We start from the raw sequence: 60,948 nt of genomic DNA, 5'->3' as shown, positions 1-60,948 counted from the left end.
GATTCAAATATGACATGACTAATGCATGACACAAAAGATTCTCGTCCCCACCTCTTACACAAGGCTAATGCATGCAAGAAATGAAGCACTAATTCTGCACAAGATTCAAATAAGTATATGTGTTAAATGAATTAAAATAAAAATAAAAACATCTAAATAAAAAATAAAAGTATATGATAAATCGGTGCATGCAATGGTTTAACATAATTTAGCATGACAAGAATGCATGCCTCTATAGCAATCTAGTCCCCCCACCACAGACATGACAAGACAAGACACTGCAGGGAATCTCGTCCCCACCACAGACATGACGGGACAAGACAATGCAGGGAATCTCGTCCCCACCACAGACATGACGGGACAAGACACTGCAGGGAATCTCGTCCCCACCACAGACTTGACGGGACAAGACACTGAAGGGAATCTCGTCCCCACCACAGACATGACGGGACAAGACACTGCAAGGAATCTCGTCCCCACCACAGACTTGACGGGACAAGACACTGCAGGGAATCTCGTAATAACCTATGCATTTTGGCTATAAATATGTTCCCAAACTTGTTCATTTTCTTCATCACCTCTTATACTTTCAACAGAGTAACTTATCATCAGTGCAACTTTGTGTTTCATCATCAACAAACATGTCTCTCCTAACTATGGGTCAAGAGCATCGAGGCACCATTGCAAACATTGCCACTTATGTAAGTTTGAGTAAACACTTAATTTTTTTTTACTTAAATTTACTAATTTCAAATACTTATGGGTAATGTTTTTTTTATAGGATGTCACGAGATTTAGGACCCGTGCTGGTAAGATGAATGCTCCTGACCCTTTGATTGTGGACTACGTTAAACGTGCGGGATTTGGTGAGGTAATGAACTTAACACATACCTCAGTTGATATGAAGTTTATATTAGCATTGTGTGAGCGTTGGAGGCCTGAGACTCATACTTTTCACCTTCCAATGGGTGAATGTACCGTCACTCTAGAGGACGTGTACATGTTGTTGGGTCTCAAAACAAATGGAAAGGCAGTGTATGGAAATGTCCAACAACCAAACGCCCTATGCGTCGAATTGTTGGGTGTGGATTTAATAGAGGGTGAGGGGCAACAAAGGGGTAGGGGCCAAGGTATAAAGCTTGCTGGCCTTCAGCAAGCTTATGCTGGGCTTCAATTGGATCAGTTTTCTGACGAAGAAACTATACTGCAGAAAACTAGGATGTAATAAGGATTGCGAAAAGTTTTGCAAGGCTCAACTCCTTCTGTTTTTACACAAAGACAACTGAACGACCCAAATTAGTGAAGTAGAGAAGTTATGAGATCAACAAATAGATTTCCCCTTTGGAATACACGCAAGCTCGAGTGCACTATAAGATGTGTCATGCCTTAACTTGTCGCGTCAATCCACGTATCAGAAGTAAGCAATGAAACATTTAAATGATAAAAATGCATTGAACGCACTTGTTCCCCACTATTTTTTCAACTGACTCCAAGTGTTCCGCTTCCAATTCAAATTGGACGATATACTTGGAGGCCGACCGAAATTACTAAAGGCTTCCCCGAATCTCTTAGTTCCCGGTAAAGCCTTGGGGCAACTGTTTAAGACCAGCCAAAGGCCTAGATAGCTAAGGGTCAATTCATCTCAGTTCACTCCACTTCACCTAAGGTAAAAAGTCAGTTCACACTAAAAGCAAGGTACATTTTCTGATCTCCACTTTTAATTACCATCTTCTTGAATCTTGAACTGACTTGGGCATTGGAGTGTTAACCATGCAGGTCCACTTCGCGTCTTTGTAACAGAGATCAACATCACTGATTCAAGATTCTTCGCTCACCAACTACATCTAATTCTAGTTCCTGGACGCAACACCTATAAACCCTTATATATTCTTTACAAAATTGTTCAATTCTTGATAACATGTGCGGGAAAATATGACCACACCACCATCGATTGTGCTATAGCATCAAACTCATCAAAACGCTTGAGTATCCTATGACGAAGGGGCATCATTACTAACAATCCTAGAGCCATGTGTCGCGACTAACTAGTAAGGCATTGTGAGTTACAAGAAAGACATTTAATGTGTATGTTTCTAATATGCCATTGGCCTCATAACTATCTCGTCCCTTCAACCAAGGGCCAAACTAAGAACCCGCACGACCCTCTCTAAGCAAATTTCTTCACATGCTAAAACTCATTTATTCTATTCATTTTTTTACTTACACTATTTCTTAATCATTGACTGATCTAAGTGTTAAACTTGCAAAAACTTATTGAACCACACATGTGTTCTATTTCAATATATTATCACCTATTTTTTGATTGGGAACAATATTAAACAATGCGGTGCATAAATAAAAATACGTGTAATTAAATAAGTAATGAAAATATAAAAATCGTTAAGAGTTTCACATCGGACAATATATAACCTGAACATATCCTTATAAGTGGGGCAATCCTCACCCTACAAACTGATTTTATAGAGATGAATTAGGCCCAATCACATTTTTTTAATATATATAGTAATAGAGTCTGGTTATAATAAACATTAAAATACCAGGAATAAACGTTTTTCAGAATTGACAGTTAATTTAAGTAGTTTAGTCTTGAACAATAATAGTAGAAACTAATTAATCATACACAAGGTTAAGGTTGACTAGTTTGCATGAAAGCCAAGTGTAGAACAAGGAAAGGATTGCGCATGCTCATCTCATCTCCATCACTTCCACTTAGTGATGTAACTCTTCTTTATCAATAGTTCAATTTTATATTTTATGTCTTGTTTGTTAGCTAAAGATTCATTCAGATAAGCTTAAACCTCTCTCTGGCGTAATCAATAACAAACTGAAAAGAAACATATAAATGGAATGGGTGGGGTTGGCAGTGTACACTTCGAACCACTCAAACCATTCAATTAATATTAAAAAAATCAAACAAAATAATAATGAAAAAATTGGCTTTGTCCACTATGGTTGAAATTAGACACCACATAGATAGTGTTTTTGTTGGAGAAGAACCTAGGTCGTGTATTGATTTTCCACTTGTGGGTTTAGTTTATCTAACACACACCACTTTGCAGCTCAAAAGCAACCACGAGTATAATCAAATCATCATGTAAAATAATTATTTATTCTGCTTAATTAAACTGATAGATACATGTGTGTAACTTTTTTATATATAAGAAGAGATATTCTTCCTCTAAAAGTAAGTTTAAATGACTTATTTCAAATTTTAACTCATTATCTTCATTAAACTAACGGTTTTAATTAATCATTTAATTTAATTATTTTTAAAAGAATTTTTATATAAAAAATCAATTAAAATCGTTAGATTAATGAAAATCAATGATTAAGATCTGAAGTAAGTCTTTTAAATTTACTTTTCGAGTAAGAATATCCCTTTTATATATATATATATATATATATATATATATATATATATATATATATATATATATATATATATATATATAGGGTTATATTGACTCCAAGAGTAAGTGTTCAACACTTACTCCAAATCATAACCATTGATTATCATTAATCCAACGGTTTTAATTAAAGTTTTATATAAAAAAATATTTCCAAAAATAATTAGATTAAATGATCAATTAAAACCGTTAGATTCATGAAAATCAATGGTTATGATTTGGAGTAAGTGTTGAACACTTACTCTTGGAGTCAATATAACCCTCATCTCTCTCTCTCTCTCTCTCTCTCTCTCTCTCTCTCTCTCTCTCTCTCTCTCTCTCTCTCTCTCTCTCTCTCTCTCTCTCTCTCTCTCTCTCTCTCTCTCTCTCTCTCTCTCTCTCTCTCTCTCTCTCTATATATATATATATATATATATATATATATATATATATATATATATATATATATATATATATATATATGAGGAGGGTTATATTTACTCCAGGAGTAAGTTATTATAACTTACTCTAAATCTAAATCATTGATTCTTTTCAATCTAGTGGTTAAAAATAATAAGTAATTAAATGTGGAGAGAGAAAACTATTACTTATTATTTTTAACCATTAGATTGAGAAGAATCAATGGTCTAGATATGAAGTAAGTTATAATAACTTACTCCTGGAGTAAATATAACCCTCCTCTATATATATATATATATATATATATATATATATATATATATATATATATATATATATATATATAACCATTTTTATCATGATGGTGAGGCAAAGGAATTTTGAGTACTGATTTTATTAATAGATTAAAAACTAATGACAATGATGCTTTCAAGCAATTGATACGAGAATTTATAGATTTTTTTTTAAACTCCAGGTTTTCTAAACAATTTAATCAAATTAAAGATTTACACAACAATAATGTTATTGGAAATTTTTGATCAATTTGAAGGAGTTTGAAATGATACTAGGTTGACTATTACTAGACTTATCAACCCATGTGATTGAAGCACATATCATTCTAAGTAAAAATATTGAAAACATCATTTACATATTCCATAGCCACTCCAAGAACGTAGACAGTGGAGCGTGGAGGAGTCTACCTCAAACTTGGCCAGTCCTAGGGGCAAGGACATGAACCTTACTTAGGGGTGGTAAACAGGCATGCCCGTTCTGTTTAGACTCGTCCTGCAAAAGCTCGCAAAAAAAGGCGGACATACTTGAGGGTGCAGGCCTAAAACTTTGGTCCATCCCGCACTTAAAGTGAGGGCAAGGCGAGGCAGGGCAGACCCACGAGAACTACTTTTTAGGCCTAAAAATACAAAAATTCATGTAAATGCATATGCCAGCAAAAGCCCGTGAAAATGGGGTAGGGGCATGGCGGAAATATTAGAGGACATGAGCCTAAACTCTTGCCTTGCCCTGCACTAAAGTGCAGGCAAAATGGGCATGCCCAACGGGCCAAACCCATTTTACCATCTCTCTTTACCTTTGGTCGGAGACGGTTCCTATTGACGTGGACAGTGCATAATAACTCTTCTTAGTCATGGCTAATAATAATGAAACTCTGATTTACACTACAGAGTTCAAAGAAAAGTAAAATCAAAGAAAAGCAAAGCCATAATGGTTTTCACACCCAAAGCAGACAACATCTTGCAACTGCCACGACACAATCTCGCAGCCCACTAGTAAACACTGGCAACGCATCAGAGGCAAACAAAATCTAAATTGCCTACGAGGTAAACAAACCTCATTTTGTAGGAATGACAAATAAGCCTTGATGATGCAGTAACTTGTAACCAACCAGAACTTTAACACAACAATAAAATGGAGCCAAACACTAGTTTTGGACACAAAGTCAAATAAAACCAAGAGTCATTGAGGTAAAAATATGTTATATAAGTATTGTCATTACATCCAAGGCACTAGGAGGTTCGGATGAACAACAATATTAAAAGCCTCTCTAAGCCGCTTATTCTCTGCTTCAAGGGAGGAATATCGATCAATGATCCAGGCATCCAAGATTGAAAGAGAATTGTGGATCTTTGCCTCCTCTTATAAAGCTTGGCATTATCTTGCAAACCGAGCAACTTCTTTTAGACGATAACGCATTTGCACTCCATTTCTTCATACTTACCCTTCCTAGTGCCCCTATCATTGGAAGGGTTTCTAGCAACCAAGACATCCATTTTCCAGCATTAGCCAGAGTTAACAGGGAGGATTCCTGATACATATTGTAGGTGATCTCAAAGAAAAACTCCATTTGTTCTGCCTCTATTGATACAACATAACAACCTCCTTAGGAATGTGAGCAACATAAGAAGGAAGAATGGCAAGCATCTGCAGGAAGGGAGTCACCGATCCTGAAGAAGCACCCCTAGTCAAATTGGTCCATTTGGGAGAGCCTTCATCTTGAGGGAAGTGTTGGTCTTCATCACGAATCCTCTTGATGGGAAAAGGAAACTATGATGTTTTCTCCATAAATAGAGTGGTTACAACATTAGTAAGATGATCCACTCCAAGGGAAACAACAACTGTCTCTACAGTTAGGATGAGAGCAACGATCATAGGAGGGGGCATCATTGTCTGGCCAATAGGGCAAGTCTTGATACCTCAAGCATTGGCGCGGTCGTAAATCATCTTCAATTTATTCATGTTATCTGCAATATGCAATCACACATGTAATTTAAAAATGACTATGAGACTTTATCCTCGCCAAAGATATATCTTCTCTTTATGCGACAAATAGTGCTCACGACCACATGAGTATCAATTTGCTTCTTCTTCAGCTCAGAAGAAGCCACTTCACTGGGGTCGAGCCCTTCTTCATAGCCAACGCCTTAGAACCAGGAACATAGGTCGTTATTCGGCGCTACTTGTTCGGGGAAAGAAGACCTAACCTGGTGGGGGCAAAAATTAACATCGTGATGTAAACGAAGCCAAGACTTCAGGAATATGCTTTTAGAGAAAGAAGGAGATTCAACCAAGGAGTAGTAAAAGGCGATATTAGCATCCGAAGTAAGAGGCTTCACCAATAAGAAGCACCTTAGAAAATTGTTCTAGTCGCGAGTGAAAGGGTGGAACCAAGGATCATCCGGGTAGAAGAAAATAAGCCCTTGGTCACGGTGATCGTTGTGAGAGGTGCACATCATATATAACAAGTTGAAAAAGAGCCCGAGAGAAAGAATGAAAGACTTATTCTCGAAACAATGCTGGAACACCTTCATGTGATCTCAACCTTCCAAATGAAGCTGGGAAGGGGGAACCTTCAAATGCTTCAGGAAAACTACCTCAAAATCATAAAAAGACAGTCACAGTCTTATCATAGTGAATATACATTCATAAAGTATGACCTATTAGTCTTCAAAAGAGTTGTACATTCTTTTCTCCATACCTACAAGAAAAACTGACCAATCTAGAGGGTCGCCGATTGTGATATCAACAGAAGTTATAATTGTTTCCATATTCATAATCGATGGGGTACCCAACACTTCTGCAGCCATCCAACCATACTTGACCGCATCGGCCAACTACATCAACATCGTGCCTTTCCGGGAAGATTCATCTACTTTAAAATGCTCGTCAGGTTTAATCCAAGAAACTTCATCTGGCCTACCCCGCCACTTCGAGTGGACCATAATCCAGCGTCACTAGGTTCATGATTATTGGTTCTCTGGAAAACCTGAACGAAATTGTCAGTGTGTTTTCTCCTCGACTTAGCAGCTTGTATTTTTGCATCAGTTAAAATGGGAGGAGGCTTAGGGACCTCAGTGTGATCCTCCTCTCCACTTTCATATAAAAGAGCTTCAAAAGAGTTAAATGAAGAAGCTCGCTCATCAAGGGAGTTCCCAGACACCTTTTTCGAATAATAATCATCAGTTAGGAATATAACTTTGCGGTTTAGATCACGAGAATGAGGTGGTAAATAAGAATTAAAGGATACCCCCGTCTCCAGATCATGAAGAACATTGCTCTCAAAATCACTCACTAGGTCAACAATACTATCACTCATTTTGGCTAGGAATTGAAAATACTGAAGGTAAAAACTTGAGTTGAGAAAAATGTCGGGTTATATGGGATTGATGGACCGAAGTAAATGAAGAAAGGCAGAGACTTTGATCAAGAAGCTGCACTCGCCAATGAACGCTTTTAGGAAGGAAGACAAAAAGACGTCTAATGATAAGAGCGACTATGAGTGAACTTGAAAGCCAAGAATTAGGAAAATTTCCCCATTGCTCAACTTCTCCTATTTATAGGCAAAAATGATCAAACGATACATATCAACAATGAAAGGGAGCTACAAAATCAACAGATGGATTTTCTCTTGAAAATGTAAATAAAATCGAGAGCACTATAAGCAGCGCCATACCTTAGCTAGTCACGTCAATCCATGCGTCAGAAGGAAGAAGTGAAATGTTTCAATGATGGAAATGCATTCAATACGTTTGTTCTCCACTACTTTTCAACTAACTGCAAACATTTCAGTTCTAGTTCAAATCGAATGACATCTATGAAGGCTGACCACGACCGGTAAAGGCTTCCCTGGTTTCCTTAGTGCTCGACAAAGCCTTGAAGGCAACTATTTTCTGCCTACCAAAGGCCCAAATTGCTGAGGCCCGTTTGGACTCAAATCCACTCCACATGATCCATGGTATAAAAGTCAAATCACACGAAATGCAAGATACACTTTTTGATCTCTAATTTTCACTACACCTCTCTTGAATCTTGAACAGACTTGTGCGTTAGAATGCTAACCTTGCAGACCCACCATACGTCACCGCATTGGAAGTCAACGCCACATGTTCGATAATCCTCATCAAACAATTACATCTGATTCTTATTTTAAAACGAAATATATATATTATATAATATTATATTTTATTAAATATTTATCAAATTATCTAAAATAAAGAATACTTTTTTTCGTTTTTATGTGGATTCGGAGATTTTTAACTTGTTCATGTAATATTTAACAAATCAAACATAATAATAATAATAATAATAATAATAATAATAATAATAATAATAATAATAATAATAATAATAATAATAATGAAAAAATATGGTTGAAAATTGAAATTAGCCACCACATAGATAGTGTTTTTGTTGGAGAAGAACATAGGTGTATCAATCTTCCACTCGTGGGTTTAGTTTATCTAACACATTACTACTTGGCAGCTCAAAAGCAACCACGAGTATCATAAAATCATCATGAAATTAAGATAATTAATTATTCAACATGATTAAGCTGATACTACATATGTGTGTAACTATTTTTTTTAATATAAAATTAACTTTAATGTGTTGCCCAGTAGCCAGTATTTAAATTTTGAGGCCATGCTTTTCTAACCCATCAATGCTCTATTTATATCAATGATGATAAAATATAAAACACGTCTCTGTCAGATAATAAATTTTTATGTCTTTATATTAAGTGAAATTTTCATAAGAAAGAGTGTGAATATTCTGAGATATTAGGATAATGAAAGACAGTGACTTCTCACAATGTTGATAAACAACAGAAATTAATTAATAGGAAAATATTTATTCGATATTATCAATATTTTTATGGGACGCTTCTGCTAAATGCCACCTGGATACTCCGGCTCCGGCTTTACGATAAACCGGCCATATTAGAATAATCTTTTTTTAAAGTGCTTTCAGCCTGGAAAAATACTTACATGAACACAATCATAACACATGTATTTACACACAACCAATCACGTTTTTTTTATTAATTAAAAATTAAAAATAAAATTGTCTCTCTCCTCTTTTATCTCAACCACCCCATGATGCCAATTAAAAACGAAATTAAAATTAAAAAAAATTTATATTCTCTCTCTTTTCATTGGTTGTGCCTAAAAATAAGGATTTAGGTTCGTATCCATGCAAGTATTTTTCTTCAGCGTGAGGTGCAATTAAATTGTTGAGAAAAAGGGTGATGCACTGACAGTGTAAAATATTTTTACACTGTCAATCAATCACCACCCATGTATCCAATTAAACCATTTTTTTATTTAAAAAAAAACTTAATGATATGGTACATTTAAGATTTTCTATTGGATGACAGTGTAAAATTATTTTACACTGTCAGTGCACTACCTTTTAACTCTAAATTGTTCATTGATTTTAAGATAATATAAAATTAAACGATAATATAAAATTAATTTACACTAATCGGATGCATTATTTTTAGTCTCTTTTAATTAATATTTATAATCGTACTAGATTTTGATTTTTTGTCTCAATTTTTTTTTTCATTAAATTTTATAAACCAAAATTATTTTTCTGCATTCTCAAACAATCAAAATAAGAAAATACAAATAAATTATTTGTTATAAAATAAAAAAAAGTTACTTTTTTCACACTAATATTATCAAAATTTTGAAACCTTTTCTTCTGATCTCAACCAATTCTTTTGCCGGTAGAGTGGAGCTTGTGAAATCGGTTATTCAGAGTATGTTAATTCATAGTATGACTATTTATGCGTGGCCTATATCGCTTCTTAGAGACATTGAGCGGGCGATAAAACGTTTTATATGGAGTGGAGATTCTTCTAAAAGTAAAGTCATTACAGTTTCTTGGATGAAAATGTGCATTCCTTTAGCCGAAGGCGGTCTAGGTCTCAGATCTCTTGTCAAACTTAATGAAGCTTATAACCTGAAGCTTGCGTGGGACTGTCTTAATTCGGTGGATTCTTGGGCTGTTTTGTTATGACAACGAATTTTTAGAAACGGTAAATTCATCAACCATCACATTTTTTCATCTATATGGTCTAGTATCAAAACAGAGTTGAGCACTGCTTTGGAGAATTCGGTTTGGTGTTTGGGTAATGGTAAATCTATAAGCCTTTGGTTTGATAGTTGGTGTGGGGATCCTTTGCATCTTGAGGTGCCTGACATGATTTCTTTGGTGGACCATAAAGTGAGTAACATTATTGCGAACGGTAATTGGGATTTTTCTCTTTCTTCTTCTCCCATCCCTTTACCGCTTCAGCCGCGGATTCAAAATTTTCATATTCCCCATGATCTTAGAGAGGATTCAAGGGTTTGGCTGCATTCTTCAAATGGCGAGCTAACTCCAAAAATGTGTTACGATTTCAAGAGACCTAGAGGCATTCTTTTAGATTGGTGGCGTTGGATTTGGTCCAAATCAATTCCTCCTTCAAAATCGTGTATGGTTTGGAAATTGTTGCACAATAAGATAGCCACAGACGATCAATGGAAACGAAGAGGTTTTGCTTTCCCGTCTAGGTGTGATCTTTGTAAAGAAGAAGAAGAAACTTCTCACCACTTGTTTTTTCTCTGCAAGTTTGCTTCTCAGATTTGGGCTTGGGTCGGTTTGATGCTCCGGCTTAATGATTCGATCCATAGTTGGGAAGATGTGAAAAAGATCTTCAACAAGAAGGCAGCAGGTCAGTGTAGAGCATTACATGGTGCTGTTATTATTTTTGTTTTTAATATCATTTGGCAGGCTCGAAACAAGGTACGATTCCAAAACATTAGCACTAGTGTTTCTTATTACATCTCCTGTATTTTGGATGCGGTCTCCATAGCTGGAAATAGCACGGCCGGATCTCACTTGAATATGCAGGATTTCATAATTCTAAAGAGTTTCCGTGTAATCATCCGGCCTCCCCGAGCTCCGCGAATTGTTAAGGTTATTTGGGAACCCCCTCCTAGGAGTTGGGTTAAAATCAATTGTGATGGGGCTTCTGTTGCTCTTTCGGGAAACTCTGCTTGTGGTGGGATTGTGCGTAATAGTGAGGGTGGGTTTCTTGGTGCGTTTGCCATTCGGTTAGGTATTTCTTCTTCGCTCATTGCCAAACTTTCCGGTGCGATGTTTGCAATAGAGTTCGCCCATGAGAATAACTGGAAATATCTTTGGTTGGAAACAGATTCAATGGCGGTTGTCAAGGCCTTCAAGTCTCCGTTTTTGGTTCCTTGGCGTATTAGGAACCGTTGGTTAAACTGTATAAATATAGTTTTTAACTGGAATTTTATAGTCTCTCATATATATAGAGAAGGCAACAGCTGTGCTGATGCTTTTGCTAACTTAGGTCTTAGTTTAATTGATCCTACTTATTATTCTTCTATTCCTGAGAATATTCGTGAAGATTTTGTAAAGAATCGGCTCGGTTTGCCATTCTTTAGGTTCGTCTCTTATTGATAGGGTTTCGGTTTATGTCCCCCCTATCGCTTTTGTATCAATCTTCGTTATTTTAATATAGCTTCATTTAAAAAAAAAGTGAAGCTATGTCATCCTCCATATTTGGAGATCTAACCCTATTTAATTTGATTTCATAGGATATAGATGCATCATGTACCCATGTAACACGTCATTAACAAGTGATTGGTACTGAGCTGGGGTCAGTTTTTCAACGGTCTTCCTTCTTAAGACTATGTATAATAGAGGTATTGAAAAAATTATTCAATAGCTAAATAATTGTAATGGAGTCTTGAATGAAGCGTTGAAAATGATGTGGATTAATTTGTGTCGAAAATATTCAACATGTTAAATGAGGAGGAATTTGAGGCCACTATAATACTTTGCAAAATTTTATTGGTTGTTCTAATTGTTTAGATTTTTATCCCACTTTAACTATTTGAAATTAATTATTTTATTTTAAGTCAATTTTTTATTTATTTTTATTTTCATCAAAATTTATTATTTTTTTCCTCTATAAATAGAGACTTGGTTTATTAGATTTGGACACGGAAAAAAATTGAGATTTTTCTCTCTAATTTTTCTATTTAGCCTCAAGTAAAATCTTGTTTGTAGCACTAACAATCTTTTTAGTAAAATAGATCCCAATAATAACCTTTTAACACACAAAATTCTACTAAAATATAAAATTAGGAAAAATAAATTCAAATAAGTTATTAAATTAAAAAAAATTATTTAACTCTTAATTATTTTAATTTAATTTCAATTGATAATTGTTATTAATATATAATCACAAAAACGAAAATATAAAAGAAAATATGAATATGAAATAAAAGTGGTGGGATATGGTGTTGAATTTTATTAAACAAAAATTATTGTAGTGAGTAAAAGTTGAATGAGTGTTGAATTATTAAGTGGAAAAGAGAGAAGATAATATTGAGTGTAAAAAATGAAAAATTAAGATGTTGAATCCATAAATCATTGTACGGAGAGCAACCTACGTATAGTCATACACATCACTTTTATCAGTCAATTTACCTTAAAAAAATATGAATTGCAATTTCAAAATTTTCAATTATATAAAACCAGTCTAAAAACAATTTATAATAATGTAGTAGATGGCAGGTATATGCCCTAGATAAGGACAAAATTCACTTGATAAATTAATTAACACGAGTCTTTGAGGTTAGACATAGGGCTGAGAATATGACGAATTAACATAGGTGTACAGCCTATTTTATCTAAGGTTAGCCAATTTTTTAAAATAAGAAAATCTAAATTTTTTTATAGTCTATTTAATTAAAAAAATTGAGTCAACAACCATAAAAATATATTTTAAATTTATCTAACTAACCTATTTAAATAAATATAAATAACTTTATTATTATTACATTACTAGCGAATACCATTTTTGGGTTAAAAAAGTGCTAATAAATCTTTAGAGTGTGTTTGGTTTGGAGGAGAAGTTTTGAAGAGAGAAATAGATAAGAGAGAGTGTAAGAAGAGAGAAAAATGTGAGAAATAGAGTAGATTTGATAGATTGTTTGTTATAAGAGAAATATAAGAGAAATAGAAGAGAGAAGTATAATTATTTTTGAAAGTACATAAATACCCTTATATTTAAAAAATAATTTTTTTAATTATTTAAAATACATTTTCTAACAACTCTTTTAAATATGTAGTGATTATTTTCTAACAAAGTAAATTTAAATATTTTATTTTTAATTAAATTAAAAATCAATAATTATTTTTTTAAAATTAAATTTTTTGGTTAGTTATAGAGTAAATCATATATATATATATATATATATATATATATATATATATATATATATATATATATATATATATTAAATCATTAATTTACTCTCGTCAAATTTGTTTTATAAATTAGTTTAATTTATAATTTAATTTTTATTATTGATTATCTATATGCGTTCAAAAGAATAAGTATTTTTTTTGGGTTACACAATAATAAGTATTACTACTATTTATATTATGCAATAAATTGAAAGTAAGCACCTGCATATGGACACCAATCAGTTTAAAGGGTATATGTGGAAAAATAAATGAATAAATTGCTACAGTTTTATTTCTTCGCATGTGAACGCAAAAAGTAAAAAGTGTATGGCCCCACCATTATTTATCTCTCGCCCCTATTTCTTTGATAAACCAAACAGAAGAAATAGTCTATTTCTCACCTTCCTCTCTCCTTTGCATTTCTCTCGTCGCTAATTCATTCAAAACAAACACACTGTTAACGACTAATTAAATGACTCTATTTGTGACCGTTTTAAGTTTTTAGAGCTAGTAAAATAAATTAAAAAAATCTATGACATTTCGATTAAATGTACACGCTATCACGGAGGCATATCATTATTTTTGATAAAAAATATAATAATAATTATATATATTCTTCACTTACAAATAAAATATCAGTTAAATTACATTATTTATAAATTTGCACTATTTGTTTTTTTATAGAAATATATATTTTATTTTTTTAAATAATAAACATGTGAAATGTTTGCTAAAAATAAAATATAATAGGGAAAGAATAATTTATCAAATAAAATTAGAAAATAGAGAAACAAACAAAAAATTAATAGTGATCGAAATTGAGATTAATTACGTGGTCAAAAAATTACAGTTGTTAATTCGGTGGCTAATTTTATTTTGTGACCGATTTAGCGACTTTTAAAATTTTACCGAATTCCAGTGACTAATTCGGTAGTTAGAGTGACCAAATTTTTTTGACCACTAAAAACGAGTTTTTTTAGTAGTGTTACTATATTATATTTTTAATTTTGAATTAAAATATCAAAATAAAGGTTAGTTATTTTGAAAAAGTTATGAAAATAAGTTGAAAAATTCATATGAACAATGTATAAGTTAGTTTCATAAGCTCTCTCAAGTAAATAATATCACAAAAATTATATTATTAGATAAATTCGAATAAGTCAATATAAACAAATATTTAGTCCCGTTTATCTTTTAATTTGTTAGTCTATTTAAACAATTGTAGTTTACTTACCTTTTTACAAATGTTTATGGAATAGGTTTTTAAGTAAGCTAATATGTCAATCAGACTTTCGAAAAAACAATTAAACCTTTAATAGGATACCCACTTTTTAATTTAACATCTATTCGATAAATTAAGTATGCTCTTTTTAATTTAACATACAAAACATTTCAAATTAAATTAAATGGAAAATAACTTAAAAATCTACCCTTTTTTGTGTTACTTGAATTAAAAAAAAGAAAAGGTCAAATCCACATGTTCCGGTTATTCACACCTTTGTTTTGTTTACGCAAAACAATTTTATTGTTTTAATTTAATGGCCTCTAATTCAAACACCCTCACCACTTTTTGTTTCTTCTTAATTTAAACATAATTTTTGATATTTTTAACCTTCTCAATTCTCTTTATCCAATTTTTATCTTTCAATATAATCTTTTCTTTTCACTTTGCTTCTTTCTTCATATAATAAATCCCATCTTTCAAAAGCCACAATTTCACTCTTCCACAAAATTTCTTTTAACAAGGTACGTTTTCGAAACATGAACATTCTTTTCTTTGTTTGTTGTGCATTCACTCTTCCTTTTTCTTTTTTGGTTGCTTGTTTCAATATTGAATTGTATTTTCACAAGTTATTGAATTTTTTATTGCTTCTTCTAATATCGAAAAGAGGTGTGTAACATAAATCATTGTGTCATGTGCAATAGTTGCTTTTCTTCTCCTTTTGGAATGTCAAAAGAACATGATTTTTTTTTTTAAAGTATTGAGAAAAGATTATCAATTGATCACAATCATCTGAGGTGTTTGGTCTTATGGTTAGAACACTTAGAATTGATTATGAACGTATAAAATTAATTTTGATATGTTTAGTGCTCTCAAAGAAAATTAATTCAGTTTTTCAAAATTGACTAAACTTGAAGTTAGAATCGGTAGTAACTTTTGCATATAAACATAATTTTAAAATTTAATTTATCGTTCAACCTTTTTTTTAAAGAATTTTTCCAAACACAAAGAATTTTACCTGCAACTCACATTTAGTCAAAATTAATTTTACAGAATCAATTCACGTAAATTAATTTCTTTTTTACACTAGAATCAAACACACGCTTAATTATTATCGGAAATACACTTATAAAAATTACGTGTGATTTTTCATCTAAAAAAATAGATTTTTTAAACATATTTTTAATAGTACATTTTTGACATTTATAAGGAATTCAGAATTTATCAATAAGGAATATTGTTATTATCAAAACATATTTTTTTTCCCTTTTTATGCTTATTGGGCCTGCTCCTCTATCAAAAACAAATATCCCAAGTTATTGTTATTCATACTCCCACATCTCTACTTACACCCCCACATTCTTTTCTAATTTTCTTTTCCCACACCATACCTCATATGTCCATTTTTTATTTTCATATATATCTATATCTCATTCATCACATTATTTTTTTCTTATATGCAGGCCCTTTTCAATAAATAAACTATAGCAACAAAAAAAACATCATACATGGCAACAAAACCAAAAGATACTAATAGTCTTATGAAGAATAAGGACAAGAAACCCTTATCTTCCAATACTCCTCCAAACTCAACCACAAAAAGAACCTCAAGACCATCATCATCAAGCTCTATAGAGAGTTCCACCTCACAAAACTCATCAGAAAAACAAATCCCAAACTATCTCAAACCAACACTTAGCTCACAACCAAGATCACAATCCTTTAGACTAAGAAATGATAATGTTCCAAACAAACCTAGTTTAAATAGAAGAAGATCTTTTGATAGACCACCTTCACTTTCAAAGGTACCAAAACAAGTTCAACATTCTCCTTCAAGACTACAACATAAACCTCTTGTTAGAAGCATCATCCCTTCTTATAAACCACTTTCAGAAAGAGTCTCATCAAAGACTCCAAAACAAGATACTATCAAGAAGAGTGATTCAAAGAATGTTGCCACAAAGAGTAGTACTAAAGAAGAAACAAAAGAAAAAAAGAATGTTGTTGGAAATGAACCAAAACCGAAGCCGGAATCGGAACCGGAACCGGAAGTTAAAGAGGCAATATCAAATGAAGAGAATATTGGAGAAGTAGAAAAAGTTGAGAGTGTTCAAGAACATGACGAGGTTGAAAATCTTGTACCTGATGTTAATGAATCTCAGGTACAAGATAGTATACCTGAGATTAATGAGTCTCAGGTACATGATATTGCACCTGGGATTAATCCGTCTCAGGTACAAGATATTGTAGATATTCATTCTGATAATGAGAATCAAGGGCATGATCAAAACACTCTACAACTTGAATCTGATTCTGAGAAAGTGAAAGAGGTGATTCCTACGGCGGTGTCGGAAGAAGAAGTAAAAGAAGATCAAACCAAAGATGAAGTTGAAGAGAATGAGAGTGCAAATACAAACCAAGATGAATGCAACATTAACAAGAGTGATGAGCAAGAAACAAACCATTCACCAAAAGAAGAAGTTGTTGATGAGGTTAAAGAAAAAGAACAAGAAGATATAAAAAATGAGGAAGAGTTAGAGAAAGAAGAAGAGTCAAGTGAAGTAATGGAAGTAAAAGAGAAAAATGAGGAAGAGTTGGAGAAGGAAGAAGAATCAAGTGAAGTAGTAATGGAAGTAAAAGAGAAAAATGATGATGAAAAAGTGGAGAATGAGGTTGAAGAAGTTACCAAAGTGGATTCACCAAAGGAAAAGGAAGAAGAAAGTAGTGTGGTGCAAGGGAAGAAAGTGCCTGCTCAAGTTTCCAATGATGTGATTGAAGAAACAGCAAGCAAGTTATTAGAAGAGAGAAGGAATAAGGTGAGAGCATTGGCTGGTGCATTTCAAACTGTCATTGATCATCAAACCACCAAATGAAAGGAGAGTTTTTCATTTGGTTTCATGTGAGAAAGTGAGAACATAAATATTTGTGTAATTAATACCTTTGTGATTAACTTAACATCTAATTCTTAGTAAAATACATGTATCTTAAGCTTTTGTAATTATATATGTACAATAATATTTTCATTTGTTATTATTATGTTATTGGATTGTATACATGTTTTACTTGTTTGTTTAAAAAGGATAAGAAATAGTGTTAGTTATTAGGGCTAGTTTTGATGCTTCATCATAATTAGGAGTCATATTTTTCATTTGTTTTTAGTGTTTGTTTTATGAAATTTGTTGCATGAAAATAAAGAAAGATACTCAAGAAATTTTTGCACCAAGCTTACTCAAGGACAAGAAATGAGCTTGTCTTTGTAGGATTGAACCAAGCTCAATTATGATGGAGTGTTTAAAATAAAGTTTCTAATTTCAAATGATCTCATTTATATTAGATCAATTTTTTAAATGTGTTTTTAATTCGAGTCAAATTACGTGTAATTTTATTTTAAGTTCATAATTAATTCAAACTACACCACAATTTCTTATGTACGACCTAATTGCAGAGCTTGATGGATTATGGATTAATAATAATTCAGGATTTTATCGAGACAATAATGTTTTTGTAAGTATTTTACACTATTATACACATCAATTGAGAGGTTAAAATTTGTATGCCAAGAAGTGAGGTCGTCCTCAAATTGATAGGTGGCTCTCCTTTAAAGCAATATGTTAGATATGTGTGGTTCCTCCTATGTATGGATGTTTGTTTTTTTAATGTGAGTTACAATACCCTTTAATAACATCAAGGTAGAGGTTCTCAGATACCTAAAGATTCTAAATACAAGAAGAGCTCATCTTTTTTTAACACATTCTTTCATTTATTCCATTTAATAATTTCAAGGATAAGTTCTTTTTTGTTGTTCCCCTCAACTATATCGCACACGAGACATTATAAAAGATCCATGAAAGAGCGCTTTTAGAGGACACAACTTGGAGAGGCACAGAGGTAGCTTAAAGGCTAATGTCTCTGATGATTCGGTCAAGACACCATTGAGCATCGAGGAGAATAAAGAATGCTCTACTGAGCGTGGGTGTTCTTATAATAGGCTACATTGTGAGGACAAGTTCCCCAAATGGTGGTTGCAGAGCCATTTTCTCATCTTTTTGGAACATACATCTACAAGGAAGCCGACCACTCTGTTAAGGAACTAAGGTTGGAGAAAAGACTAGTTAAGTTTGTACACGACTTTGAGTGTGACGTGAAAGTTGATCTTAAGGGTGGTTCCCCACTCAAAAAGAAACTTTGATACATAGAAGTTAGTTTAATGCTTAAATTGAGTGATAAAAAGGAGAGGAAAGAGATATTTGATGATGAGCGATTCACATTTCCATTTTATTATTTTCATGTAAACTTGTTGCCATTTTTGTAACTTGATGTGTTTTATTTATTTGCAAACGATGTGAGCACATTGCTGAGGATGATGATGAGGAGAAATTGAGGGAAAACACCTCTTTATTGACAATTTTTCAAGTGTCATCTTCATAGATTGCTGGTCCTAAATGGAACATTTAGTATCATTCAAACTTACACTACATTTTGAATTTTGGCATAATTTTGATACATGATTTAATTTGGGTGAAAAGTCAGGTATGTAAAGAACATTTATAATAAAGAAATTGGGAGAAAACTTGCCATTCCAATGTGTTCGGTTAAGGAAAATTGTTAATTTGACAACTTAACATTTACAGGATTGATTTCCTTATAAGAATGGAACCGAGATATTAAGGAGTGTAACACCCCTTTTTATACCCCAAAATATTTAACATATAATCAGAGAATAGCATGCATATAATTCAAAAGGGCGTCACATCGATGTCTTAAAAAATTAAATAAATAAAAGCCTTTAAAAAAAACTGACAGCATTTATCTATACAACACAATACACCTGGTCATTTTAATAACACTTAATATAAAATCACAATTTAACCTGGATATGCATTTACAGCGGAAATATGATACTCATGTGATTCATAATGATTCATGTCCCATACCATGATCATACATCGACTAATGGTCTCAATTCAACATAAGATAAACTCAGAATGTTTGGCTTATAAGCCTCTCAAAACGACAAGCAACCAACAAAAGTTCACAAGTCATAGCATAATACATGAGCAAATATAACATGAGTTCAATACTCCTAATCTACCCAGTGTTTCATGACCAGAGCATCGACTCACTACCTAGTCTCCAATAACCAAGGAAGGACCTCCGACTAGGTCACACGCGGCTACTAAACTCCAGGACCTGCATGTCGCCAAACGAGGGCAACATTAAAACAGAAGGGTGAGAATACGAACCATTATGAAGAAAGTATAACGGAATACAATGGTTAAATCAACACTTCAAGTAATTAATCACACTATGTATAACCATGTAGATAATAGTAATCAACCCATATTTCACATGTTATCAAGTATACAACAAACTTAAAGAGTATAATTTTTCAATTCTACTATTATATTCTCAATTTACATACACAACCATAATTATCACATATTCACACATTTAATCAAATACGTATTCAAACCTCACTCGTTTCAATTATCAAACTCATACACATATCACCACTACATCAACTTCACATATTCAATTATCGCATAATTTTAATGTGACTCAATGCAAGATATGTGACGCTATGCATGTGGTACCGAATTGTGAACCCAAAGTTTCACCGCCTCCCGATTCAATATCTAGAATCTAGGTCACGCTTCCGATCCGGACAAGACCAAAGCCCACCAAAATGTAAACATATAGTTTACCGCTTCCGATTCACTCTAGAATCTAAGCCTCGCTTTTGCTTCAAAGCAAACCACCTTTGTTTCAAGGCATGCCATGACATGAATGTATGTACAATGTTAACAAACATATGCAATTAAGATTATCTCATCAATCTTAACTTATCGCATACCCATAATAGTTCAACTCTATGAATTATATATCAATTGTACACAACATTCACAACACATTGATATCAATCCACATAATAGAAACAATATTCAATTATGATTCACCAAAATACAATTAACACTGGCAAACCATACTATCTCATGTTAATTCATATCGTAACAAAATATAAGAATACACTTCTAAACCAAGTATCAATTCATTAGTATTTGGTCAAAATACAATTACGGTCAACTTTCTAAAATACCGTAAGTTACCAACAACCGAATAATCAATTTCAATACTTATTATAATCCAATCAATTATACTTATTGAAATTAATTCAACTATTAAGTAAATCAACTAATTAATAATTACACTACATTAGTTCCAAGTTTCTAATTCATTTTCTATTCCAAAAACTAATATTTAATATAAAAGATATTTAAATCCTAACTATTTCGGACGGTTCGTAAATATCACATTTTTAACAAAAATAACATCACCATGTTAATCTACTAATTAAACTTAGCTACCACGTAAATTTTCATTAAATTCCGGACAACTAATTATACCGCTTAATTCGGCTATTTCGATCAAACGGGACTGTTTTGCATTTCATTTTGTTTTATAACAGCCCTTGTTTCATAATCTCACTATCCTACTGTTCCTATTATTTTCCTCTCATAATTATTTTCATTTTCATTAGTATCCATTATATATTAAAAACTTGAAATTAGATTCTTACTTAAAACATAAGTTCATAACAGGAACATGATTTACTAATAGTTATATTTACATTGGTTTAAAAAGAAAAGTAAGATACATATGGATAATGAAAATGACGTACAGTGCATAAGAATGAGAAGTAGTATCCTTATGAACCATATTGTTATTCTATTAAAATATAGAAATGAGAAGCATTATACACACCAAATTATAACCAAATTATATATAAACATATATTATACTGTATAATTCACAACTCACAACGAAGCCATATATATATTTAGCAGTATGAATATCAATGTATATATCATAAACCAAAATGACGCTACTGTATAATGATTATATCTAACAGACATTAAGAATTCAATCAACAATCTAAATACCATTAATCATCACATAGAAAAATTATCACCAAAATCAAACAATTACAAAATCATGGAAATTTAGGGGTTTCCCCCTAAACATGTCAAAATCTAGAAATTGAAGAACAAAATCTCTAAATTAGGTTAATCTACCCATTGACCCAATCATACTAACCCATAATAATAAGGATTCTCCCCCTTACCTCTTTAATGTGCTTCAAACCCTAGCTTTTGCCCCTTGTTGTTCTTCCCTTTTTCTTCTTCTCTTAGTCTCCTTTCTCCTCTTCTTTTGCAAATGAAAATTATGATACCTCTACTCTTCCATCCCTTACTATATTATTCATATTGGGCTTACCCAAATAATTCCACTTCCTAACTAATTAGGCCCAATCATAAAATAGAGTAGTCAAATAAATAATTATGCTCTAACAAATACTATTATTACCCTTAATATTATTTTCCGATTAATCCAATTTAATCCGACTTTGTCTCAAATAAGAAATCCAATAATAATATTAATTCTAATATTATTCCTCTACATATTCCACTTTATTAATTCTTCGATTAACCGAATAAATTCCAACTTCACTTAATAATCTGAACACGTTTCTCAATAACACCGACGATCCAATTAATTATCAAACTTCGTCCAAATTAAGTAAATAAATCCTTATTTAATTTAATTAGTCAAATAATAAAATTCGGGCTGTTACAAGGAGCATATATGATCTCTAGCTCTTGAATCTATGATCCAAGAGTCCAAAGTACATCATTTGTAGACAAAAGAATGAGAATTCCCTTTGTAATTCATACGTGGAGGACTTATGATTTAAGAATATCCAACATGGTTTGAAACTGCATGTGTTGAAGTTTGACTACGAGATGAATTCTGAGGAAGATTCACTATCTTCTCAAATTGATCTCGAGTAATTACAAAAGAACCACTCTTGACATTTGACTGTTAAAAATATGCATTATCCTCCTCCTCCTCCTCCTCATTATCATCATCGTTGTCGTCATCATCATTAGGGGTGTTCGCGGTGCGGTTTGGGCGGTTTTGACGAAAAAAATCATCCAAACCGCAAGAGAAAAAATCGTGCGGTTTGGTTTGGTTCGGTTTGCTTTTTAAAAAAATCTGAACCAAACCAAACCAAACTAATGCGGTTTGGTTTGGTTCGGTTGGTTCGGTTTTTTACAAATATTTTAATGAGCCATACATACATATATAGATGACAACATAATTTTGTATTTAGACATTCATACACTATCAAATAACAACAAAACTCGTCATATCTTGACAACAATTTTCCATTTAATATGTAATAATTAAATTAGACAAAAGTGAAATATTAAACATAAAATAATAGCATAAAACAATATAAAAATTAGTATAATGAAAAAAATATAAGAGACTAGAAATTAGTGAAGGTGAAAAAGGAAAAAAGTGTTGAGAGATTAGAGAAGAAGATGTGCGATAAAAACGAAATTGGAATATGAGATATTTACATAAAAATGAGAAGGTGAAAAAGAAAGAATATAAGAGAGGAGAGATCATAGAAGAAGAAGGAAGATGTATGTGGCAAAGAAGGTGCGCTAATGTTATTAGATATTTGAGATGATCGGGATTGAAATTATATGTGTAAGGATGAGAAAATTGTTGGTAATCATAAGGTTAAGGTATAATAGGTTTAAGTTTGGGTTGGATGTGAGTTAAGTAAAATTTAGATTGTAACATAATGCGGTTTGATTCGGTTTACAAAATACAAACCGCAAACCGAACCAAACCGTGCGGTTTTGTTAAAAGATGACCCAAACTAATCCGAACCAAATGCGGTTTTTTGCGGTTTCGGTTTGGTTTGATTTGGTTTGCGGTTTTCTATTGGGTTGGTTTGGTTTTGAACACCCCTAATCATCATCATCATCATCATCATCTGTGACAACATTTTGGTCATTGAACCTTTACAAAAATGAGATAGGGGGAGACTATGTTTTATATAGTAGACCCTAATTGTATGGTCAATCGTACCATAATGAGTGAAAATCTTGAAATTTGGGGTGTTATGCTGAAAATTGGATTTGCTTGACTTAGAATTGAATTTCTTGAATCCCATGACATTGATCAAGGCTTGTAAATAATCACGAAAACAAAATTTCCTTGTCTTTCATATTGAAGAACCATTGAAAAAAACCTTGTTCATAGTTAGCAATGGATCCATTGGCAGAATTTGTGACTTAACACAACAAAATTTTCATTCAAACTAGTAAGAAATCTGTTAGGATACAATAAATTGTGATTTTTCCTTGCTTGTCTCATAGCTTCACATGAACATTGAATTCGGCAAGTACAATTAGAGATTGACATGTAAATCTCCAATTCATCCTGAAAAAACTTTCAAAGTAGAGTAGAATTCAGTGACAGTCTTAGAATCTTGTTTAAGAATGTAAGTTTCTTGTTGTAACTTTGAAACACAAATAAGATACCATGAAAAAATATTTCTTTTAAATCATTTCAAACATCAATTGTATTTTCCATGAACACAGTAGACTCTGCAATTGATTTAGAAACATAATTGATTAGCCACAAATGAATTAGCATGTTGCATTTGCTCCAAGCACAAATTGACAGATCAAAAGAATCACCTAGAACTGATATAGATCCAACTACGAATTCAAGCTTCATTTTGCCACCAAGAGCAATTCATATTGAATATGCCCATGAATAATTTGTAGCCTTCAAAAATCAATGTAACTTTGACGGATGAATGTCCATCTCTTGGACGAACATAGCAAGGACCGCTTTAATCCAATGTGGATCGATAAGAGCTACAAGAGGAGGCATTAGTGAAGATAAATCAGAGAAGAATCGGAGAAAAAGATGAAAAAAATGCATGTAGGTCGGACATGCTTATAATACCATGTTAGAACATTGAATTCATCATGGAAGAAAGATCACAAATAAAAAAGAGAGAAGTCAAATTGAAGCTATCAATTGTATTATTGAGCTTGAACCAAAAGTGGGACATACATCAATCATATAAAACTCTGTCAACAAACTGTAACAAACCAAATAAACTATAACTAACTAGTTTTCTAAATAGTAACTTTCTAACTACTTTTTAAAAACCAGTTACAATAAATAAAAAGTTAACTATAAACTGAAAATGACCTTGAACACATTGTCACTTTAGTACTTTCTGTTTTATTCTTTCAACAATTACTTTACATATAGATATAATTTCTTATAAACCAACCTCAATAACTTGAAACAAAACCCAACACACTAATTTGGACACATTACATTATACATAGAAAACTCAGAAAATAATAACTACTGAATCAATCTGAAGCAAAAATTCTTCTCTCCAAACTTAGCTGACGTCGAAATTTAGCAATAAAAATCTCAGCCCTTATATCAATATCATCTTCCAAATCATAATTATTTTCCACTATGTCATCTCTATCTACTTCATCATCATCATCAAACGTGCACAATTTTTGTTTTACAGTTTTGGACACATTAGAATTCATTTGCCAACAATGCAGCAGATAATACAGTTTCTTCATGGCCCTATGTAATTGTCGAAATAGCGGTGAAAGTTTCTTCTTATGCATTTGTAAACTGTAGTCGAACCAAATCATATATCAAATGATTATGGAAATTTGGTGGGGAAGTTTATATAGAAAAAAACGAAGAAGCTTCTAACAGAAGCTATATGTATAGGAACTTTACTGAGAATTGTGTTGGAAGAAATCTTAATGCCGAAATAATTGAAACAAGGAGGAAGTTTTTTTCATGTTACTTGCGGGGTGGCCCACTGGTGGGTTCGAAGAAATGCAGAAGTTTTGTTCATGAAATTGAAGGAAACGTCCAAAGCTAAAATGGAAGTATGTTGGATTCATTCTTAGAAGGTGTTGATTTATCATACTAAATTATTATTCTATCATGTCTCAAAACTAATTTATTTCTTTAACTAAGATTGAATTTTCAATTTTCAGTTTGTATCACCACTATCATTTCATTTTGCTTTTTCTTTCAACTAATCATTACCGCTAATTAACCTATTTCACTTTCAAAAATAATGCAAATTATTAATTTGTTCATAACTTTTAGATCTTGCATTTTGGTCATTCTATTTTGATTTTGATGATTTTAGTTTTGTCTCTTCATTTTAAAAATTAATATTTTGTTCACTCAACTTTACTTCTTTTAAAAATTTATTGGTTTTCGACGTGAAGTTTCTCTAATATATGGCACTGCCACCGTTAGGCATGATAACAAAACCCGTACCTGCAGATATCTATCCGAACTCGCCTCAAAGTTGACGGGGAAAATTCGCTTTGGTTGAGTTTGAGTTTTTTCTGATTACAAAATATGGCGACGGATCGGGTAAACGGGAAACTAGCACCCACCTTGAACCTACTTCTACTATTTATTTCATTATATATACTATTATTATTTATTTTTTATAATTTAAAATATTAAGTATGTGGTCAATGTTTTGATATTTTAATTTGTATTATGATTTAAAATATTTTAAATGTATGTATGGAATTTTTTGAAATTGTTTTCTTTTATTATTTATAATGTAATTTAATTTTGAGAAAAATAAGTATTTTTATTAAAAAAATTAATTTCATCAAATGGATGGTGACGGGGGAAGATATCTGAACCCAACTCGAATTTGTTTGGGTCAGATTTGGGTTTTAATTCTTCATCCCCGTTTGAATTTGAGGCGGGGAATAGATTCGGAGGACGCCGCCCGTTGTCATCCCTAGCCACTGTAGCGCAATGTAATATTTTGATATTTGTTTAATAATATTACAAATAATTATATTTAAAAAAATAGATTTAATTTTTTATATTTTCTAAATAATTTTTTTCTAGAATAAATAAATAATTAATGATCTTAATTAAGTTTTCTTAGAATTTAATTAGTTAAAATTTTATATCAAGGTTATTGGGCCTCAAAGCCCATTTATCATCTCAATCCACTTAAGCAAATCTTATTGTTTGTTTGTCTTTCTTAACTTAGAAAGAAAAATATGTGGGACTTGGTTATCTAAGGTTACCAATCAATTGTTGCTTTGCTACAGATTTTGAAAGATGCTCGCAGTAATGGCCAGGGGGAAAGAGAGGCTGAGAAGAAAATGCTTATTATCCACTTCCTTGATTGTACATAGAACATTGTTCATTATTGTTGAAACACTCTTTAACAAAAAATTTCTGCCCATCATAAAAAATTGGATACAATTTCTACCCATCACCAAAAATTGGATAGTGTACATTCCACCAATCACATTACATCATTTAGTTTTATCTTATTTAATTAATTATTAAATAGTATACTTTTTATTTTTAAAATATTTTACATTAAATATAATTTTATTCAATTTTTTAAATTGAGTAGATAAGAATTCACTTCATGAGAAATAGAGAAACCTTAGCAACAATTATAATTTATAAACAATCTAATATTTCATAAGTTAAAGAGAATCAACATTCAGAATAAGCTTAATAAAATGAAGTGCTCAATCCTTATTATCTATCCTGAGAATGTATATTTTTACCAACTTCTTAAGGTAGAACCACATAGTTGTCAACTATGAAGCACATTAATTGATCCTAAAACAGCCACAACATAGACAAATTTATTTTCAAAGATTTAATTAATTAATTTCCAAAGAAACACTAAATTAAATTAAAATTAATAATTTATTCTGTAAAAAATTATTAAAACATAAATTATCCTAGTCATCATTAAAATTGAATTTTAAAATGGGGACTAAAAATTAAAAAAATTATCAAAATAAAGAAATCAAAAATGCATTTAAGCCTAATTTTTAATATGTGGTAGTTTAGCTTTGATTTAACTTCTTTAGCTTTGTCTACATGGCATGTTTCATTGGTGTATTTAAACACCTTCGTGTAACAGATTTTCATAACTTAGTTTTTCATCATTGAGAGTTTGTTATGTTTTCTCTCTTCTCTCTCTTCTTTCATCTTCATCTTCAACCTTGTGCTCCAACATTTAGTATTTAGAACTCTGGTTCGATACACATGGAAACACGAGTGTATGTGAGACGTGTGTGATTGATTTCGTTTCTTTAATTTGCGTTGAATTCATGATCGGAATCGTAACAGAATTGCATTTCATGATTTTGTGGGATCGGGAACCACGAGTGTTTTGTGAGATCTGAGTTAGTCTCAGTGCACATGTTTGATGAAAACAATTGGAATCGGTGGATTATTTAGATGCGTGTATTTGGTGCTCAAGACGTTCTTGATCTCGACACCGACGGTTACGTTCCGGTTGTAGCGGATGCAACGGAAGCGCAAAGAAAAACACAAAGAGAACTGATGAAGAAAGATCAAAAGGCGTTGTTCTACATCCATCAGTGTGTGGATGCGAGTGTGTTTGAGAAAATTGTTGATTCAACCACAGAGAAGGCTGCATGGGACATATTGGCACGGTGTTATGGCAGCGACACATCGCTGAAGAAGGTGAAGTTTCAGTCTCTATGTAAGCAGTATGAGAATCTCAACATGAAGAATAATGAGAAGGTACCTGTTTACATCTCTAGAGTGATTTTGATCACAAATAAGATGAAGGCTTGTAGAGAAAGGCTCTCTGAACACGTAATCATAGAAAATATATTGAGATCTCTTACTCCTCAATTTGGTTTTATTTTTGTAGAAATTAAACATTCTAAAAACCTCAAAACCATGAGAATTGAAGAGTTGCAGCGAAGTATAGAGCCATAAGAGTTGCGCCTAATTGAGAGGATCTCTGAAAGAGAGGAAGAGTAGGCTTTGAAGGCATCTTTTAGTTAGAAGAATTAGAAGAAATCTTTGTTAGAAGCCAAGAAGAGACATTGTGGTGGTTATCATAAGTTAAAAGCTTTCAACTCTGATGAGAAGAAACATCATAAGGGAAATGATAAGCTTGATAAGAGAAAGGTCAAGTGTTACAATTGTAATAGGTTTGGTCACTTTGCTAAGGACTATTGGTCAAACAAGGAAAGGAAATCAGAAGAAGCAAACATAGTCAAGAGAAATGCTGATGATGAACCTATGCTATTGATGGATTTTGAATCTGATGGTGGATATTGGGTAGGCTTGTGGTATATGGATACTGGATTCTTAAATCCCTTAAGTGAAAATAAGCAATGGTTGATTGATTTTAACTCTAGAAAGAGGAAAAAGATCATATGTCCTTATGATAAGTACCTTAACGTTGAAGGTATGCGAAATGTCAAAGTCAAGGTGAAGAATGGTAAAATTGTTATAATCAAGGATGTTTAGTATGTTCCTAGCATGAAGAGCAATCTGATAAGTGTAGATCATCTTATTCGGAAAGGTTTCTCAGTTACCATGAAAAAAACTCTTGAATTTGTATGATTCTGATCAGAAGTTAATTATGCAATCAAAGCGGGGAAGCAACAGAACATTCAAGATGAATATGGAGACAGTTGAAACTAAATGCTTTAGTTTTGATGGTGCTTAAGGTGATAGTGAGTTGCGGTATAAGAGATTGGGGGCATCTGGACTTTAGAAGTTTAGGACATATGAGTTCTAAAAAGATGATACATGGCATTCCTAAGATTATGAAGCCATAGAAGTCATGTGAGATATGCATGAAAGGAAGCAACCCATATTACCATTTACACCAGAAGTGGCCCCAAGAGAAAAACATGCTTTGGGAGTAGTGCATTTTGATGTGTGTGGACTATTTGATGTACCTTCACTTGGAGGAAACAAGTACTTTGTGTCATTTGTGGATGAGTTCACAAGAATGACATAGGTAACACTCATTAAGTTTAAGCACGAGGTGTTTGTTGAGTTTCAGAAGTTCAAAGTGAAGGTTGAAAAACGGAGTGGTCAAAAGTTGAAAGTTCTCAAAACTGATAATGGAGGTAAGTACAACTTTACAGATTTCAAGAGGTCATGTGAGGAGAATGGAATTGAGAATTAGGTATCATCTTTATACACAAATCATCACAATTGTCTTGTAGGAAGAAGAAATAGAACTTTGCTTTGTATGACAAGTAGCATGCTGACAAAGAAGAAGCTCCTGTGAAGTCAAGCTTCTCTATGATGAATATATTTTGATGAAGGCAAATCCTTGTGTATCAAAGAAGGCAAATATTAATCTCAAGAGAAAGCATCATGTTGAAGACTTTAGAATAAAATGAATTTTATTTCAAGAAGGTATAATAGAAATACTTACCTTCACCATTGTTTTAGATGCTTAATGATTGAATCTCTCAATACATAAACTCATTCACTTTCATGGCATAAACACTTAGGCATTTTTTAGTTTCATCTAATGCAACTCGATTTTCACTTTGTAGAAATCGATTTGCACCAGCTCCATGCCTAAATTTACTTTCGAAAATTTCATGTTTTATGCTATGCAAATAGATTGTTGCCTGAAGCTTTTCAAAGATTTGTAATGTTGCCTTGTGCAAATAGATTTGCACATAACAAAAATCGGTTTGCACCTAAACGAAATTCAAAAACCAGTAGCATTTTAGACACCTTTTCATTTCTCTCTTCGTGAAACCTTTTCATTATATCTTGGAATTTGTTCATGATATTTTTTTAGAACTTTACCATGTTTCGTAAATGTGTCATACTCATATAAAAACCAATTTCTTTTATATTACTATTCACCTCTTCCAATTAAACTCTTAGATTATCGAAATTCACATTTCAAATCTTCAACCTTTATTCAAGAAATTTTCTTCATACTTTCATATCATCAAAACCAGAAAATTCTTGAGCAATATAATACTTTAGTGTTTATGAATTATTTTTATTAGAAGGGAAGATCAATTACATTGATATATCACTCAAAGTGATAATTTTACTACAATCTTTATGTTCTCAAAATATTTCCAGATTTGTTGTGTATAACTTGATGTCCAGGATTGTTGGAAGCAGGATAGTTGATTTAGAGAGGATATGCTTGTACAAAGTTCAAAACAGATAGTGAAATCTCTTAATGCGTAAGGGGACTGGAGTACTCTCGAATTGTAAGGGGAACCATGATACATCCTTGTTGTTAGTTCCATGGGTTTTGTATTGGCATAATTTTGCTAAAACATGGTTCGTAACTGATGTTGCACGGGATGGTGTATGTTATACGGTGAACTGACTTTTTATCGATCAAAATGTCGCGGTTAAGCATGAGTCGCCACCGACTTTTATTTTATCCAAACAAATTCAGAAAGGCAAAAAGAAACAGAAAAAAAACCTTTTTAAAGAAATCTAAGTTCGGGGGGTAATTTATGCAAAGGGAAGGTGTAAGGCACCCTTTGCATCCATGGTTTTCCATGGGCTCTTAATTGCTTTGCTTGCTCGTTTGTTTTTTTAAAAAAGGTAGATGAAAGAAAAAAGTGGACTTTAGCTCGTAAATGAGCGTAGCCAGTTTTCGAAGAATTGTGAGAAAGAATATTAAAGATGAGCATTGCAAGGAAATTAGGGGCAATTACCTTAAACTCAGCTGATAGGTCTCTTTTTAGCCTTTCAGAATGAAAGAGTCTATCCTTGCCATAAGAGGGCAGGAAGCCTTTCGTTTGGAGGTTGAAGGGTCGTCGAAGCATCCTTTGCCATGAGACTGTCCCATGCCATAGAAGGGCAGGTAGTCTAAGGCAAGAATCAGAATAAGCCATTTTCGTTAGGCAACCAGAAGATACCTCAGCCTTTTTCCGTAGGCAACTTCCGAGGGTCGAGGTCATTTGTGTATCGAAGGCAGCATCATTTAGGGTCGTGACCTTTTTATCGAGGCAACATGGCTGAGGTATCCTCGTATTCGAGGGACTTGGCTTATTCTGCAAAAAAACACAAGGCAACAGGCAACAAGGCAACAGGCAACAAGGCAACAGAGAGGTTACCCAAAAGCGTGCGTGTGTGCACCAATCACGTGATTATATTCAATTATATTATCTTGTAAAATAGCGATTCTAAATTCAATTCATGGTTGCCACTCCCTATTTTACTAACCACGCAGATAATATAAGGCAAGAAACAATAATATGGGGGAGGGAAATTGTAACCAGCGGATCCCTTAATAGGGTTTGACACAAGTAATAATTAAACAGAAAAATAAAAGGTTAGGGTTTAGGGTTACCAATGACGTAGCTTTGGCATTTGACAAACCCTGAAAAGGTGGGAAAAATGGCAAACAAAAGAGGATGAGTGCATTATCAGGTTCGGAGGCAAACTTTATTAACTCTAAAAACAAAAGAATAAAAAAAAATTAAAAGTAAATGAATAAAGAGTACTTAGCTTGGCATTTGCCCTGACAGGGTTGGTGGGCAAAGGTTTGCCTGAAGCATTGACTCTGACCATCTGAGAATTGACGGAAGAAATAACAAGGCGTGAGAGTACAAACAATTCTTTGATATTTAAAAATAAACCCTAATTTTGAAATAGGGAAGATGAACAAAAGAATAAAAGGAAAAGATGATTTTGCATTAAATATATAAATAAATAAGTAACGAGAATTGAATCGGGACTTAGCTTCGTAATGGGTGTGGCGCGTTATCGGGAGAAACCCTGTTGGTAACCCTGAAAAGGCAAGGCGCAAAAGAAAGAATATATCTTCAGTGTATTATCAATCCTGGTTAAGATTCAAATGGAATATAATGGTAAATCGATTTAATTAATTATTGGTCTTGCGACCTAATTAATTAAATCGAGGCAAAAGACTAACTTGAGTAAAAAATAATTTTTTGGAATTTTTGGAATTTAAAATAAAATAATTATGATTTTTTAATGATTTAAAGATAAATTAAATGAATATATAAATAATTACATTTATAAATAAATAAATAAGTATGTAAAATAAATATTTATCATATATAAAAAAGTTCTTAAAACAAATAAATAATTTACTATTATTAATAAGGGAAAAAAAAGATATTGAAATTAATATATATAAGTATAAATAAAAATCAAAACTAGGTTATGTAATTAAAAATAAAAAAAATTACAAAATACTTAACTTTTGATTCAGTGTGGCGCTCGCCTGTGGAGCATGATGGACTCGCAGATTAACGCACGTTGGATCTGGAATTAAGGAGATCGTAGGGCCAGGAACGAGAGAGAACATGATAGCGCGTGCATCGTAATGCACAGGATCCAGCTGTTCCACTTAAAAGAACGCGCGCGTGTCCCATTTGAATGGGCCAATCACACGACGACACGAGGTCGTCTTCAACCTTGGATTTTCAGCAACGCACTTTTTACAGCGCTTATTGGCATTGGGGTTGTAAAAAACTCCATCTTCCATACCTGCGAAATAGCGAATACATGCAAACGGATACAGAAATTTGGCGCGATGCCACTAATCAATCCGTCTCGTTCATACGAATGCGTGGGTACCTGCTTTGTGGCCTAAAAGTTCCTCAAACGAAAACCCCCAAATTCAAGGTAAGAACCCTAATCATGGCATAACTCTTAAAACACCACCAGAATCAAATTAATTGCACAGAAAGATCACAAACATGATAGGAAAAACAAATATGCAATCGAAATCGATTTATAATGCATGATGAATCGTAATTGAAGCAGAGAAAAAAAAAGGCAAACCGAGGCCTATTTGACTGTGTAACTGGCCGTTTCTGGACTTGATTATGATCGAGCAATACTCAGTGATGATCCAGGAGTGAATTAGCACCTTCAAAATTCCTTGAATTCCCTTCAATCGCCAAGAACAGATTTGAGTTTTTCTTCAATTTTGCACTCGGATTTGGAGCTTTTGGAGGCCGAAAATCTCCCCCTTGTGCTCTGATTCTACTATGTATATATAGGAGAATAGAATAGGTTAACTTTTGTGAGAAGAATCTTATTGAATCAATCTTTGGAGATTTGATTTGGAGCTTGAATGGAATATTTCCAATTATGGCAAAATTCAATTTTTTCCACACACTCAGCCTATGTACGAATTTGGAATGAATTTTGGGATATTTGTGTGATTGATGATGATTGTAAAATAAACACAAATCATATCTTTTATCTTTTATACTTTTATATAATTAATTCATGATTTAAATGGTTAAAATCATAAAATAATTAATAAAAAATAATATAAAATATAAGGATATGATTTTTGGAACGTGCATGGGCTTGTAATGAAGATTGGGTGAAGAAATCATAGGCCCATTTGGAAATGTTTGGAAATTTGAACCTTTTCTTTTCACATTTTTTCCTCAAAAATAGTCCAACTTTGACAAGGTGTATCTCTCTCAATTTTTGGGGTATGGGGGTGTTCTAGTACTTTTTAGAAACCTCAGAGAGTCCTCTAACCAGTGTCTTTGGTTTCATATGAAAATCCTTTTCCATTCTCATTTTATGTCCTTTTGAAAAAAAGTGTCTCTTTGTTGACTTTTGAAAAGGACCTATAATGTATGAAGCCATATCTCTTAAACCATTGACCTATGAGCTTTGATTCTTGGACCATTGGATAGAGGAATGAATTCCCTTTTAAAATGAGCTTTAGTGGGAATTTTCTGATGAAGTATGAATATTTGGTGAATTTTCAAAGTTTGATTGACTTTTTCAGCTCATGCCCAAAATAGTAACTTTTGACTTTTGACTCTTCTGATGTTTCCTTGCATCATTATGATCAACCCTTGATCAAATAATGATTTTAGGGTTATGGGGATGTTGCTGACCTTATGGAACCACTTTGAGCCCTTGATTCAGTGATCTTTCTTTGAATGAACCAAACCCTAATTCAGAGCCTTTGTATAGGAGAGTGTGTTTTGGAGCTTTATGTCTTGATTTTGAGATTGCATATGAGAAATGGTATGGGCAAATTTTGGGGTATGACAGTGTAACATCTTGTTCAGCTGTTATAACAGATTCCTCTGTTATGTGTTTTGACAGATGTTCTCTCAAATGATGTGATATTCTACACCAGAACATCCTAACAGTTCAGGCTGATTTTAAACCTTGACAGATTTGATTGAACAATATGAGATTTGAAAAAGAATCTTTAAGATTTCTTTTAGAACACTAAGATTTGATTTGATTTGATTTGTTCCTCATTTGTAAAAAGATCTTGCAACTGTTTTCAAAAAAGAGAAGATTAGATTCAAATTGAAGTCCAAGCCTATTCAGCAAGTATCTATAAAAGGGAACTTGGGCAACCTAGTTTGACAAACTTTCTTGTAAAGAAAACTGTGGGTGCAATAAGGGTTGTTGTTTTAGAAGTCTCTCAAGCTCTTCGTCTTTTCTATTCTTGTGTGTCACACATGAATCTTCTGATACATTAAGGTTGACGTGTGTTCTCACTCTTGAAGCTTTTAAGCAAGAGAGTTAGGTGTTGCTCTTAATCAAATATTTTAAGTAATATTAAGTTTTGTTATTATTTAAGGTTCTTAACTAAGTTTTTTTTATTGAAAAGTGTAATCTTTATACTTGGGTTCCCTTGGTCACAGGGTGTGTGACTGTTTTACCACTGCGGTGATTGGAAGTGGGATGGGGATTTCTCAGGTCCAAATGTCGACTTCTAGGCAGAAGTATCGCTGGGTAGTGATTAGGCGATAAGTTGTAATCTAGGGTGTTTAGCTTTGAACTAATATGGTTGATAATGGACTTCCTTCCTGGCTTGGTAGCCCTCAGATTATGTGTTGTTTGCACTAAATTGGGTTAACAATTAACGGTGTTATTTATCATTCTGTCATTTACTTTAAGTTTTGATAAGTGTGTTGTAAGTCAGTAGATGTTATAACATCTGTCTTGACATTGTGTGTTATTAGGACATCTGTCTCGACATCTGTTGTATCTTCTAGAATTTCACTTGTGTTCTTTTTTTTCCTGCACTTTATTGCTTTCATAAACAACTTCAAACCAGAAAAATGTAGTATCATACGACTTAAATAAAAACTTGACCATAGCTCATATTTTACCCTCTCTTAGGTGCATTTAGAACTTCAATTGGCATCAGAGCATGTTATAGGTAACTTGTTCTTGAAGATCCAGAATGGATTTCGCAAATGCAAATCCAATTTTCAAAGATGGTGGTAGTAATAACAAGCCTCTGTTGTATTATGGTGAATATTTCAATTTTTGGAAAATACGCATGAAGGTGCATCTATAATCTCAAGGAAAATAAGTTTGGAAAATATTTGTAGAAGGTCTTTTTGTTCCTACAAGTGTTGTTAATGGTGTTTGCACTCCAAAGTTTGAAGGTTCATGGGATGAAGATGATGAGAAAAAAGTCCTTTGTGACAAGAAAGAAATAAATCTTCTTCAAGGTGCTCTCAGCATGGATGAATTCTTTTCATATTTCATAATGCCCAATGACAAGGGAAATATGGGATACGTTGGTAGAAAATCATGAAGGAACTTCTGAAGTTAAAAGATCTAGATTGAACACATTGAGTCAAGAATACGAGTTATTCAGAATGCAAACTGAAGAATCAATTTTTGACTTATAGAAAAGATTTGTGCATTTGACAAATCATTTATGTTGTGAAAAACGATACCAATAACAAAGTATAATAGGGAATTATAGGGGAGAAGAAGAACACAATAATTGGTTATAACCGTTATTCTTTTACTTTCTCTTAAAACAAGATTACAAGTTTACAAGAATAACAAATAACCTCTCTCACCCTAAATTAGGATTTGCAGCTTGGCAATGATGAGAGACTAGTATGCTATTTATAATAAAACCTAACATACTAACTAATGGGCTTTTTCCACAAGGCCCATTACACAAGTCAACTTAATAAACAAGCTAACTTAACAAATTAGGGTTTAAACACTAAAACCTAATTTAACATGCTAACAACCCTAGCATCTTCGACACAAGCATGTGAACAACCTTCGACATCATGCTTAACCCTGTCGAACCAAGAAGCTACCCTTCGGCCATACTAGAGTTCGATCCAAAATCTCACAAATCTCCACCTTGGATCTAACTCTACAACATCAAGGGAACAAACTAGCTTTCTTCATGCAGCTTTATCAACTGCATACAGTGGAAAAACTTGCAACTCGACAATGTCTTGGTGATCATATCAGCAGCATTGTCTTCAGTCGAAACCTTCAGCACTTGGACTTCTCCACGCTCGATTACTCCTCTGACGAAATGCAGCCTCACATCAATGTGCTTAGTTCGCTCATGATAGGCTGAATTCTTCGACAGGTGTATTGCACTTTGACTATCACATTTAACAGTGATACCTCGACCTTGAAGTTTCAGCTCCTTCGCAAAACCTTCAAGCCACAATGCTTCTTTCACAGCTTCAGTTAATGCAATGTACTCCGCTTCAGTGGTTGATAGAGCAACAACCTTCTGAAGTGTTGCTTTCCAACTAATTGCTGTGCCAAACATAGTGAAAACATATCCAGAAATAGATTTCCTGGAATCCATACAACCTGCATAATCAGAGTCGACATATCCTTCGATTACTGCTTTACCATCTTCACCCAAGGCTCCACCATAAATTAGGACTCTATTCAGAGACCCATTTATGTACCTTAAAATCCACTTCAATGCTTGCCAGTGAGCCTTTCCAGGATTCGCCATGTACCTGCTTACAAGACTTACTGCGTATGCTATGTCGGGTCTAGTACAAACCATAGCATACATCAAAGAACCAACTATATTAGCATATGGGATGCTATTCATATAGGCTCTTTCCACATCAGTACTGGGACACTGATCAATACTCAGCTTGAATTGAGGGTTTGTTGGAGTCACAACTGGCTTCGAATTCGACATACCAAACTTTTCAAGAATCTTCCGTAGATATGCCTCTTGAGATAGGCATAACTTCGACTTCTTTCTATCTCTTCGAATGTCAATTCCAAGAATCCTGGAAGCAGCTCCCAGATCCTTCATATCGAACTCCTTATTGAGTTCAGCCTTCACCCTCATCACATCTTCGACACTGTTGCTTGCTATGAGAATATCATCCACATAAAGCAACAAAATAATAAATGAATTACCAGGTCGAAATCTGAAGTAAACACAGTGGTCGAACTGACTTCTAATGAAACTTATGCGTGCCATGAACTTGTCGAATCTCCTATTCCACTGTCGAGGAGATTGTTTCAGCCCATACAAAGATCTCTTTAACTTGCACACATAATCTTCCTTCCCCTTTTCGACATACCCTTCAGGTTGCCTCATCAGGATCGTTTCATCTAAATCACCATACAAGAACGCAGTCTTCACATCCATCTGTTCCAGTTCAAGATCGAACTGTGCCACCATGGCAAGTAACATTCGAATGGACCTATGCTTCACAACAGGAGAAAACACATCATTGAAGTCGACACCTTCTTTCTGAGTGAAACCCCTTGCAACTAACCTTGCCTTGTATCTTTTCGACGTCACTCCTTCAATTCCTTCCTTAACTTTGAAAATCCATTTACAGCTGACTAACCTTGCCCCAACAGGTTTCTTGATCAGTTCCCAAGTATGATTATCATGAAGAGATTTCATCTCATCATCCATGGCCTTCAGCCATTCAGTATTATTTCGACTCCTCATAACTTCCTTATAGTCTCTAGGTTCTTCGTCTAGAACCTCACTTGCAGAGATTAAGGCATAAGCTATAAGATCTGCATATCCAAGTCTCTGAGGTGGCTTGATGACTCTTCTCGACCTATCTCTCGACAATAGGTAGTCATCGTCAGTTTCCTCAACTTCAGCATCTTCTGCTTCTTCTTCGACTTTATCTGGGATATGCAATTCAGCATCAACATGCTCCACCTCAACAGGAATTTCTACCTGTTCCAGCTCTTCGTCAGATGTTTCTGTACTTCGACCAACATCATCAGTTTTCTTAAAAGCCATTTCAGCTTCATTGAAAACTACATCTCGACTGGTGATACACCTCCTGTGACCTGGCTCTAGGCACCATAGCCTATAAGCTTTGACTCCTTCAGGGTATCCCATGAACATGCATTTCAGAGCTCTAGGTTCGACCTTGTCTTGCCTAATGTGAGCATAGGCTACGCAGCCAAATACTCTCAGTTTGTCGAGATCTGGTGGATGTCCCGACCAAACTTCTTCAGGTGTCTTCATATCTAACGCTGTCGAAGGACATCTGTTTATCAGATATGTTGCTGTCGAAACAGCCTCAGCCCAGAACACCTTTGTTAACCCCGCACTAGTCAACATGCATCTGACTCTCTCCAAAATAGTTCGATTAAACCTTTCAGCCAAACCATTTTGCTGTGGAGTACCTGCAGTAGTTCTATGCCTTGCAATACCAGAGGCAGCACAAAAACCGTCGAATGCCTCATTGCAAAATTCAAGGCCATTGTCGGTTCTCAACCTCTTGACCTTTCTGCCAGTTTGATTTTCAACCAGAGTCTTCCAACTTTTGAAATTCTCAAAAGTTTCATCCTTAGTCTTCTGGATGAATACCCATAATTTTCTGGAATAATCATCTACTATGGATAGAAAATACCTTGCTCCTGAATGTGATGGACACCTTGCAGGCCCCCAAAGATCAGCATGGATGTAATCAAGGGATCCATGTGTTCTTTGTTTGCCTTTGTTGAACTTCACTCTGCAAGATTTTCCAAGTACACAGGGTTCACAAAACTTCAGCTTTTCGACTTTGTCTCCACCAAGCAGATTTTGTTTCCCTAATTCGACCAGACCCCTTTCACTGACATGGCCCAATCTCATGTGCCAGATTTCTGTTTTCGACAAAGGTTTCGTGGATGCAACATTTGTCGAACCACTTACAACTTCAGCCTCAAGGGTATACAAGCCTTGTTTCTTCACGCCTCTCAAGACTTCCTTCGAACCCTTCATGACTCTTAGGATACTTTTCTCTCCTTGGAAAACATATCCTTTCTTGTCGAATTCACCAAGAGAAAGCAGATTTCTCTTCAAATCAGGAACATACCTGACTTCAGTCAACAGCCTTATTGACTCATCATGGAGCTTGAATCTCACAGATCCAACACCTGCAATCTTGCAAGCCTTGTTGTTTCCCAGCAATACTGATCCACCATCTTGATCACATAATTCCTCGAACAAGTCTTTGTTTGGAGTCATGTGCCAAGTGCAACCTGAATCCATAATCCACTCCTTCTTAGAGTCACTGCTTGAAACCACAAGAACATCAGATGATTCGAAATCATCTTGAACAATGGCAGCGTTGCCATTATCCTTACCTCCATGATATTTCAAGCGTTCAGGGCACACCTTTCTTGTGTGACCCTCCTTCTTACAATGGTAGCATCGAATGCCAGATGCTTCGCCACTGTAAGTCTTCGACTGGCTTTTGCCTTTCTTCTTGTCGAACTTACCATCCTTTCGTAAGAGTTTTCCTTTAACGGCCAAACCTTCGCCAACAGTCGAAGGTTTATGCTCCTTTCGTTCATTCAAGTCCTTAGAGTACAAGGCTGATTGAACTTCTTCAAACGTCAGGGACTCCCTTCCATACAAGAGAGTTTCTTTGAAGTGAGCATGTGATCGAGGCAAAGAACACAATAGTAACAGCGCTTGATCTTCATCATCGATCTTCACATCAATATTTTCAAGATCAAGAATCAGCTTGTTGAACATATCCAACTGCTCAGCCAATACTTTGTCTTCAATCATCTTGAATGAATACAAAGCTTGCTTCAGGTAGAGTCGATTTACCAGCGATTTGGTCATATACAAACTTTCAAGTTTCACCCATAACCCTGATGCCGTCGTCTCCTTTGATACCTGTCGGAGAACCTTATCACCAAGGCTCAACAAAATTGCGCTGTGTGCTTTCTCGATCATAGTTGTCTTCTCCGCTGCCGTTAATGCAGCATTCATGGCTGCCTCTCCCTTCAACGCTTCCAAACAACCCTGCTGAACCAGTAGGGCTTTCATCTTCAAGCGCCACAGACCGAAATCATTTACTCCGGTGAACTTTTCAATCTCATACTTTGTTGAAGGCATCTTCTCCACGCTCACCGCACCAATTTGTTGTGAAAAACGATACCAATAACAAAGTATAATAGGGAATTATAGGGGAGAAGAAGAACACAATAATTGGTTATAACCGTTATTCTTTTACTTTCTCTTAAAACAAGATTACAAGTTTACAAGAATAACAAATAACCTCTCTCACCCTAAATTAGGATTTGCAGCTTGGCAATGATGAGAGACTAGTATGCTATTTATAATAAAACCTAACATACTAACTAATGGGCTTTTTCCACAAGGCCCATTACACAAGTCAACTTAATAAACAAGCTAACTTAACAAATTAGGGTTTAAACACTAAAACCTAATTTAACATGCTAACAACCCTAGCATCTTCGACACAAGCATGTGAACAACCTTCGACATCATGCTTAACCCTGTCGAACCAAGAAGCTACCCTTCGGCCATACTAGAGTTCGATCCAAAATCTCACAATTTAGTAGAACTTGGTAAGACTCTTACTAATGATGAACTTAATTTTAAAGTGCGTAGATCTTTAACTAGGGAATGACAACCAAAAGTGACGACAATATCCGAAAAGAAAAATCTATCCATAACGACTTCCGTAACTTTATTTGGAAAATTTCAAGAATATGAGACAGAACTTGGATGACTAGAAAATCATGAAAATTAAGAGAATAAATCCAAAGGTATTTCTTTAAAAGTTGGCTCAAAAGAAGTTGCAAAAGAAGATAGTCTGCTAGTAGACGAAAACTTCATCTTCTTATAAAAATGTTATGTAGATTTTTTGGTAATAATAATTCTAACTTTGTGAAAAAGAATAAGTTGTTTAACAAGAAAGAAGACTCCACTTTAACACAATATGTGACTTGCTATGAATATGGGAAGCAAAGACTCATAAAGCTCCTAAACTTGCAAAGAAAAGTTTTAAAAGAAGAAAGGAGTCAAAGCCTAAAAGAGCCTACAATGCATGTCATGATAATGAAGTAACTTCATCATCCGATTTACAAAGCTAAGAATGTGTAAATCTTGCATTGATGGCATCACACCATTCTGATGATGAATTTGTAGAGGTTAGTAGTGAATTTCCCTCTCTTAATAATGATGTTCAAGGTGCTATAAATAAATTACTTAATGAATGCAAAGTTTGGTGTGATTTGGTGTTTAGGATAACATATTTCATTTTGATTATGAGATCATACAAATACTTTGTTACCCAAGATAGTTGGTCCATTAAATTTCTAGGTTGTGATGGAAATCTTCTTCTCAAAACAAATTTATCATGAAGATTTGTTTAAGAAAGATATGAAGAAGTATAAGTGCAAATATAAGCAAGAAAAAACCATAAATTAACACACACTGAGATGTTGAATATAAAATATAGGGGTTTCTCTTTCCACCATTATGTGTGCATTTCACACCCTTGGAAATCCAAAAGTGCCTTTCATGTGCCTGAAGATGCATCTCCAAAACTCAAAATCACACCAAACTTATTATTTTGTGATTCATCACATTTTGAACAAAATATGGTCTGGAGATGTATCTCCGTATTATATTTGGTATTCAAAAAAAAAAACAATAATCAAAATTTATGAAAAAAAAACAATAATCAAAATTTATTATGTTTAAAACTTATGTATTTTAAACATAATACATTTTTAAGTATTATATTATCTCTTATAAATACTATAATGTGTTTCTAAATATAATATATGTCTAAATTGTATAAAATAATACTTGAATATTTATTCTAAGAGAAAAACTAATATACTACGATGACAAAATGTTTATCATGTCAATGTATAATATTTAAAAGAAGAAAATTGAATAGAATAGAGATAAAATTTAGTGAAGCGAGAAAAATTAATATGCTATTTTGGAGTAAGATAATATAAATATTAATATGTTGTTTTAAAATTTATAAATATGCGAGCCTATGGAAATATCCTAAAGAAATAAATTTAAAATCTAAACCAATTTAGACTAAAGATACGGACACTACGCCAAATATGAGTTTTAGCAGCATCCCTACGAAAGCGCTTTTAGGGAAAGCTCTGCTATAGGCTTCGCTAAAAACAAAATAAAAAAACACTGGAAAAAAACGCTGGTAAAGGGGGGGGGGGTTACAAAAGCGCTGGTAAAGGGGGGGGGGTACGAGAGCGCTTTTAGAAAGCGTTGCTATAGGGGGGTATGAAAGCGCTTTGTTAAAAGCGCTGGTAAAGGGGGGGTAATGAAAGCGCTTTGTTAAAAGCGCTGGTAAAGGGGGGGTACGAGAGCGCTTTTACCCAAAGCGCTGTCTAATCCCATTTAATTAAAACAAAAAAAAAGAATTCCCTCAGACAGATTCATTATTATATTTTTCATCCCAATGCCTAATACGAACCTCTCTTCTCCGGTGCCGCATTTTTTTCGTTTCTCACCAGCCACTGTCTGCCGTCCTCAGCCTCGTTCCTGCCTCTCTCCGATCGTCCCTCTCTCTTCTCCAGTCGTCCCTCTCTCTTCTCCGGTGCCGCATATTTTCGTTTTTCACCAGCCACTCTGTTTCGGAAACTAAATCCCCGACATTGAACAGGTACTACACACTCTGTTTTTGCTACTTCTTCATTAATTACCACTTTTAACCTAGTTTTTGTTTTCATTTTAGTTTGGGGAATTCTGAGTTTTAACTTGTTGGTGGTTCTGAATTCTGAGTCTTAAGCGCTATTTTGTCTGATATTTTTTAGGATTAGCTAACGGTGTAACAAAGAGAAATGACAGATATAATTGATTAGGTGATAGCCGTTATAATGTTAAATTTAATTTAGATATTTTTCAAAATCACCTTACACATGAATATACTTATTGGGTTGTTAGAATTTTCACAATTACACATACGTGTGAAAGGTATGTAAATCGGAGAAATGCAATATGACTTTTTGATATTGATAACTTTAGGAATAGAAATGAAAGTGGCAAATGTTGATAGTAATATTATAATTTGGTTGTAATTGAATAGAGAGCAAGTGTAGCTGCTAAGTTTGGATTGTAGTAAATAAATACTAATAAGAATATATAGAATGTTTGAATATGATACGCTGTCTTTTACTCATTGTTAGTAAATTTGGATCATAGGGGCATGTGTTTGAATATGACACCCTAACTGTTTAGTCATTATTAGTAAGACTTCCCAATTTTAATGCAAGAGGTGGAGTCAATCTCAAAGGAAAACGAGTACGCCATTTATTGATTGAGAAAGACTTATTAGATTGGTCCTGATACAAGATACTTCGTAGAGAGATTTTAATGTCACGTGAGATAGCTCTTTATTAATATTAATTTATAGTTCTTTATTAATATTAATTTTGTGATTTTAAATTTCAATTAATTTTATATTTTAGTCAACGTGTCTTGTATAATTCAAGTCATTTGATTTCAAAACAATTTATGTTTATGCTATCACTTGCAGATAATCATAAAAGTTAACCATGTATTGAGCACTTATAAAAAATAAGATTTTCAATTGCTTCTCATTATGTCATATGCATATGATTGCTCAATCATGTAGAAGTGAGTTGAACAACAAATTTCGATGTAAAAATCACATTTAAACTCAAAAGCTACAAATTTGTATAGTTGTGATTGCAAATTAAAAGGAAAGTTAGTATTTCAAATTTCTTTCAATCGATTTTGTCTTGGTGGTTACTAACTTTGTGAATTTGCTATAGGGGTAACTTGTGTAGAGTGAAAGTTTGATCGTTTCCCGGCCTAGTTTGACGTTTGGTGTTTTCTTGAGTTCAGTAACATCCGAGGTAAATTTCTTTCTCAAATTACTGGTATTATGATGAATTTGTCTGAAATTGTGTGATTATATATGTTGCGTTTTATTGCTCCGGATTCATTTCGTTTATACTTTGCGTTTTGACAGAAACGCATTATACTGACATTATGATGTGTTATAATATGGTCACATGCACCTACCTTTTGTAACCACTTGATTTTAATATTTTGTTTAATGGTAAACTACAAACATAAGAGTACCCTCCTTGATAGCTCATTAGTTTTATGTGTTTAGAGAGTTAATATAGGATACAAAATTCCAAGATAATAAGTTGCTCTTCTATTTTTCATGCACTATCAATTTCTTGGCTTATGATTTCTAACAAAAACTATAGTCATGTTATCTACTTTCAAAGAAGAAATGAAAAAGGCTCAAGAGCTTTGCTCATTATTCCGACATGTGGAATATTCTTGATGTCAATTTCGTTAATCGTTAAGTGATGAACTTACTAACTTTGTGAATTGAATTCGCTATAGGGGTTACTTGTGAAGAGTGAAAGTTTGATCGTTTTTGTTTAGCTTAATTAAGACATGGATAAGACATGGATGAATTCAAACCGATTGTCGAAAGAGTACGAGAAAGGGGTATGGGAATTCGTTAAGTTTGCGGTTGCGCACGCCAAAGACCCGATTCGAATGGTGTGTCCTTGCATGGGTTGCTGTTATGGGGGTAAGGTTGACGGGAATCAGTTGGCATCGCATTTACTACAGTTTGGAATTGATAGAAGTTATACAGTTTGGAGTTTGCATGGTGAGAAAAGTAACGGGAATGTTGAGTCGAGGTGTAATACGAAGTATGCTTCAAACTACGATTGCACAAACACATACGATTATGATTGAGTCGAAGAGATTGCAGATGCGCTTGAAGAAGATCTTGAGGATTGTCCCAAAATGTTCGAGAGGTTGGTAAGCGATGCAGAGAAACCGTTGTATGATGGTTGTTCAAAATTCACAAGATTGTCTACGGTGTTAAAGTTGTACAACTTAAAGGCGGACAATGGATGGTCGGATAAAAGTTTCACAGAGTTATTAGCCCTTATGAAAGATATGCTACCAGAGGATAATGTTCTTCCCAATCGAACATATGAAGCCAAAAAGATATTGTCCTCTATTGGCATGAGCTATGATAAGATACATGCATGTCCAAACGATTGCGTTTTGTTTCGAAACGAGTATGCAGCGTTGAATGAGTGTCCTAAATGCGGTGCCCCTCGATATAAGAAAAAGTTGTCTCCGGCCAAAATCTTATGGTATTTTCCTATAATTCCGAGATTTAGACGCATGTATCATAGTGAAACCGATTCAAGACACTTGACTTGGCATGCAGATGAAAGAATTATTGATGGAAAGTTGCGACATCCGGCAGACTCACCACAGTGGATGAAAGTTGATAGTGATTATCCTGAATTTGGAAAAGAAGCAAGAAACCTTCGCTTGTCATTGTCTACTGATGGAATGAACCCGCATGGTATTCAAAGTATCTCGCATAGCACCTGACCTGTGATTCTTATGATTTATAACCTACCTCCGTGGCTATGTATGAAGCGTAAGTACATGATGTTATCTATGCTAATTTCAGGGCCTAAATAACCAGGGAATGACATAGACGTATACTTGGCACCCTTAATCGAAGATTTAAAGTTTTTGTGGGAGAACGGTGTGGAGGTTTACGATGGGTATAGGAAAGAAAGTTTCAACTTGAGGGCGATGTTGTTTGGAACAATTAATGATTTTCCAGCATACGGAAATCTATCCGGGTACAGCAATAAAGGTCAAAAAGCGTGTCTTGTTTGTGAAGATGAAACCGATACGACACGATTGGATCTTTGTCAGAAGAATGTCTTTCTCGGCCATCGTAGATTCTTAAATTTTAATCATCACTACCGTGGGTGGAGAAAAGCATTCAATGGAAAGGCCGAACAACGTACAACCCCGCCTTTTTTGACAGGTGATCAAATTTTTGAAAAGGTGAAAGATGTGAGCACTCAGTTTGGCAAGCCTTTTGCACATTTACTTGTCAAGGGTGGGTGGAAGAAGAAGTCAATTTTTTTTGAACTTCCATATTGGAGGTCGTTGTACGTAAGACATTTCCTCGATGTTATGCATATTGAAAAAAATGTATTTGACAGCGTTATAAGTACGTTACTCAATATACAGGGAAAGTCTAAGGATGACCTTAACATAAGGAAGGACATGATAAACATGGGAATGAGAACTGAATTGGGACCCGTGACGAAAGGAAGACGAACATATCTGCCACCTGTTGTTTACACTCTATCTAGAAAGAAGAAGAAAACATTGTGTAAGTTCCTCAGTGAAGTTAAAGTTCCAGAAGGCTACTCGTCAGATATTAGAAGACTTGTGTCCATGAAAGACCTCAAGTTAAAGAGTTTGAAGACGCATGATTGTCATGTTATAATGGAACATTTTTTACCAATAGATATACGTTCTATTCTGCCAGAAAAAGTAAGAAGCGCAATAACTAAACTGTGTTTTTTCTTCAGGTCAATTTGCAGTAAGGTGATCGATCCCGCGATCTTACCAACATTGCAAAAAGAGATAGTTGTTACTTTATGTGATCTTGAAATGTATTTTCCTCCCTCGTTTTTTGACATAATGGTTCATCTAGTCGTTCATCTTGTGAAAGAGACACAATTGTGCGGACCAGCTTATATGAGATGGATGTACCCTGCTGAACGTTATATGAAAATATTAAAAGGGTACGTGAAAAACAGAAGTCGACCGGAGGTAATAAAGTTAGTATCAACTGTCAAAGAAAATTTCCCGAGGTAATGACTCTATATTTACTATTGGTTTAGGGCATTTCATCTTGCTAACTATATTTATCGTCACCAAATTATCGCTTAGTTGGCAAGGGAAAAGTGCACAACACTTTGGGAGATTTACTTCACCATAGACCGCTCCCGGATGGACACCTGAAAGTATCAGTTGATGTTGTATTAGATCATGATGCGGTGCTACCGGTACCTGACATGGTCTCAGAGACAACATTGCTGCAAGATGCAATAGGGTCATTTGTTGCATGGCCCTCGGAGCTCATTATCATTGGTGATGAGGTATATTGAAAACCATTATGAATCATTTAGTTTTTGATTGTCAATTCTGAACCGTTACGTTAATTATTTTTTACATTTTAATTTTAGACTGCTCCTACAAAACCCGCAATTAAGGGTAAAGGGATTTTACAGGAGGAGGAGTCTGTTGCATCACTAAAAGAGGTACATTTAAAGTGTTAATATATAATCTGAATCTAAAACTGCATGATTTTATATTTTACCTAAGTTATATGATTTTTAGGCATCTGCTCGGGGGTCACAACAAGTGACGCAGCAAGTTCGTAGCGTACCACCCAAGGGTCCTCCGAAGCCAGGGGCAAAAAAAGGTGGTGCTTTTGTGCCTCGATACCGGACGACGCTCGGAACACTTGTTGATATGTCCGATTTGAAGGATGGTGATTTTCGTGAAATTAATATAGATGAAGGTATCTTTGGTATTGAATTCCTGTCAAATATTGCACTAGATGACTTGCAAGAGATTTTTACGCATGAACAACTAGGCGTCGGTAATATTCACTCATACATCCGGTAATATTCACTCATCCGATATATTATTTAATTAGTTGAACAATTTATTTACACATTTCAATGAAAATAATCTAATGTTTATTATGTTTTTATTTAAGGTTGTTATATGACAAAGTGTTGCGCGGGACTGCATTGTCAAACAGATTCCGTTTCGTGTCTTCCGCCCATTGCAACGGAATGACAATTGCTACAGAACCGGAATCAGTTAGACAACGCTTAGCCGATAGATTCCTGTCCACCAACAATACAGAAAGTCTGTTTTTTTGGGCGTATAATACCCGACCAGTAGGTTTAGTTTCTCATTCTTGGTTCATCTAATCTTTGTTTCTTTTGCGTAGCAAAATTTTCATATAAAATTTTGTTTTAATTCATAGAGCACACTGCTTGTTGCTTGCTATCAACCCTATAAGAGAAGTGGTATATTTTCTGAATTCGGTAGATAGTGAGTGGACCAATTATCCGGCTATGAAGTCAATGATTGATACGTAAGTGAGATCGTTCTAAATATTCGTGTATATTTATATATTTAATTATTTGTGAGATTGATCTAAATATATGCTTTTATATTTTTGTTAGATCAATACAAGTGTTCCGAAGTCAAAGAGACGCACAGGTATCCCGGACTAAATCAAACAACATTACTTGGATCAAAGTGGAGGTACATTAATTTTCACAATTTTGCTTATAATATTTATGCTACTTGATAAAACAAGACAACTATAAAATTTTATTTGTTTTTCTATGTAGTGTCCGATACAGCGAAACAGTTCAGATTGCGGATACTATGTTTTGAGGTTTATGAAAGAAATCATTCAAACGAATCAATTAGAGATTCCAATCACGATATGGATTTATAACTTAAGATAATTTCTTATAATTTATTACATTTAACTAAATCATTCATATTATGTTTTTGTTATGTAGTACTTTGATGACTTCTATGCTGCTTCTTACACGAGACTTGAGTTGGAAGAAATCAAAGAGGAATTGTGTCAATTTTATATTCAACAACTATTTATATAGGTATGAATACATTATTTTGTGAACAGTTTTATGAATATATTATTTTGATAATGACTTTGTGTTTGAGTTTCTTTGGTGGATGTTGGTTCATTTTGCTTAATATTAGTTGACGATGATGACGTTGTTATATGAATCATGTTTGTTTTTGTTATTATTAAGTGGTGCTGGTAGTTTGATTTGAGACTGGATTGATGACACATTACACTGGTGGATTGAGTTGCAAATCACATGAAATTGTTGCTAATAATTTTGTTGATGTTACTGAATAACAATTTGTTTTCTTGGAAAATTTGAAGTATAGATGTTGGAGCCTTTAATTGACCGTGTTGTTCTGTTCATACTTTGCAGGACCAGGTCGAGAAACGATCAAACTTTTGAAGTATAATATTATAGTCTTGGTGGTTACTAACTTTGTTCATACTGTTGCCAATATTTGAAGTATGATATTGTTGATGTTACTGATTTAGTTTGTTTGACATGAGTTAGTTACATGTAAAGTGAACTATAATGATATATATATATATATATATATATATATATATATATATATATATATATATAGTCCTACCTATGGTTGAAAATATATTACAGGTCGAACTGAGAGGCTTAAATTACAGGTTGCACTTTAAAATACTGCATTTAGCAACGACAGCGCTTTTAAAAAACGCTCTTAAAGGGCCTCCTACTAAAGCGCTTTATAACTAAAAGCGTTGCCTAAGATAAAAAAAAAATAAAACAAAAACGCAACCTACGAAAGCGCTTCTGGAAAAGCGCTGCTATAGGAGGGGCTAGGAGAGCGCGTTTCTGGATAAAAGCGCTCTTATAGGAGAGGCTACGAGAGCGCTTTTTTGGAAAAAGCGCTACTATAGGAGGGCTACGAGAGCGCTTTTCTAGAAAAAGTGCTGCTATTGAGGGGATACGAGAGCGCTTTTCTGGAGAAAGCGCTGCTATAGGGGGGCTACGAGAGCGCTTTTGGAGTTTCAAAAGCGTTGTCGTTACCTACGGCAGCGCTTTAAAGCGCCCTTAAAACCCAAAATAAGCACTTTTAAAGCCCTTATTTGCTGTAGTGGGATACTTAATTATTTTTCATGAGTACCTAAAGATTTACCAAATATATTTACATATACATGTAGAGAAATTTTTCTATTTTTTATTTTTTAAATTTCTATCCTTAGGATATTTCTTATGTTCAAAATATTTAAAAGAGAAAGATTGAATAGAATAGAGATAAAATTTAGTGAGGTGAGAAAAATTAATGTGAATAAGACAATATAAATATTAATATATATTTTTTAAAATTTATAATTATGCGGATCTAATGGACTACTAGCTCAAATGGATAGCGGACTTTTTAAGACTGGACTAAAAATATCCTGAAAAATATGGACTCTAATTTTAAGACCAAGTCTTATGATTTTTCGGGTCTAACAGACCGATCCAAATGAACTAACCCATTTTAACAACTCTAATAACTTAAATACATCTCTAAATTAACCTTTAAACATACGAAGATGTGTCTCCAAACTAAAATTTAAAATAATAAGAATTCTCAAAAATTTTGTCTAAGTGTATGTGAAAAAAATACATCGGAATATACATTAAAAAATTACATACATTTAAGACACTTCACTATAGTGTGGAAAAACATATATAAGTAGGGATGGCAACGTGTGCCCGCGGGTGCGGGTTTCATACTACCCAAACCCGCACCCGAAATTACCATCCGAACCCGAACCCAAACCCAAAAGCTATTCGGGTGACAAAATAACATCCACGCCCGTTGGGTTCGAGTTTTTTCACCCAAACCCGAACCCGCAACAAAATACATAAAAAAATATATTTCCTACAATTTTCTTACAACTTTCCATAATATATATATATATATATATATATATATATATATATATATATATATATATATATATATATATATATATATAGGGGACGACTCAAGTGAGAACACTTGGTTATTATGAGAAATGAGAACAATGAATCTCGACCATTAGATTTGATTTTAATGGACTGGATTGGTTTCTCTTTCCATGATCCTTAATATTTATTTTAAATCAATATAGAAAGAGAAACCAATCCAGTCCATTAAAATCAAATCTAATGGTCGTGATTCATTGTTCTCATTTCTCATAATAACCAAGTGTTCTCACTTGAGTCGTCCCCTCTATATATATATATATATAGGGGACGACTCAGGTGAGAACACTTGGTTATTATGAGAAATGAGAACAATGAATCACGACCATTAAATTTGATTTTAATGGATTGGATTGGTTTCTCTTTCTAAGATCCTTAATATTTAATGGACTGGATCTTAGAAAGAGAAACCAATCCAGTCCATTAAAATCAAATTTAATGGTCGTGATTCATTGTTCTCATTTCTCATAATAACCAAGTGTTCTCACCTGAGTCGTCCCCTATATATATATATATATATATATATATATATATATATATATATATATATATATATATATATATATATATATATATATATAAATTCGGGTGTGATCTCAGGTTTCGGGCGCGGGTTTCACACTACCCAAACCCAAACCCAAAATATCGGGTGACACCCGAACCCGAACCCAAACCCAGTCAACTCTGGTTTTCAACCGTTAACTCGGGTTCGGGTGCGGGTGGGCCCCGCGGGTTTTGGTCTATTTGCCATCCCTATATATAAGATTAGAAAGAACAACCCTAAAATATAGGTCAAGAGATGATTAGAGGCCCACTGACAGCAACAATGTTACAAAGAAAAATCTAAATACTACAAATTGAAGGAAAAGCAGAAAACGCCCCTAGAACTCAATTGGTTTCTCACATTTCTCTTGAAAACTCTCTAGGATGACCCCACTATTCGCTTTCCATGAGTATGAGTGATTGATTTCGAATTGAAAAAAAAAAATAATCTCACATTTCTTATGTGTACATATTATACGAATATATTTTACTTATATTTTCAATTTTTCATTATTTATGAATATCGTCAATTAGTTTAGAGAAAAAAAATAGTGCGCTGTAAATTAATTTTACATTGTAAATTAATGATTGACGATCGCCAAATTATATTATAAATTTTAAAATATTTTTATAATTTAATATTTTAAAATATTTTAATTGAATGCATGTGTAATCTTTTTTTACAGTGTATTATCATTAAATTTATTAGTTTAATAATTTAAAAAATTTAAATTTTGATTATTCTTGATAGAATAAATTTTATCTTCCTATTTATAAAAAAAAATCTTAATTTTGAAATAAAATATATTTATATATACATATAGAGAAATTTTTCTATTTTTAATTTTTTAAATTTCTATCCTTAGGATATTTTCCTTATGTACAAAATATCCTTTGATATTTAATTTTTCCTGAAATAATTTGTTTCATGACTTATAGAATATTCTAATTAATTTTTTCCCTCATAAAAATATTAAATAATTTAAAAAAAAAACACAAAAAAACACATTTTATTATAATTAATTCTTTTACATAAATATTTTTCTAAAACAAAAATTAAATATTCATATACATTTACAAATATATAATGACGTTGTCAAAAATGGTTAATATTATCTGCTAAAATATCCAGAAATATTAGATAAATACAAATATTATTATTCAACAAAACATATATATAAATCAGATAATTGTTAACCGTGTGTTTAAGAATTGAGAATATCCATAGTCTTTTCTAGGAACCACTCTCCTTAGTTAGGGCGTTCCCATCAGTCGGTGTCACAACGCAAACAAGCCACGGCTCTTTCCTTACGCCACATTAAATTCAGCTAACACTCATCCAAGTAAAGTAACCCATCAATTCAAAATGTCACTAGTATGAACGAACCATATAATCTTCCATTCAAAACTACCCCACAATCCACATATCCATATTCTGATATTCACACCCATACATACACACATGCGGCCACAATACAATCACACTACCAAAAGCAGACCCCTCTCCCATCCCTCATGATCCCTTCCTTCACACCCACACATAACCAAAACACACCCTTTATTTACCATAAAAAGAATCAATCAAAAACATAGATTCCAAAATAAGTCCATCTGGATGGTTCATATGATTAACACTTTTTGTGTTACTTTTGTGCTGGCTATGCCATCAACAGCGCCCACTCTGTTATTCTATGTACACGCATGCTTTCTCATTACTACTACTTTCATTATTTAAATCCTATTCGTTCATCTACTCCAAAAAAGTAATCAAATCATTGAATATTTGAACTTTCCTCTTCTTTGTATTTCCTTATTCATTAGCCGGAAATTAAGACGAAACAACCAAACAACCTTAACATCTCTTTGTCTAGCCGCTACATCTTCTGTCTCTTTGTTCAATTGAACGTCACTGTAACTCTTCTCTTTCCGTTTTTTTATATTTTTATTCAAACTGTCTTTGTTCATACTGTTTTACCGCAAATATTTATACTCTCTTCTGTCCCTCTAAACTTGACTAAAATCCAACCACCACTTCAACTTTTTGCAACTTTCACTTTTCCCCCCATAAATTCCGTGTCGTTTCATACAAACGTCACTTTCTTCTCTTCCCTTCACATATATACATACACAACCATTCACTTCAGTTGTGAAAAATATTAAGAAAATGGTGATTGTGGAAGGTGAAGAGGAACATGAAGAATTGATTCCAGGTTTACCTGATGAAATAGCAGAGATTTGTCTTCTTCGTGTTCCTTACCCGTATCAGCCTCTAGTACGCTCGGTTTCATCATCGTGGAACCGAGCAATATCGAATCCATCTTTTCTACTCTCCAAGAAAAACTTCTCGAGAAAACTTTCGAATCCGCAACTCTTTGTGTTAGGTTTTCATACAGTAACCTCAAAACTCCAATGGCAATCGCTCGATCCTTCTTCTAACCGTTGGTTTATACTTCCTCAGATGCCTCTCCCGAACGACACCGTTTGCTCAACCTCATTTGCTTCCGCTTCGTTGCAGACTCAGGGAAAGATATTCTTCATGAGAGGAACTTCGACGATTGTTTACCGTACAGTCGTTAACAAATGGTCGACGGCGTCGGGGATGATATCTGAGAAATCTTACTTCGCGGCGGAGGAAGTGAACGGAAGAATCGTAACCGTTGGTAAGAGCGGTACAGAAATCTACGATCCGGAAGATGACACGTGGAGGAGAGGCGCGAAGTTTCCGGGGGAATTGGAGAGGTATGAAACGGTGGTTAACGGAGGGAAGATTTACGTAACGGAAGGTTGGTGGTGGCCGTTTGCGGTTAGGCCGAGAGGTTGGGTTTATGAAATATCGAGTGACACGTGGCGTGAGATGAGTGAGGGGATGAAAGACGGTTGGGCGGGAGAGAGTGTTTCGGTGTGTGGTAAGGTGTTTATGATACCTGACGTTGATTTACCGATGAAGGTTTACGATGAAAATACTGACACGTGGCGGTGTGTGAATGGTGAGAGGTTGCCAAGAGATAAAGTTAAGAAACCGTTTGTTGCGAGAGGATTAGATGATAGAATCTACGTGGCGTCACTTGGTTTGAAAGTGGTGGTTGGTACGGTTGTTGATGATGACGTGTGTGGCTTGATGGTGACGTGGCAGGTTTTGGATGCACCGGAAGGTTTTGGAGAATTCTCACCTTGTAGTTGCCAGGTAGTGTATGCATGATTGAAAAACTACAAAAGTAGTAGTAACTGTTTTGCAATGGTGGCCAGGGTGGACATGTTTTTTTGAGGGTTTTAATATTATACACTCTTTTAGTACTACCAACATGTCTTGCTAATAGTTCTGTTTGGTTTTAGATTGGGGTGCTTTTTTTAATTTTTGTGTTGGTTTTGTTAAGGATGAACTGAATTGGGACTTGTTAGTTGGAACTTGAATCTGATTTGTGGGTTGGCCTTGTCTGATAGTACAATGCAAGTGGTACAATTGAGGGGTGCAGCAGGATAGAGACATATGAGTATACGATGGATCTATGTTTAGGTGAATGATCTATCTAAACATGAATTGATCTGTTGTGTTTTTTTTACAATGATATCTACTAAGTTTTTGTGCATGTAAATTATAATAATACAGAAGACATTCATGTGCCAGCAATTGTAGTGTTAATTTTCGAGAAGTTTTCTTTTATTTATAATTTTTTGTTTTTCCTTTAAATGTTTTATATTCAAACAGTAATAGAGATAATCATAGAACATATTGAACAAATAAATTATACTAGCAAGAAATTTTGCATTTCATATTCAAATAATATGGTGGCTGGGTGGGTAAGGGGTGCATTGATCGTAGGGATGGCAATGGGCAGGGTTTGGACAGGGTACTATAGTACTCGTTCCCATATTCGTAGTTTAAAAAAATCTCCGTACCCGAGCCCAAACCCGCGTGGGTATTAATATTCATGTCGGTACCCGTATCCTGTGGGTACCTCAATGCCCATATCCGTACCCGTTTACCCGCATTTATAGTAAAATTAAATCGTTTAATTACAAAATATCATATAATTTAAGTCTTTTTAACGATATTAAAAAAATTATGTATGTTATTGTTGAGTTAAGAAACAAATAAACACTTTTATTAAAATGTGTAATGATTTAATAGCGATATATTTTAAAAAAAATTTAGAATCATGCACTTTTATATAATAATATAAATGACATTATAGAAATATGTAGTGTGGGTATGGGGCGGGTTAGGTAGTAAGGTATCCGTGCCCGCACTCATACCCGCATATGTTAATGAGTAATTACCCGTGCTCGTGCCCATACCCATTTTTATGGGTATTTACCCTACCTGATATGAGGTTTTTTGTGGGTACCCATTAGGGATGAGTCAAATTGCCACCACTAATTGATAATTGATTGTTATATGGAATGGAGGGAAGAAATTTAGAAGGAAATCATTTTTTTACTGTCTGAGGACTTATTAAATTCTTTCATTAAAAAATATCAATAATCGACTTGTATTTAACAAATATTTGTCAAAAAAAAAAACAAATATGGTACTCGATGGACAAAACAAAATCAGATTTCAAAAAATATGTAGTATTGTTTAAATGGTTATTATATATGTTTTTAAGGAGGAATATCGATGGATTAAACTAAAAATAAATAAAGAATCTATGTGTGTTTTTTTTAATAACTATGTGTGTTTTAAAAGCTTATTAATATTGCAAATTTGTGTAGTAATACTTGGTAGTGTATTATTGTATTATTGGAGAATAGTAAAAGTAGAATAACTATTTTTTAGATACATAGTCGGAACGGTGGTTAAAAGAGGTTAGGGAAGTTAGTTAGAATAACTAATTTTTGGCTTTGCAACTAGCTCCTAACTTTGGGGTGCAGTTACGCATAGATAAAAATCTATGCACCATGCATAGATTATTATGGACCCTTGAATCATTGGATCAAATTCTAGACATTAATTGTTATTACTCAATACTGGATACTCGCCACTCAATACTCAATACTGGATTAAAAACATGATGCAATGGCTTATGTAGGCTTATGCATGGTGCATAAGTAAAATCCTTATGCATATTAGCAAAAACCCTAACTTTGTATAGCCTTGTATATAGCTTATAATCATTTATGTACGAGGCAGTGAATTAATTCTAGTGAACAGAAGAATATTTTATGATATTTCTGTCTATATTTTATACTTCATTTAATATGGTATCCGAATATATTATTAGATCATGAGTCGTCTACTGTTTATACTTATTTATCAAGTCCAAAAGATTGTTAGATATAAAGAGGTGTATTGGGAAGATTCTAAGTCTTACATTGATTAGACATAAAGCTTGAAAATAGTTTATATGGAGTGGCACCCCTAATTTTACAAGTCGATTTTATAACGATGAATTAAGTCAAACACTAATACGGTATCATACGCCAAACAAGGGACTGATTCTACTTCCAATTCATCTACATCTTCTCTTATCGTATTTGCAAGTTCAAGCTTCATATAAGCTTCCTTCATTTATTCAAACTTTTTCCCGCAAATCGAATAATTCATCAAGATTCAAAGAAACTTCAATGGCAAATCAAGAAAACTCGCTGCTAGACACATAACATGTGGTTCGATCTTCGCAAGAATTTTCATCGCATGTGGAGAATTCAAGCTTGGCTAATAGTAGGTAAAAGTGTCATTCTATCTCACAAACTTCACAGTGGTGGTAAATCTTCACATTCCTCCTATGTTCATAGGCAAGCTAAAGTTGTTTTTGAAGATTATAAGTCTTAGATTGTTCAAGATAAAAAATTGTTTACTTGGTAGTTGTCTATGATTTTCGTGTTACCACGTATGCTTTCATGCAAACATTCATAGATGGGAGCTCGAGTTCATCCATTAAGATCAGAGTTGAAGACTATCAAAAAAGGTAATCATTCCATCACTGAGCATGTCCTTCGAACTCGAGCCATTGCTGATTCATTATTAGCTATTGGTGATCCAATATCTGAAAGGGATCAAATCGATGTGATTCTCCAAGGTCTCCCTAAAGAATATAATCCATTCATTATGATGATTTATGGAAAGTTGAACCAATTGACATATTGTTAGCCTGAGAGTTTTAGCTTAGCGTTTTGACATGGAGTGTGATATAAGGGTATGAAAATACTGAGTGTAAGATGGCCAAGCTATAATTTTGACATAATAATTGTTTCGACAGAGGTGATGAATTTGACTCGCCTATTAGGGGTGATGAGTTCGACTCGCCTATCAAGAGTTTTGGGACTTAGTATATTCTTGAGTTCACATATTAGATTACTTAGAGACATTTCAACAACAGTAGTAGTTTGAAGCAATAGTTACGGTTTGAAATAGTTTAGAGTGCTAAAGACACATGGAAGCAGATTTGAAGACAATCCCACGCAACAAGATACATGTCGAATTTTGAAGAAATAACCATTATTGACAGTTACAAATGTACATAGTATATAAGTAGATTTTTTTTTTTGAAAGAGGGTTCGCATTTTCATTTTGTTCTCTGTAGAATTCACACATCCGAGTCATAGAGATAAAGAATTTGTGAGAAATGTATGAACTTGTTTCTCACTTTTAATTCAAGTATTTTTTTACCCAATTGCTTTTACTATTTTTCTTCATTTACTTTATCTTTTTAAGTAATTTTGAATTTTCTTCTTTGAACTTTTATCCAACTACTCTAAATTCAAACCTAAAACCTTTAAATACTACTACACTTTCTCAAACTTTTAACACAAAATGTCCAATAGGATTTTTTGAGTTTGATCCTACAAGTGAATTAAAACTCGTGATTTGTTTACTAAAAACACCAGTAAACACATATATTATAATAGGCATTGATATATGTTCAAGAAGCACAATTGGACAAGTTTCGCCAAAACAAATCGGCTTCAAGTGCAATTGCTAATGTTGCTCAAGCCATATCTAATGATTTTGCTGGCATAAATGGGGAAGCATCAGGTTTCTATCAGCATTTTCTCGTGGTAGAGCTCATTCTTTTCGAGGTACGGGTCGTGGTAGATGGGTCAACATCATAGGTAATCGACCAATCTGAGAACCTTGCCTAATTACCAATTGAATTTTGAGATCAAAACTTTATAACAACAGTTTACTTGATTAACAAGCTACCTATTTCCAAGAAGATCACTAGAATTAATTGTTTTCATATGAGTTTGTCGATGAAATTGCCAAGATTCTTCTAGATTTGAGCTCATGTCATCATCCTTTAGTAATTAAATTAATTCATTCAACTTATCAATGATTTCTTCTTTCTTGAATTTTTCCAAAAACTCGTAAACATTCCCATCTTTTGATTTAAGGATTGGATCAAGTTTCTGATTCCAATTCTTAATTCTTAGATATTTGTTTGTGAAAAATTTGTTACATTATTTCCAACATTTCTAAAGTTAGATAAGCATTTACGAAAGAAGCATTCATCTACTTCTTCTCGTGTGTTCATTCACTCTTGTTTGACACTTGGAGAAACTCCATATATCATTTCAAGAGTGTCACACATTTCATTGGCTAGGTTACAATTATGAACATAAACAAAATGATTATCATCTAAAGACATGACTAAGAAATTTTTTGTTTTGAAATCAATTTCAAACTTTCACTTTTCATCTATTGGTTTATCTACTATTTCACAATTTATACAATATGTGATAAACGGGCTGCTAATTATAGTTTCCCGCAATTCTAAATCAAACTTTTGCATCAAGATTGTGAATCTTTCTCACAACTTCTACTCAAATACATTCTAGCTTAGCATACTTGTCAACTTCTAACCACTACATTCAAGCCAAAATCATTCATCTCTTAGATTTGATAAGTTTCTTATTTCCTTACTTTTTTCTTTGTGATGCATGCATTTTATAAATAGGTTATATTTTTGCTACATTAGGCATTGAAATTTTGAAATTTTGAACTAAGGGTTTGTTGCATGCTCTTTTTTTTGGTTTTATGCAGTCTCGATTTTGAAATTCAGAACCTTAGTATGGATAACAAAATCCATATTTCTCTATTTTGTGGAATGTTTTTAATTTTGATTTTTTTATTCATTATTTCCTATTTGTTTATTGTGATATGTATTTTCTTGTTTTATTTTAGGAAAAATGGATGACAACCAATACAGGTTAAAACATCGTAGAGTGACCTAACATACTTCAGTGCATAGGGAGAAAGTTATACCCTCGTGAACTAAAGTTGGAGAATCGTTGTTTGGTGTTGAAGGGTCTTTTTCTCGTGGTAATGTATCTCCAGATCAATACAAAGCCCCTTGTAACTCTAATGCATGATGTTGTATCCGATGTTAAACTTGATGTTGTCGTGCCGAATAATTTTCTAAGAAGCCCCTCATGCTGCTAAGCACGTGGAAGATAATGGTCACATGAATAATTGAATTGTCTGTGTTAAACATGTGTGTTATAACAATTGAATGGTCTAACGATAATATATTTATTTTTCAATACTATGAGACATTGAAATGTATCAACTGTGGCAGAAATGTAGCAAAGCTTCTCCAGCTAGATGAACCATAGTTTTAGGATATCATGCAGCTATTTGGGTTGAAGGATTCCTGCAGGACTGGATATGGTTATATTAGCCATGGTTTATTGTCTATGTTTTCTAAGAGAGGGCACACAAAGACATCGTCATTTCATCTTTCGATCAGTGAGATGACAATTACACTTAATGATGTATCATATCTCCTACATATTTCTATCATAGCAAGGTTATTATATCACCCTAAAATACATAAATCTGAGGCATTGGACCTGATGAAGACATATTTAGTAGTTGATCTAAGTTATGCCCAGCAAGAGATAGATGACATTAGAGGATGTCTTGCTAGATTTTCTTTCCTCATGAAAAATCATATTGACCACATGAATCCGAGTGTAGATGATGTGAGTGATGATGCAGGTATTGCATATCATAAAGTATGTGAATTGAGTTAATATTTCATGCTTTTGGTTGCCACAACCATTTTTGTAAAAAAAGTGTGACCTAGGTCGAAATTGTCTACATTTGATACTTCATTGACGGGAAAGGATTCACGAGTACAATCAAGGGACATCTTGTTTGGTGTACTTATACTCCAAGTTAGCTAAAGCTAATTAATGGTAGACGAGATAGTTGACATGAAACAACTGTCTATTTACGCTAAAAAAATTCACTGTTTTTGATATTAATTTCATAATTCATGTGATAAATCATCACTAATATTTAATCTGAATCATTTCAGGCATAGATTCACCACCTTTTTTCACCTCTCTCTAGATGGGAATAAGATGAAGAATGCTTTAAAAATTACCATGTGTCTACTCCATTTTCCCACTTAGGGGGAATCAAACGACCGAGCCTTTTTTGACTGCATTTGATCGTGTTGTGTCAGATGATATCTATTTCACGTCGTATGGGGAGCACCGTCTAGTTGGACCCTTGGAAATGATATCATGGTACTTTGGATGGTTGGTTTATGGGTCTCAACATATGTATCCACATCTACTTAAACGAGTATTGCAGTAGTTCAGGTATTTTAAGGGTATGCTCAAGGACTCCATAATGGT

General features: G+C 33.7%; 3 protein-coding genes and 1 long non-coding RNA gene across 4 annotated transcripts; all 4 read left to right on the top strand.

Annotated features, from left to right (window-relative positions):
* Nucleotides 1–15,019: 15,019 nt before the first annotated feature.
* On the top strand, nt 15,020–17,669 carry LOC131655050 (DEK domain-containing chromatin-associated protein 4-like). Its single transcript, XM_058924956.1, has 2 exons — nt 15,020–15,137; nt 16,077–17,669. Exon 2 carries the CDS (start codon nt 16,122–16,124, stop codon nt 17,484–17,486), a length of 1,365 nt encoding a protein of 454 aa, XP_058780939.1. The 5' UTR covers nt 15,020–15,137; nt 16,077–16,121; the 3' UTR covers nt 17,487–17,669.
* Nucleotides 17,670–27,786: 10,117 nt separating this feature from the next.
* LOC131657663 (uncharacterized) lies at nt 27,787–28,836 on the top strand. Its single transcript, XM_058927034.1, has 2 exons — nt 27,787–28,282; nt 28,391–28,836. Exons 1-2 carry the CDS (start codon nt 27,787–27,789, stop codon nt 28,834–28,836), a joined length of 942 nt encoding a protein of 313 aa, XP_058783017.1.
* An 18,469-nt stretch (nt 28,837–47,305) lies between these two features.
* On the top strand, nt 47,306–47,649 carry LOC131655049 (uncharacterized). Its single transcript, XR_009299639.1, has 3 exons — nt 47,306–47,337; nt 47,425–47,499; nt 47,579–47,649. It is a non-coding gene; the product is annotated as an uncharacterized LOC131655049 (long non-coding RNA).
* A 4,955-nt stretch (nt 47,650–52,604) lies between these two features.
* Nucleotides 52,605–55,021, top strand: LOC131660523 (F-box protein AFR-like). Its single transcript, XM_058929772.1, has one exon. It carries the CDS (start codon nt 53,525–53,527, stop codon nt 54,557–54,559), a length of 1,035 nt encoding a protein of 344 aa, XP_058785755.1. The 5' UTR covers nt 52,605–53,524; the 3' UTR covers nt 54,560–55,021.
* Nucleotides 55,022–60,948: the final 5,927 nt, after the last annotated feature.

This window comes from Vicia villosa, linkage group LG3 (genome assembly GCF_029867415.1).
Source record: "Vicia villosa cultivar HV-30 ecotype Madison, WI linkage group LG3, Vvil1.0, whole genome shotgun sequence".
NCBI lineage: Eukaryota > Viridiplantae > Streptophyta > Magnoliopsida > Fabales > Fabaceae > Vicia > Vicia villosa.
Note: the sequence above shows the minus strand (reverse complement) of the source record. Positions and strands in the feature narration are given on the sequence as shown.

Excerpts from the sequence above, each read along its gene's own strand:
- LOC131660523 (XM_058929772.1), top strand. The coding sequence starts at position 53,525 with ATGGTGATTGTGGAAGGTGAAGAGGAACATGAAGAATTGATTCCAGGT.
- LOC131657663 (XM_058927034.1), top strand. The coding sequence starts at position 27,787 with ATGCGTGTATTTGGTGCTCAAGACGTTCTTGATCTCGACACCGACGGT. Across the intron at positions 28,283-28,390 it reads AATTGAAGAGTTGCAGCGAA|AAGCCAAGAAGAGACATTGT; the intron begins GTATAGAGCCAT and ends AATCTTTGTTAG.
- LOC131655050 (XM_058924956.1), top strand. The coding sequence starts at position 16,122 with ATGGCAACAAAACCAAAAGATACTAATAGTCTTATGAAGAATAAGGAC.